General features: G+C 51.1%; 1 protein-coding gene and 2 long non-coding RNA genes across 5 annotated transcripts; 1 reads left to right on the plus strand and 2 right to left on the minus strand.

The window, feature by feature from the left end:
* Positions 1-29,344: 29,344 nt before the first annotated feature.
* LOC135284533 (serine/threonine-protein kinase pim-1-like) lies at positions 29,345-36,324 on the minus strand. Its single transcript, XM_064396087.1, has 7 exons — positions 36,259-36,324; positions 32,453-32,477; positions 31,730-31,821; positions 31,566-31,616; positions 30,995-31,361; positions 30,201-30,377; positions 29,345-29,966 (listed from the first exon to the last, which is right to left on the minus strand). Exons 1-7 carry the CDS (start codon positions 36,322-36,324, stop codon positions 29,860-29,862), a joined length of 885 nt encoding a protein of 294 aa, XP_064252157.1. The 3' UTR covers positions 29,345-29,859.
* Positions 36,325-40,434: 4,110 nt separating this feature from the next.
* On the minus strand, positions 40,435-43,608 carry LOC135284739 (uncharacterized). Its single transcript, XR_010349928.1, has 2 exons — positions 43,288-43,608; positions 40,435-43,067 (listed from the first exon to the last, which is right to left on the minus strand). It is a non-coding gene; the product is annotated as an uncharacterized LOC135284739 (long non-coding RNA).
* A 124-nt stretch (positions 43,609-43,732) lies between these two features.
* On the plus strand, positions 43,733-52,068 carry LOC135284737 (uncharacterized). 3 transcript variants are annotated; one of them, XR_010349926.1, is made up of 3 exons: positions 43,733-43,885; positions 43,972-44,149; positions 51,532-52,068. It is a non-coding gene; the product is annotated as an uncharacterized LOC135284737 (long non-coding RNA). The 3 variants fall into 3 exon arrangements; XR_010349925.1 differs by lacking the exon at positions 51,532-52,068 and adding an exon at positions 44,273-44,734; XR_010349924.1 differs by lacking the exon at positions 51,532-52,068 and adding an exon at positions 44,467-44,734.
* The last annotated feature ends 17,962 nt before the right edge of the window (positions 52,069-70,030 follow it).

The raw sequence follows: 70,030 nt of genomic DNA on the forward strand, positions 1-70,030 counted from the left end.
GGGAAGACAATGATGGTGTGAAGCACATCTTGGTTTCTTCTGTTCTTTCTGAGGTCCAGTTGTGGTCTCCTCTTGCCTTTTGCAGAAGTCTTTTAATTCTGGAACAGTGTAGCCAAGAGGTGAACGCTTCAAGCTTTAAAGGCTGTATAAGTGATTAAAAGTACCAAATAGAGTCCTTTCCATTTTGGGATAGGAGGCTTTCCCCCAGGGGATTTGATGTATACCTGGTCCCCAGGCTGGATTTGTGGAGAGGAGCATCCTCTTGCTCCTCTGCTCAAAATGTGTTGATTTATTTGATGCAGTGTCCTGGTTTAGGGTAAGTTTGGGAGATAACCCCCAAAGGGGCTTCTCTGCAAAAGCAGATTCAATTGCCCCTCCCCCCTCCAACCGGTTCGGGAGAAAATATCTCCTTGCAGAAAAGTGGAAAGAAACCTGTTTATTAAACAATAGAAACCAAACAATATTAAACAATAAAACTTCTTACTGATCCAAGGAAAGCAAACTCAGAACAGTCCCCTCCCTGGGTTGCAGCTCGGCTCACTCAGTCTCTGATCAGTCTCTCTGGTGCTGGAAATGCTGCTGCCCAGGCCCAGCCAGGGGGGCCACAGGTGGAGCTGCCGGTGCTCTTCTGGGTGTTCAGTGCAGAGGAGGCTTGAACAGGTCCAAGAAAAAAGGAAAAAATCACAATCCGGATAACTTCTTTGCCTCAGCTAGCTAAAACTAACTAAAAGCAAGAAAAAGGGAAAAAAGGAGCTCTGTCCGTCTGTCTGTCCATCCGCAGACAACACAGTCCAGGAGCAGGAATGTGGAGGAGTGAGAGCAGTCTGAAAACAAACTGCGCGCTTCTTCCCTCCCCTCCTCACTGTCTGGAAGAGAGTCTTAAAGGTGTAAAACTTATTCTTCAGTATAAACAGAACAAGACGATTGGGGATAAAAGCATCATATAGTCAACCCAGGACATTCCACCCCTTATCCCCATATCGTCACCTTACTACTAAAACTAATATATGTATTCTAACTCTACACACACACACATTATACATCTAATATACAGCTATAGACAGACAATGGTGGCAACATTCAGCAAACAGTGATATTTATACATGGTTCTCACCCAACCATCAGATCTCCCTGAGGTACACATCGTGTTCTTCCATCGTTTTGCATTATCCACCATGTGCAACCTGGTCCCTGAGCAAAAACAACCTCACAAATGGGTTTGTCTGTACTCGAGGCAGGATTGATCCAAACTGTCTTCCCTAACAAACCCCTGACATGTACCACTGGGACTTTGTTTCCATCTATACTGTGCAAAGGCTCATATTGGGCAGGGCCCACTTGGTTAGTAGAGCCTCGGGTATTAACTAATCAGGTGGCCTTTGCCAGATGCTGCTCCCAATTTTTGAAAGATCCCCTACCTAAGGCTTTTAAGGTGCTTTTTAGCAGCCCATTGTACCTTTCCACTTTGCCCGAAGCTGGTGCATGGTAGGGGATATGGTACACCCACTCAATGCCATATTCTCTGGTCCAGGTGCTGAAAAGGCTGTTCTTGAAATGAGTCCCGCTGTCTGACTCAATCCTCTCAGGGGTACCATGTCTCCACAGGACTTGCTTTTCCAGGCACAGGATGGTGTTACGGGCAGTAGCATGAGGCACAGGGTAGGCCTCCAACCACCCTGTGGTGGCTTCTACCATTGTGAGCACGTAGCGCTTGCCTTGGCGTGTCTGGGGCAGTGTGATGCAGTCAATCTGCCAGGCCTCCCCATACTTGTACTTGGACCACCGCCCACCATACCATAGGGGCTTCACCCTCTTAGCCTGTTTGATGGCAGCACACGTCTCACAGTCGTGGATAACCTGAGAAATACTGTCCATGGTTAAATCCACCCCTCGGTCTCGTGCCCACTTATAGGTGGCATCTCTACCCTGATGACCTGAGGCATCATGGGCCCATCGAGCTAGGAATAACTCTCCCTTGTGCTCCCAGTCTAGGTCTATCTTGGACACACCTATCTTTGCAGCCTGGTCTACCTGCTCATTGTTTTGGTGCTCCTCATTGGCTCTACTCTTGGGGACATGGGCATCTACATGGCGGACCTTCACAGGTAGCCTCCCTACCCTGGTAGCGATGTCTTTCCACTCTTCAACAGCCCAAACTGGTTTTCCTCTACGCTGCCAATTAGCCTCTTTCCACCTCTCCAGCCATCCCCACAGAGAACTGGCTACTATCTATGAATTAGTGTAGAGGTAGAGCTTTGGCTACTTCTCTCTTTCAGCAATGTCCAAGGCCAGTTGAACAGCTTTGAGTTCAGCAAGTTGGTCTGATCTACTTTTTCTTTCAGTTGTCTCTGCAACTTGTTGTGTGGGGCTCCATACGGCTGCTTTCTACTTCTGATTCATTCTTACCATGAGACAGGAACTATCAGTAAAAAGAGCATATTGCGTTTCTTCCGCTGGCAATTGGTTATATGGAGGAGCTTTTTCAGCACGTGTCACTTCTTGTTCTTCTTCATCAGTGAGACTGAAGTTTTTACCTTCTGGCTAGTTTGTAATTATGTCCAGAATCCCAGGGTTGTTCAGCTTTTTAATACGGGCACGCTGTGTTATGAGAGCAATCTACTTATTCCATGTAGCACTGGTGGTATGGTGGGTAGAGGGAACTTTTGCTTTGAGCATCCACCCCAGTACTGGTAGTCGGGGTGCCAGGAGGGATTGTGCTTCAGTGCTTATTACTTTTGAGGCAGCTTGGACTCCTTCATAGGCTGCTAAAAATTCTTTTTTTGTTGGAGTATAGTTGGCTTCAGACCCTCTGTAGCTTCGACTCCAAAATCTTAGTGGTTGGCCTCGAGTCTCCCCAGGCACCTTCTGCCACAGGCTCCAGGACAAACCATGGTTCCTGGCTGCAGAGTAGAGCATATTTTTCACATCTGGTTTTGTCTTGACTGGGCCAAGGGCTACCACATGAGCGATCTCCTGCTTAATCTGGACGAAGGCTTGCTGCTGTTCAGGGCCCCAGTGGAAAGTGTTCATCTTACGGGTGACTAGATAGAGAGGGCTCACAATCTGACTGTACTCAGGAATGTGCATTCTCCGAAAACCAATGGCGCCTAGGAAAGCTTGTGTTTCCTTCTTGTTGGATGGTGGAGACATTGCTGTGATCTTGTTGATGACATCAGTGGGAATCTGACGTCGTCCGTCTTGCCACTTCACTCCCAGAAACTGGATCTCTTGAGCAGGTCCCTTGACTTTGCTCTTCTTGATGGCAAAGCCAGGTTTTAAGAGAATCTGGATGATTTTTTCTCCTTTCTCAAACACTTCTGCTGCTGTCTTCCCCCATACAATGATGTCATCAATATATTGCAGATGTTCTGGAGCTTCACCCTTTTCTAGTGTATTCTGGATCAGTCTATGGCAGATGGTAGGACGGTGCTTCCACCCCTGGGGCAGCCGGTTCTAAATGTACTGCACACTTCTCTAGGTGAAGGCAAACTGAGGCCTGCATTCTGCTGCCAGCGGAATGGAGAAAAATGCATTGGCAATATCAATAGTGGCATACCACTTTGCTGCCTTAGACTCAAGCTCGTACTGGAGCTCTAATATGTCTGGCACAGCAGCGCTCAGTGGTGGAGTCACTTCATTCAACGCATGGTAGTCTGTGGGAGCTCAGTACATCACTCCGGATGTCCAGAGCTACCGAGACAACCCTTGGGGGGCTCGGAGGCCCTGGAATGTTGCCAAAAGTACCTGGTGGCTTGACTTTGATCCTTTTAAAGAAATGACACCTGAAGGTGAGGAGATGAGAGAATTTCATGTCTAAATGGTGAGGGGATGTTATTCACTTGTTAGAACTTAAGTTAGAATGCACTGTACAGGGGGGTTTTATGTATTGTACAGGGGGGTCTAGAATTCTGTACATGGATCAGGAGTCCCAAGATGGAGGAATTTGGGCGTGCCCTGTCCTTCTTCTTTCTTCTCCTTGGCATCCATGTTCAGGATGATGTTGGCATGTGTGGATTGGTTCATAGAAAGAGGACACTTGCCAACAAGGGCAGAAAGTATTGGGAAGTAAAGGTAAATATCGAATACGTAATTTTCATTATAAAAGAGACAACCGCCTCGTGGGCGGGGGAGAGTGCCTTTGGCTGTCCTGCTGAACAGACCTCGGCTGGACAGACAGAAAATCTTTGTAGATAAGAAATAATAAACTCGACTGAAGACCGAAAGCAAGAGTCCAGACTCCTTCTTCGAGATCGCGGCCTACCCAGAACCACTTTTTCCCGTGCTGGGGCAGAGACAAGCAACAGCCGACCCCGGCATCTGGCGTCCCTGGGTGGGCCCGAAGGGGGGCCCGAAGGTGGGCACGAGGAGCGACAGCTCGAGCGGAGAGCTGAAGAGTGAGCTGCAAAGAGAACACCCAGGTGGGCAGCACCCGAGCGGGCAGCTCCCAGGCGGGCAGTTCCCGGAGCTGGACTCATTCCCAGGAGAGCACTGATAACTCCTTGGGAAGGCAGCCAGAAGAGTCCGAAGAAGCAGCAGCCAAAGAGAGAACACCGCACTCCACTTCTCCTGAAGAAACCTCGTATCAGAACAGCCCGGAGCGGAATCAGAAGGGCCCCTGAATCCATCTCCTGTGACCTGCTGGACGGGAACCGGGAGCCTCCAGACTGCTCTGACGACACAAATTCAGTGAGAAGGTCAAAATTAAGAAACATGGGGAACACACTCACACAGGAACAAATAGAAACATTGTCAGCCTTACAAGGCGTGACAGAAGCGTACGCAGAGGGGGTTTCTAAAAAGGAGCTCAAAGAGTTATTATTGTGGGTCAGATATAATTATCCGTTTGCAGAAACACATGTGTTGTTTGAGGTGGGCTTTTGGCAAGAAGTTAACAGACATTTATATTTTTTAGCTGCCAGAAAGGAAGAGACGGCTTTCAAGCTGTTATCTCCAGCGAGAATTATGTTAGAGGCTATCTCTGCAAGGTGTCGGAGATCAGCCAGGGAATTAGGTTCCACAACTCCCACAAGGGCGGGGAAAACAGAGCATGGTTCGGTGCAGAGATTGGCTCTGGTTCCAATTGGCCTGGGGGGGACAGCTCCCGAGGGAGAGGAGCAAGGGGGAAAGGCACTGCTTTCAGCCCTGTCATCCCAAAGTCCCAAGAGACCTCCAAAACGCCCTGAGACCCCAGAAACTGAGGGGGGTTCAGGCTCCGATTCAGACGCGAATACAATCCCAACCCCAGAAGAGCTGAGATCTCCACCCAGTGAGATCGAGGGGTCGGGGACGATTGTTCCTGAATTTCGAATCTCGGGGAACGAAGGGGCGGGGGAGGCGGAAGAATCGGGAAGGGGGGTCCGCGGGTGATTGAAGGGGGATGGGGAAACGCTTTCTCGCGGCGGCGCGGCGGCGACGGCGGCGGTCGCGACCGGCGGGGGGGGCGCGGAAGCGGTGGGGAACACGAGTTTTGGCACGGGTTTTGGGGGACCCACACCGGGGGTGGCGGCCTTGGCGGGCGCCGTGCCAAAGACGCACGTGGGGGGCGAGACACGCGGGACATCCGGGAAGGGCTCCCAAATCACAGCGTCCACGTCAGACGCGGGGAACAAGCTCAGAGCAGCCGCGGAACTCCGAGCAGCACCCGTAAGTAGACGTAGGGGACGCACGGCGGTGACGCAGGACCCGGAAGTCGAACCGCGGCGGTCAGCTCGCATCGCGAAGCAAATACAGGCACGGGCGAAGCAGGGATCGTACACACGGGGACGGGGTGTGGACACAGCATCAGAGAGGGAGGAGTCGGGGACAGACACTGGGGAGGAGACATCAGAAGGGGAGCGGGGCGGAGACAGTGACGTCAGTCCAGGGGAGACGGGAAGCATTCCCGAAAAAGCGCACACGCGAAAAGTGCGGGCAGAGCGCGTTCGGGGGCGGGTCCGATCCTCCGTGACGTCTCGGGCGAGGAGGGGCCGATCTCGGGGCTCTGTGTCCCGGGGCTCCACCCCCTCTCCGGTTCTGGTTTCCTCGATCCCAACCCCTGTGGTCCAGACCTCTCCCATCTCAGGGCGGTGCTCAGGTGTTCAACCTCGATTGCTGGCTCAGCCAAAATCCGTGCAGGCTCGGGTTCCACAAACACAACTGCTGCAGCCAATCGATACGGCTGAGGAGCCGATCGAGCTCGTGACGTCATCGCACCTGTCCAGGCAACCCAGTGGGGGGATGACCGAAATGCAGGGCAGAGCCACAACGTTATCTCGTGGCAGGACTGCAACCATGCAGCAGTTTTTTCCAACAACATATAAAGGGAAGGCAACATTAAAGAAAACAGTACCACAGTTAGAACTTAAGGATACATTATACGAGGATCAAGGGCAAGAAGAAGACGTGATACGAATCGCAGCATCAGAGGGAATTCCGGCATGGATGTTTTCAGCAGCAGAAGCAAGGAAAGGATATATGCCATCATTCGATGCGATGAAAAGGGTGCAGACGCAAGAATTTCAAATTCCTTATTTAAGTCCAGGAGTGAGGCCAAAGACCTCGAGTCAAAGACTGTTTGAAAAACAATCACTGCTGACATCAAAGACTCCACTGTGCATGCAATTGCCAAAAGAATTTCTACAGGAAGAAGAGGAACAACCAATGAAAATGGTGGATTGGAAACAAGTCAAAAAGGAACTGACAGAAGAAGCTTTGCTGCAAGGATCAGGAGATCTGACGATGCCAGTGACATATGATGCGCAGGGGCAGAATCCAAGATGGGAAAGATTGAATCACGATGTGATCAAAGACTTAGCGAGAGCTGTTCAACGCAATGGACTGGATTCACCATACTTTAAACAGCTCCTGAGGGGGACATTTAACATGTATGACCTGACGCCATTTGATATTCGAAGCCTTGTGTCAATGATTCTCACAGACACGCAGAATCTCATCTGGGAAAGAAGATGGCGAAGATATCTCACAGAGTTGAGGAACAATTATCAAGGCGGGCCAAACGCAAACCTCACTGAAGCACAGTTGGCAGGAGATCCTCCAGATGACAATCCAGCAGAACAAGCGGTACGTCTTCCAAGGCGAGTGTTGAATGACATCAAGGAAGCGGCGCGGAAAGCGATCTTGCAGATCGCTCCAGCAGGAGTTCCAGATGTCCCATTTTCAACCATCAGGCAAGGTCCCACAGAACCATATTCGTCATTCATAGATCGACTCACGCAAGCGGTGGATCGACAGGTAACCATCGAAGCTGCGAAGCGACCACTCTTGGAAAGTCTCGCATTCGGCAATGCCAACCCGGATTGCCAACGAGTCATCACTGCAATGCCAGGAAGACCATCCTTGGCAGAGATGGTGGAAACATGCAGCAAGGTGGGAACGCCTCAGCATGTTGCGTCGATCGTGAGAGATGAATTGAGAGGAGAGTGGGAAAACCAGCTGAGAGAACACTCGGGAAAACGATCAAAAGAAGAGATGCTGGACAAAATATTTCAACAGCAGAATGAAATTCTTGCAACCATCAAAAAGAAAAACAATCCACCAAGAGGACAGTGACACAGGCCTTCAAAAACAATTCTTACAGATCTAGAAATGATGGCGCAAATCATCATCAAGGGGAGAACAAGGTTGTTGACAATGGCAGGACGAGAATTTTCAATCATTCATTTACCATTGAAAAAAGATTATTTTAAATGGGCGATGCAGAAATCAAAAGATTTAATAATTGCATTGTTAGCTTTCCCAGGAACTTGCACAATTCATTTTCCACAACACAGAGTGCTGCAGTCACAAATATGTTACAGGGCAAAGCCAAGAATAAGTGAAGAACCTCTGGACGGGATCACAGTATTCACTGATGGCTCAGGGAAGACACACAAGTCAGTGATCACATGGGTGAACTCAGAAACAGGGAAATGGGACTCGGATGTGAGGATGATTCAGGGTTCTCCACAAATTGTGAAATTGGCAGCAGTCACTCGAGCATTTCAGTTGTTTGAACAACCTCTCAATTTGATTACGGATTCCGCATATGTCGCGGGGGTAGTCAGACGCTTGGAAGGTTCACTCTTGAAAGAGGCCAACAATGAAATATTGTATTCATATTTGGTGAGCATGAAAACTTTGTTGGAAAATAGAGAACATGAATATTTTATCACACACATCAGAGCTCACACAACACTTCCAGGGTTTTTAGCAGAGGGGAATGCTCGAGCAGACAGGTTGACAATGCCCATTTCACAGACACTCCCAGACATTTTTGAGCAGGCAAAATTGAGTCATAGTTTTTTTCATCAGAATGCACATGCATTGATGGAATCCTTTCGTCTCACAAAAACTCAGGCGAGAGAGATCATCAATGCTTGTCCAGATTGTCAACTTGTACAGCCGCCAGCCTCAACAGGAGCGGTCAATCCGCGAGGACTGGAAAGTCTTCAACTATGGCAAACAGATGTCACAAAATATCCCTCATTTGGGAGGCTCAAAAATGTTCATGTTTCAGTTGATACATTTTCGGGAGCAGTCTTTGCTTCAGCACATGCAGGAGAAACAGCAGACCATGCTTGTCGACACTTTCTACAAGCATTTGCGTCATTGGGCGTGCCTCAGGAAATAAAAACAGATAATGGTCCAACTTATACAGGCAGGGTGCTTGACAAATTTTTGAAAAAATGGGGTGTCAGACATACCTTTGGTATTCCACACACACCCACAGGTCAAGCAATCATTGAAAGAACACACCATACCTTAAAATCCCTTCTAGATAGACAGAGGAGGGGGGAGCCAGAGGCGACGCCACACATGAAACTAAATAAAGCATTGTATGTGTTGAATTTCCTAAATAGTTCATCCTCAGAACCCAATCCTCCGATCTTGAGACATTTCTCAAACAGTTCACAAGCAAGATTAAGGGAGAATCCTTTAGTTTTGGTCAGAAACCCAGAATCAGGACAGATAGAAGGTCCTTTCAAACTAATCACTTGGGGCAAGGGTTTCGCTTGTGTTTCCACAGAGCAAGGTCCGAAGTGGGTGTCGGCACGACACGTGAAGCCGTTTCGAACTCAAGAACAAAAGAACACAGATCCCGGAAACAGAGACACAAGTACTCAGACAGAGGAGGAGACTCAAACTACAAGCAATAATCTAGAAAAAACAGAAGAATAAAAGACTTTGGGGGGTTTTCTGAAAAACTTTGGGTGGAAAATGGTGATATTTAGTCAGAAAGGTGGGGTGATAAACTTTGCAATGTTCATGTGTTTTGTCTCATTGCCAATGGTTTTGAACAACAAAGCAAATTTACCAGTCAATCAACCAGAGAAAAATGTTTGGGAAGCTTTAGCCCAAGCGGCAGATTTAGATAGCATTTGCCTGACGCACTCCAGACCAGGGAGGCCATTTTCAGCATGCATGATTGGATTGCCAGTGAGTGAATGGCCAATTCCAGGACACACTGCAATCGAGATCTCACAGGTCGTTAAAGATCCTGTGAATGAATGGTATACTTGGACACATTCTCTTCCTGTGGCTTCTTCTGAACCTCAGGAATTGGAGATTTTCGGGTCCATGACAATGAATGTATGCATGAAATTTGAAATTTCAGGTACAGCAAAGCCAAACAAAACTATTGATGTTACTCCCAGTCATGAATTCTACAGAAATGCGTCAGCCTGGTGCAACAACACCATGGTGACAGACAAAGGGTCACTCCAAGTCCCAGTGCAACTGCCAAGGGGATTCTTTTTGATTTGTGGAGACAGGATTTGGCATGGTATTCCTGCGAATGCCAAGGGAGGTCCATGCAGCATTGGAAGAATTTCAATGCTGACGCCAGATTTAAAGATGCAGAGAGAACAAAAACATAAAGAAAAAAGATCTTTACAATATTTCGATGAGAATTGTGATGACAGGGTTTACACTTGGAGCAAGGCAAGGAGAATTGCGATAGCAATTTTCTCACCTCAGGCAGCATCAGGAATTGCTTTGACTCAATTGGATCGTATGGGTTGTTGGCTGAGCAAGCATGCTCAATCAGTCTCTCTTGCACTGAGTGACATGTTACAAGACATGAACAGTGTAAGACAGGCAACTCTGCAAAACAGAGCAGCAATCGATTATCTTTTGCTTGCTCACGGCCATGGGTGCAAAGAATTTGAAGGAATGTGCTGTATGAATCTCTCCGACCATTCCAGGTCAATTCATGAAAATATCGAAAAAATAGAGGAGAGTGTGAAGAAACTTGGCGAGATCACAGGATCTTGGATTGAGGACATAGCAAAGTTTTTTGATCTTTAACCTTTGGGAAAAGAATTTTTAAAGATAGGATTTCAAATTTTGGTGATTCTCATAGTTCTCTTGATTGTAATCCCATGCATTCTTTTGTGTGTGCGGGGTGTCATGAGTCGAGTTGTAAAGAGGGTGCTTTTGGTGCAAACAGAAGGGGGAGATGTGGGAGCTCAGTACATCACTCCGGATGTCCAGAGCTACCGAGACAACCCTTGGGGGGCTCGGAGGCCCTGGAATGTTGCCAAAAGTACCTGGTGGCTTGACTTTGATCCTTTTAAAGAAATGACACCTGAAGGTGAGGAGATGAGAGAATTTCATGTCTAAATGGTGAGGGGATGTTATTCACTTGTTAGAACTTAAGTTAGAATGCACTGTACAGGGGGGTTTTATGTATTGTACAGGGGGGTCTAGAATTCTGTACATGGATCAGGAGTCCCAAGATGGAGGAATTTGGGCGTGCCCTGTCCTTCTTCTTTCTTCTCCTTGGCATCCATGTTCAGGATGATGTTGGCATGTGTGGATTGGTTCATAGAAAGAGGACACTTGCCAACAAGGGCAGAAAGTATTGGGAAGTAAAGGTAAATATCGAATACGTAATTTTCATTATAAAAGAGACAACCGCCTCGTGGGCGGGGGAGAGTGCCTTTGGCTGTCCTGCTGAACAGACCTCGGCTGGACAGACAGAAAATCTTTGTAGATAAGAAATAATAAACTCGACTGAAGACCGAAAGCAAGAGTCCAGACTCCTTCTTCGAGATCGCGGCCTACCCAGAACCACTTTTTCCCGTGCTGGGGCAGAGACAAGCAACAGCCGACCCCGGCAGTAGTCCACCGTCAGTCTCCATTCTCCTTCAGATTTACACACAGGCCAGATGGGGCTGTTGAAGGGTGAGTGGGTTTTGCTGACTACCCCTTGGCTCTCCAGCTTTCAGATCATCTTATGGATAGGAATCATAGCATCTTGAGTGGTTTTATACTGTTGACGATGCACTGTGGAAGTGGCAATTGGTATCTGTTGCTCTTTTCTCTTCAGAGGCTCTATTGTAGATGGATTCTCAGATAGTCTAGGCAAGGTATTCAATTGCTGGACGCCCTTTGTCACTACAGCTACTATCTTAAATGCCTACTTCAGTCTTTTTGGGTCTTTGAAATACCTACTTTGGAGATAATTTATGCCCAAAATACATGGGGCTTCTGGGCCAGTCACAATAGGATGTTTCTTCTACTCATTTCTAGTCAAGCTCACATCAGCTTCTACTAAAGTGAAGTCTTGTGATCTCCCTGTTACACCAGCGATAGAAACGGATTCTGTCCTTACATGTCTTGATGGAATTAAGGTACACTGTGCACTAGTGTGGACTAAAGCTTTATACTCTTGTGGTTCTGATGTGCTAGGCTAACGAATCTACACTGTCCAGAAAACACGATTTTCCTTAGCCTCTACCTGGTTAGAGGCAGGGCTCTTCTAAGCTTGGTTATCTTTCTTTTCTTGGGCATATATCTTAGAGGTTCCTTCAAGGGGATCGGACATGTCATCATCATCATCATACCTGGCAGTTCGGCTACGGGCAACTGGAGTTGCTTTTCTTGTGGTGGAACTTCTTCTCTGAGCTCTGTCTTCTTTCAATTCATGCACCTTTCGGGCCAGAGCAGCGGTGGATTTTCCATCCCACAGACTCAAGTTTTTTTTATAATCGCGCAGGAAAAACCACAGCTCAGCTGGTGGGGTGTACTTTCTCTCTCTATCTGGGGAACGTCTGCGTTGGGTACCAGAACTTTTGATCTGTACTGCTGAGATTTGGAGAAGGTCTTCTTTAATCTCCTCTCTGAGCTTCTTATGATTCTCCTCTATCTTATCCTCTAATCTCTGCAGACGTGTTTCCACTGCTGCGATTCTGGCATGTGTTGGGCCATGTACAGCATCTACATAAGCTCGGAGCTTCTTTGCCATGTTAAGCACGGTCTCATCCCTGTCATCCCACTTCATGATAGCTAGAGCAGAAGCATATTCAGAATGTTCTTCCTTTCCTGTACACCCATTGGTTTAAATTCTACTGCAATGTCCTCACCTTGGTTTTTTCCATTGGCTGTCCTCCTCGATCCACCCATTTGCAGTCCCCTGCTCCTTCTGCTATTGGACCCTGACCCTAAATGCCACCCCTAGCCTGTCTTATAAAACCCATGACTACCCCCTTGTTTCTTGTCTTGGTCGCTGGCACAATAAAGGATTGAGGCTTTTGCTAAAGCAAGAAGCATCCTGTTGCCTGTATTTCCCTGTTGGTCATTGGTGCCTGCCTGAGGTCTGATACTCCAGGGCCCAGGGGAGTTGTTGCACCACAGGCCCCATCCCACTCAATTTGGAATTTTAGGAGGTGGCAGGCCATGGGGGGCCACAGGACCCTGGGCTGGATGCAGGTCCCTGGACACGAACGCCAGCCGTTTTTCATGGGCAACAAAACTGACCAGGCCAGTTTCCTGATGTCCTTTCCAGGAGGTGCTTCCCACTGCCAGGGCAGCCTGAGCTTTAGGTGGTACCAGGTTGCTTCTGGGAGACATCCTGCGCCGTCTGGGATTTCAGGAGGCAGCAGACTAGTTGGGGCCACAGCCCCCTTGGCTGAATGCAGGCCATTTTCCATTGGAAACAAAACTCACCACCCCAGTTTCATGGTGTCACTTTGCAAGAGGCACTTGGCACTGCCAGAGGAGCCCGAGTTGGAGATGCTGGCAGCTTGGGTCTGGGAGACATCCTGTGGCATTTGGGATTTTAGGAGGCAGCAGCCCACTTGGGGTCACAGGCCCCTGGACATGAATGCCAGTGGAGGAAAGATATAATTTTAAAAGCATCGCCCAGGCAATGCTCCTTTGACAAGTTCTGCCCTGAGCTTTCCTTAGGAAGATCTGAAATGTTCAATGTCACCAGCAAAAGCTCCTGCAATGGCTGCTCGCCATCAGAGCAGGGCTGTCAGCTGTGAAACAAGTGCTGCCACAAGCAGCAGCTTACCCAGAGCAGCAAATCAAGAGCTAGGAAGGAGCTGATCTGAAGGCCAAACCTCCTTAGCTCCTTCTAAAAGAGCTGGAACAGTTCCTCATTCCAGTGCGGTGGAATGCTGGGCACCACAGCTCTAGGTGAGAACTGGGCACAAGTTTTCTCTCACTGAGTGCTGTGATGTTTTCTGCAGGAGCTCTGGGCTCCTGTGCGTGCTGGCCACAATGAGGAGAGAAGGAATCAAGTGCACTGACACACCTTTGCCTTGAGCATAACCCAGCCTGTGCCAAACACACAGAAAGGTTTCCCCCTGTCTCCAAATGGCAGGTCCACTGTTTGACAACTCAGGTTGGTTTGGTGTCAAGGAATTTCCCTGAGAAATACTCAGTTTGTCTTCCTCTGTGCCTTTCCCTCAGCAGCCTTGGGGATGCTCCTATGTGAAGCCATCTGTCTCACAGAGTTTGAGACAACTTAAAACAGGATACTGTGCAATAAGTCGTCTCCTCTAAACTGTTCTAACAATCCCTTTCCTGCAATAGGAAATTATTACTAATAGATGAAAGTGGAAAAAAACCCCAACAGTTTATTAACAAACAGATCCCCCTATGACACGTGTTACAAGGTGGAGCCGGGATCTCTTTCAGGAAGAACAGGAGCTGTCATGGAGTAGTTCTAGCAGCTGATGAAAGCTCGGTGGTTCATCTGGCATCGACTTTCTGCCAGTGGCAGAGCTCCATGGAACAGTCACAGCAGGTGAAGCTGCTGGGCTGGAGCCCCTCAGTGCCTTTTCTCCCTGGCATGGCTCAGCTCACAGACTCTTGGGCTGGGAGCAGGGCTGCTCCACTTCTGCCAGCACCATGTTCCTGGGCTTGGACAAACAGTTTTCTGCTAGGAGAGCCCTGCACTCTGTTCCACATCTCTTTCATAAAGGCCCAAACCAACTCCAAACACTCAGTCTACAACAGCTTTTCACAAAGGGCTGCAGAAATCCAGGACTGCTGCAAGTGAGTGTTGGAAGGCTCTTGTTTTGTTCCTGCCAGCAGAATTCACTGTGATTTTATGCAATTTTACTCAGATGCAACAGGAGAGCTGAGGTTGTTTATTGTAATATTCCATAATGAGTAACAAGCCTTGGGAGCATGGGGTACAGAACTGACATGTGAAAGCATGAGCATATCCTCCAAAGTGGCCAGTTTAATTGTCCATTTTATTACTCTTCTATTTACTCCACACTAATAAGGAAACGCAAGCTTTGCTTGGAGGCAAAGCAGGCATGGGATACACTACGATCCCTCGCAGGCTCACCAGGGCTGGCAGTGACAAAGCAGGCAGTCTGCTTCATTGAGAACCACTACAGAGCTACATCCCAATGCGCTTTTAAGTACTATGGTATTATTAAGAGCTCCTTTTCTGCATGAGATGCAAAAAGGAGGTACCAAATGATCTTCAGGCAAGCATGCAGTAAAGACCTGATCCTGCTATCCTAATGAGGCTTTTGCTTTGGCAATTACACTCTTCCCATTCATCTTTTGAGGCAAACACTTGCGGTTTTCCCCTACACCCTTGCAAGGCTGGCAGTTGCTGCTTCCCATTTCCTGTTCTTCCCTAGAGCCAGTACAGTGGCTGCTTTGAAACAAAAAGCCCTGAGATCTGGATAGCTTGGAGGAGCGTGAAATGCTAATTAAGTGTTCATATTGGTAATACCCAGGTCTGCACTTCCCAGTGCTCTGAAGCAGCAGCAGGAGGACCGTGCATCATTCCTGTTGGTGGATGTTCATGTTTCTGGTGTGCAAGAGCAATGACTTGAGGAGGGACAAAAATGCCCCAATTCAAACAGTGGCTGTGCAAGGAGATGTGAAGTTTCACAGCCTTTTCTAGGACATTTTAGAAAGATCTAAGAGAATATTGTGACATGGAGTAGGTCCCTAATTTTGTCTCCAGAGAAATCCCCAAAGGCCACATTCACTCTGCTGGTGATGGCAACACCAGAAGCTCACGGGCTAGTTTTCCCTGCAACATGCCACCCTGCCTGGGCTTTACTAGGCCAGGACTAGACCCATAGCTAAGCAAACACATGCAGCCAGGTGACATAGAGTTTTTCTTTCAGAAAGCCTAATTAACACAATCCCATGCCATTTCTTCTGTAACATTAGAAGGTGGCAACCACGAGGACTTTGCTGGCAAAAGGTTACATTTTGCACTGGGCCTAGAAGTGTTTTTCCCTAAGGCAAAGCAAAGTGAAATGTGAAGTTCAAAAGCTTCAAATGCCTATAAAAGGAAACTGCGGAATAATTTCTGGAAAGGCAGCGTTGTCAATGATCATGCAGCCCAGCAACAGCTGGAGCTGCATCCAGAATTGCTTCTTCCAGCTGTGCAGGAATTCATTTCAGCGGCAAGCACTGTTCCATGATGAACAAATTGTCCCCTAGCTCTGGGCTGAATGGCACCCAGGCTGCAGTACAGATTTGAGGAACCTTTGTCACTTGTTATTGGCCTCCCAGTGCACTCATCCTTCTGCAAGCAAGGTGCAAACAACACAGCTGGGCTGCTGTCCTGGGTAAATATACATACAGATGACTTTTCCAAAGCAGTGCATCTTTTCCCAGTGAAAGACACGAATTCTTCTTACCTATGAAATTGTGATTGAAGACACCCGTGAGCCAGATCTGTATGAGACTGCAAAGGAGCAAAGCTTTGGGGTTTGGGCACACTTCTCTTTGTTTCTTTGCTCAGGCCTTTTCTGAGCACAGAACACACCTAGGTAGAAAGATTTTGACTATACAGGATCTTTTGGATCCATTGTCCTCCAAACAGGTCAAGAGGTGGCCCTGTCGTAATGCCAAGTAACAAAGAGCAGCACAAATGACACCAAGAAAACATGGCCAAAGAGGAAGAGGAGAGGCCCAGTGAGGAGGAAAGGATGTGGTGAAACACCGGCACACTGAGTGAGCTGCACTCCCATAATCTCTAGGCTTGCAGGACCTGGTCTCACATTCTCCTCCTGGTTTATTTAAATTTGATTTATTTATTCACTTTTTTTTCATCATCAAAATTAAAAATATGTCATCAAAATTCAAAGGTACAATCAAAACACATTTATTCAAAACTACATCTAAAGATTAGAACATATGTACATCTCTAACTATGAAGCCTAACATATAAATCCTGTTCTTCAAACACTGTTCATTCAGGCAGCAGCTTCTTCCTGAGCTTGGAGAAAAGAGACCTCTTCTGTACAGCAGGCAAGGACTTTGCGGGTAAGGCACCATGGGAATTGTCCAGAGGAACCTTCTCGGTAAGACTGTAACCAGTCAGATCTGCAAAACGGAGACACAAAGTTTAACAGGGGCCACAATGCAAACCTAAAGCAGATAAAACTCCATATCTCATGGGACACATTCCCTGCAAACTTCTAAAGAGCTGCACAGGGAAACATGCTCCTGCTGGCAGGAACTTGAGGCAGGCCAGGGGAAAACCCTGGCCCACTTCCACAGGGCTGCCACAGGAGCACCCTGGCCTCTGGGCTGCCCTGGGACAGCAGGGAGCCCAGAGCCCTGTGCTCTCCAGCAATGGCTCAGCTGCACATGCACCCTCCTGCTCCTCTCCCTGCCCCACAGCTGAGCAGCCCTCCAGCTCCACAGGCACTGGCAGCAGCACAGCTCATTGCAGGGCCACATGCAGGGCACAGCTGTTCCCTGGCAATGTGCACAGGCTCTCTGGGCTGCCACAAGACCCTTCCTCCCACCAGAGATTGGCCCAGCTCCCCCTCACCTCTGTGTGAGGCTGAGCCATGCTCACAAGGGAAGAAGTGAGTTAGGTGAATTCCCACCTTTATCATTAACACATCTAATGGGTGTGGCACTCAAGGGGAATAATTTTTTATTTTAGAAAAAATTTATTTGGCTTCATTTTTCATGGAACTAGCCTGCATTTAATTCCTATGAACAGTATGAAGCTGGCAAGTCTGAAGGGAAAAGGCGAAGGCTCCAAGGAGAAGAGGAGAAAATATTCCTTCTTCAGTCTGGCCTGTGAATCCACAGGAAAAACCCACACAGCTATGACTGCTATTTCTGTAAACCACCAAGACCTGTCAGCAACAGGCAGGCCTTATTGGTGTTTCTGTAGCACTGTAATACCATCCTCAGGGTTGGACCTGACCAGCAAGCAGAGGAAGAACGGGAAATTTATCTGTAGTGAGACCTGACATTGATGGCAAGGAAAGCAACAGGACTTGCGTCTCATGACCATGTCCAATCTGTGCTCAGTTGTGGCCACAGTCCCTGTCCTGGCTGACAGTATGAGTGATTTGGCTGCTGTCAAAAAGGAGAAAGCAGAGTAAACTAATGACAGAATGTTGTGATGCCATGGGCATCCTTGCAGGATGATCTGTATCTGTCAGCCACCTACTCTGGCCCATAGCCAGCACTGAGCACCATGGACCAGTTTTCCTGAAATATGGTGGGATTGTTTTTCCATTTGGCTTCAGCCTTTCAGCTCCTTCCTATGCTCACCTTTTCCTTCAGAGGTTTTTCCTTTTCCAGTAAACTCCATCTTTGAACCCGTGCTTCTGCCTGGCAGAAGGATCTGGGTTTGAATTTGGGAGCACTCTCAGTGTAGCCAGCGACAGGAGCTTGGTGCCCAGCCTCAGAACAAGGCCGGGTGACTCCGATCGCCAGCGCTCGGCACAGAGAGGCAGAGCCAGACGCGTCTGCTGCCGCTGCGGCCGTGCCAGCCACAACCTTCACAGCCTTCACAGCCCCAGCGTGGGGCTGCCCCTTGGTGACACAATAGCCCATGGGGCTGCCCCTTTGTGATGCAATAGCCCGTGGTTCTCTCATTTCCATGGCTGCAAAACCCCACCCCAACTCCATCCCTTTCCCTTCCCTTCCCAAGGGCAGCCAGCCTTAAGCCCAGCCTGGCCACGCCTGAGGGTTTCACACTGTCTAGGAAGTAAACCCTCTCCAAAGCTACTTTTCAATCCTTTATTTCTGGAATTCCCACTCAGTTCTGGGTTGCAGCTGGTTGGTGTGGGAATTGGTTAATTTCTCTTCACATCAAACAAAGTGCTGGGACACAAAGAATGGCACCAGGCGGTGGAAGTAAAAGCAGCTCTGCACTACCCAGTAGATGAGCCCACAATTCAGCTGGCTGATAGCTTTAGGGAACTAATTGACCATCCAAACATTCCACTTTTGCTCTGCTTCTTTGTTCCGGCGGTTTATTTCCTGCTTTCTTGATTGCAGAGACACCCAAACCCAATATAAACATCATCTTCCTCAAAACATTTCTGACCCTGGAAGTTCCTGACAATTCAATATATTCTTCATAGAAATAGCACTTGGCAGGTCATTCTAAAATACTCTCCAACAGAGCAGATAAAACTAATCATCCTTGATTTGGCAGAACTAAGCCTGACCCACAGGACACGTGGGTCTGATCCCTTTTTCTGCATCTGCAAAATTATTCTTCAAGTCTCATCTCTCTTATCTATTCAAAGATCTCTGCATTAGATGCCCCCAGTGTTCAGTGGGCTGACATGATCAGTGTATCTGTAGGGTGTAATTGGCCATGCAAAGCTCTCCATTGTTGTGCAAGGGGTTTACTCCTGCTTTCTTTCCTGCAGACACACCCAAACCCAACATTACAACACCCGCCTCAAAGCAATTCTCATTTGGACTGTCCCTGAAAATTCAAACCTATACTCAGAGCGTATCCCTGTCGCCAGGGACAGGCTCCAAGGCTGGGCTCTCTCCTGCATGGAATGAAGAAGAGCTGCTGCCCTTGCCAGCGGCTCCAGGGTCTCGTGGTCAGTGCTTTGAATGCAGCTTTTGTACACACACTGCCTCTCTGGGCCAAGCAGCATTCCTGGACATTGGCACCACCTCTGCAGGCCAACATCCTCCAGGCACAGCTGCAGGAACGAGATTGCAGCAAGTGCTGGCTGAAGGAGTCTCCAGGCTGCAGCAGCCCTTCACCTGCAGCGGAATCATCTTGTGCTGCCATGGGAGAAAGCAAAGGGGGTGACAGGCTCTTTGCAGATGAGGGTCTCCTCCATGTGCTGCTGCTCGCTGGGCTGATACAGCTGCTGGTGCCCTCCCCTGCAGATGTACCAGGAGCCTGTCTGGAAAAATAACACTGCCAGTGCCAGTGCCAGCCACCCATCCCTGCCATGGCCCTGCCCACAGGGCGTCCTGCCTACCAAACTGCTCCAGTCAGGTGATGTTAGACACCATCAAAATACATTCAAACTATGCATTTTACACATTCTTTCCAAATCGTGGCCATGCAGTCCACATGCTGGAGGCAGACTGCTCTTGGCAGAATGGGGGAAGCCCCAGCAGCTGCTCTCCCCATGGCTGGATGGCCATGGCAGCAGAGCCAAGTCTCTCACCGTGCCCACTACTGTTGGGACCCAGTGCTTTGGACATGTTCTCACTGAACTCAGGCTTCTGCTACAGCAGTATTGTGCCTTCACACATTTGATAACAAAGAGTTGGAATGGCAAGGACTCCTTACAAGAGCTACCAAAAAAAAAAAAAAGGGGAGGGAGGGGGTGAGTGAGTTAGAATAGTTTGCTCCTTTTTAATACAGGCATACCTGGATTGAAGCAGGGACACTGGGCTAATCGTACTGGGGACTGGTTTGTAAGCCTTGTCTCTAGCAATTCCCACCAGTCTGCAAGCATTTTTTAGTAGAAAGGGGTAGATAAATTTTACTGCACATCCATGAGTAAGTTGAAGCCAGAACTCCAAGTACAAAACAAATACTCCCAAATTGGCCACCCATGGGGAAAGGAAGAAGAAAAGCAGGTGAAACAAGTGCCACTGCAACTGAATTGCCTGCATTCATCCCATGGTCCAGCCTTTGTGGACAAAAGCACTTCAATTCAAACACACAGCTTAAGAGCAAGGAATTCAAGTGTTTTGAAAGCATTTAAAGCCTGATTCCTATTACTTTCAAGGAAAGGTAGATGCTAAATTCCTTAAAAACACAAATATGTGTCTATTTGGGACTGCATCCTTCAAAGCAGGAATGGAAGTTCAGAATTGCAGAACTGTTTCCATTGGAAAAAACCTTTAAGATCATAGAGTCCTCCCAATAACCTGACATCACTAACACTGCCAAGGCAACCACAAAAGCATATCCCAGGAAATGTTGGGAGATGAGACATCTTTCTTGTCTCCTTTGTCTCCCCAGGAGCCCCTTGGCAGGAGAAATGCCCACATGGGCTTTATCTGACTCCTTTCCAACCAGCCTTTCCCTCACTCCCAGGTCGCATTTGCTCTGCAGGCTTCACTAGCTCGTTCAACCCAGAGGAGCACTCAGAGGAGAAAATGCTGCCTGGCGTGGGGCTGTCTGATCCCTGTCCCATCTTGATTCCATCTGCCCCCTTCCCTCTCCCATCAAAGAGACCGAAGGATCCCCCACAACCCCACGGTACTGCAGCAGATCCCTGGCACGTTCCCTCCTCCGCTCCTTGGTGGCCCTGGGGAGGCTCCAGAGCCCTCCCTGTGTGCGGGACAGCTGCTGCAGCACCGCTGCGCCTGCGGGCCAGCAGCGCCCAAGGAGCAGCTGCGCAAGTTCAGGGTCTGAAACAGAATCCTCAGTGCACACAAATGACAACTGGCATTTCAGGGGCTGGCAGGAGAAGCTAAATCCATCTGCTTGCTGCCCCTGCTAGCCATGGCCACGGTGATGCAACTGGAAGAATTGCCCCTGCCCAGGAAGCTCTCAGGTAGAAGAGAGGAGCAAAAGCCACGTGTTTCTGAGCTGCTAGCTCCCAGTGCCTCAGGTTTTCCTTCCAATTTCTAAAGGGTTTGGGCTATTTTTACTGTTTCAACCCTTGTTGTGCACCCCTGTGAGCAAGTAAGCACCCCAAACCCTCTCCCTCAAAGTCTTGAGGCAGTGACAAAGCAGAACTTGTTCTGGTGATTTTCTCACTTCTAAAAGAACTTCTAAAAGAACTAAAAGAACTCACTTCTAAAAGAACTAAAAGAACTTTTCTCCTGGTGATTTTACAATCCCGTGCAGACTCTGACAGCAAACCCATGCTGTAGAGGAAAGATTGACCTTGGAATTGTAGGGCACTTTCTGGGTGGGTGTTTGTCTTGGTTTGACCCGGAAGTGAGTTTTTGGAAGGGTTATGGTCAAACCAATCAGTGGCCAGATTTGAAATCGGCACCTGGTGTGGCCACTGGGATTTGGATACACCTCTGAGAACACACAGTGGTTAAAAGCAGAGCATTCGGAGAGAAACTCCGTCTTTGGAGTCCGGCAGGCAGGTGAGCAGGTCTGACCTCTTCCCCCTGCCCAGCTGCGTCTGGGTGGTGGAGGGGAAGGCCATGCGGCCTGTGGGGAGAGAGGCTGGAGCCCCTGCAAGAGGCAGGGGTGGAGGAGAACTGGGACGGTTTGGGCAGCCCCCCCGGGAGAGAGTGATAGAATCTGTGCTGGCTTGGAATTTGATATCTCCTGCCGGCACCACGGCCAGGAGGAGAAGCGCGGGGGCGCAAGGTGCCCAGCCGCTGGGAGACCGGGCTGAGCTTTTAACTCTTTTAGTATTGAAACAATGGAAGCTGTAAAAACACTGATCCTCCCCAGCTGTGAGTTTAGAGAGGACGGAGGATAAGAAAGAAGAAAGGGTTTGAGTAGTTGAAGAAAATGCCAGCAGATGCGAGTACCTTAGATGGAAGAGATGATTGGAGTGGCTTTATCTGAACTTTTCTCTCACATAGCCACGAGCGAAACAAATTTCTTCCAATAATGCAGAGACTGCACCTTGAGAGAGGCAGTTGGCCGGAAGCCAAGAGTGATAAGGCCGCGAAGAGAAATAGAGAGAACAAAGACAAAGGGGGAAAGTGTGGTGGAGCCCTCTGCCTTCAGCGAAAGATCTCTGTTCCTGAGACCCAGACCCCGAGAGAATAAAAATATAGGGGGGACAGGTGTCCCAAATGGTAAGAGGCGGCCACTTCTTAAAACTGGGTGATGCATTCTTAAAAGGACCTAAGGAGCAGTTTGGATCCATGGCCGGTAGTGAGAGCGCTGGACATAGGAAGAAAATGGTCACCACAGCAGATTCTCTCGGGGCGGCTGCCACGTGTGACACAGAAGCACAAGAAGTTCCAACTGTGTTTCCGAGAAAGGACCATGGTGCTAGAGGGAGACTCCTCTCCCCTGATGAACTGGGGGAGCATGTGTGAAGGAGGGTATTGGACTGAGATTTGAATGTTAGAGGACGAGGGGGAGGAGGAGTGTTTTGGGAGTGTTCCATTGTGGATTGTTGTGTCTGTTTTTTTCTTTTTCCCTTATGTTTCTGTGTTGTAGATTATTCAAGTGTTGTGTTTTTCCCTCCATCCCCAGGTGGGAGCCTGCTTTGTTCTGTTTCCGGGTCACATCTCACAGTAAGCATTTTGAAAATACACCTTTCATGGGGGCCCTGGCATTGTGCCAGGGTCAAACCATGACAGGCATAAAGGCGTCACCTCTTGTTCTTCAATGAAGTACTGCTCAAGTTCATTACTCAGAGTTCTAATTTGCATTCCTTTTAAAACCTGCTTAATTAGCTGCTATTCTCTGTTATTTTACCAAATGTCCCTTTTTTCTTGAGACTGTGTCTTTTTTTTTTTAGACAAGTCTCAGTACTCCATCTCCAGCAAAAAGTGTCACAACAACTCTAACATGGAATCATGACACACCAAGTGCTGCAATGATGACAGTGACTGCCACAAATTCATTTCACAGCAGCCTCCAGTTTGGGAGCCAATCCCACCAGGAAGAATTTTCTCCTTTCTGCCTCTCTCCTCCTGATCTTTCTATCAAGGAGATTCCTGATGGTTGGATATCAAACCCAGCACTGCCAGACATTCCTGTAACATTCCTGCCCTAGAATAGCCCAGGTTCCTCCCTGGCCAGCAAGCAGATAATCCAAGGCTGTGTGGTTCTGCAGAGCCTCATTTGTGTTGGTTGGAGCTCACAGTATGTGCTATTGGACATTTTCACTGCATCACTTATTATTTCTTGTAATAATTGATTTAGCTCTAATATAAATTGGGGGCAGCCATGCACAGCCAGGGGTTTCCGTTTCCCCAGTGGGCCATTGTTAAGGGCTTGGAGCACACCTGGGAGATGGGTTCTCCATGGGGACAGGTTCCCATCTCCTCATTTTGTCAACTGCTCTTTTAACAACCCCTTCACCTGTTCAATCAATCCTGCAGCTTGTGGATTGTCTAGCACATGAAAAACCCAGAAGTCTTAATGTCTTTATTTCTCACAGTAATAGAAAAAGCACTCTGCATCACAGTATCAGCAAACCCTATAAAAATACCCAATTTCATCCTGTCCTCCTTTATTCATTACACACAATATACAAAGTTTACCACTGACATTTGGGTTGTGGCCAGTCCTTTTCTGTAGGGTATTTAGTGTTACAGTGAGCAGCCAAAGCTAACAAATTACAGTTTTCAACATTATTTCACATTATCCATTTTTTATGGGAAGAGGAAAACAACTTGTGTTTTTGGGAAGACGAGGGTGAATTTTGTTAATGACACATTGGAAACAACACCAACAGAAGGAAAAACTGTTGTTGGAACACTCCCACATGAAGTGACAGAAAAAGGTTGGTGTCTTGAGCTCAGGTTTGTTTGTGTGATATAATAATATTAATATTAATAGTAAATAGTTTCACTTGCACAAATGAACCTGACCTCAAGATTTAAACTTTCCTCTGTCCCTCTACGTGGGAGCATTCCAAAACCAATTCTTCCTTCAGTTGGTGCTGTTTCCAATGTGCTGTTAACAAAATTAATCTTCGTCTTCCCAAACCCACAAGTTCTTTTCCTTTTTGCATATGCAATTTTTGGATGCATTTTAATACATCTGGCATTAAAAGACTTTTAAGTGCTTGCTCACTGCTGCAATCTCTTTTTAGGGCATGGTTTCTATTTTACCAAGAAAAAAAAGGAAAAAGAAAAGAAAACCAGGAATTTCTGGCAGGACTGATTCCTCATATTTACATTTAACAAGTGACATTTCGCTCTGATCTGGCCAGACTCTGCCAGTTTTGTTTTACCAGTGGGCAGGGTCAGCACCAAAGACACAGACTCCAACTGAAGGAATCAGTGTCATTTACTGCAGCTCAAAGCAGCAAAGAATCACAAAAGGAGCAGCTCAGCAATGCACCCAATCATCAGAACCAAAGATTGCCTGCAGTGATTAAGAAAGATCCAGCACCTGTTACCCTCAGCCTTTACTATCCCCCAGATCCACACAGCAGCTGGGGGAAGCTGTCCCAGCCAAGGGCTGCAGAGCCACTCCTGGACACTGGGAATTCCTGCAGGTGCCTCCAGCCACAGGTGAGGCTCCAACCTCGCTGTGAGAGGGCCCAGCTCTGAGAGTGCTGAATGAACAAACTGACAGCACTTCCAGTGTGGGAACATCTGGTTTCATCCTCCTCTTGGGTTCCTCCCAAAGCCTGGCCAGGGCTCAAGGAGGAGCCAAGGGAGCTGACTTTGATCCTTCAGCCCCTAACAAGGCCAGATGTCAGATTTCATGGCCTTGTCCAGCTTCTAAATACAGAAAGGTCAATACATATTTCACTAATAAGTGGCTACATCTATCACAGTGCTAATGACCATGCATATTTCATCAGTGAGCAGATACAAAGATAACCTTTGGTTGGAAGGTTCATCCAGAGGTCACCTTTGGCTCAGGGCCTGCTGCTCAGGCCTCACTCAGGGCTGTTATCCAGGCCTTGGCACTTCAGGGACGTGGTTTAGTGCTGGGCTTGACACTGCTGGGTGAACAGCTGGACTGGATGAGCTCAGAGGTCTTTTCCAACAGAAATGATGCTGTGATTCCATTATTCTATCCGCTGCATTTAGCTAGGTCTATTTGAGCAGCATTACTTTGCTCTAAAAGTTCCCTCTTGCTCAGCTCCTGTGGACTATGGCGGCAGCTCCTTCAGCTCCTGGTGCTAAGCTGCTCATGCTGAACGAGACGACTCGGAGAGTTGAATACAGTCCATGCAATTCCTTCTGGGACACAGAGAGGGGAGGGTGTGGAAACAGGAGCATTGTTTGGTATGGCCTCCTCTCTGCCCTTCATGCCTTTCAGTGCTTTGAACCAGCCAAGAGCTTTCTCCAAGAGTGCAGTGAAGCAGCTGTTCCTGTCCCAGGTCTGGCTCTCTCCTGTCTCTGACCTCGCCTGGTTTTGTCCCTCTTGCTGTGCCCTCTCTTCCCCCAAGGCTCAGTGCCTTCTGCCCAGGACTCTGGGACTGGCTCAGATCCAGTGGTCGAGACTCTCCTTTCTTTGCCCTTGGAGCTGCCTGGGCACAGCAGCCTTTTCCATCTGGAAGCTCCCCATGGACTGGGAGTCCCCAGCTCCATTCCTTGCACAACCTCCAGGAGCCCAGGGCTGCCATCTCAAGTCCCTGCTGGCACTGGGTGCTCCCAGGTGCCTCAGGCTGCTGTGACACCGCTGCACACAGGAGGGAAGAGTGGCAGGGGCTGTCCTGAAAGTCAGCTCCATGTGCTGCTGCTGCTGCTGCTGTGGGGTCATTTGCCCAGCCCTGGCCCAGAGTCAGGGATCAGATCCAGGCCCTGCTGCTGCTCCCTCGGGATCAGTCCCAGTTTGGGTGTTGCTGTCAGGGCCAGCAGGAGCGGTGGCTGGAGCAGCAGGTGCTGACAGTGCCCCAAGCCCTGGGGCTGGAGGGGTCCCTGGGCTGGGCTGGGAGGGAGCTGCCCCTTGTTCTCCCTCTGCCCCAGGCAGAGCTGGGCTGGGCACAAGTGGGGCAGCACAGCCACCAGGGAGCCTGCGAGTCTCTTCCAGCTCTGGCTGCTCAGAGTTTGGGCCTTGGAGCCTCAGGTGGCCAAAGGCAGCTGCTCCTGGTGCCTCTGTGTGCCCCTGTGTTCAGCAGTGCTGCTCCATCAGTCTGTGCCCAGCAGTGGGGAAAAGCCTCAGCCCTGCAGGGCCAGGAGCTGCCGGGTTCTGCCTGAGCAGCTCAGCCAGCAGGAAGGGAGCTGCTCCACACGGGAACCAGGAGCAAAGGGCTGCAGCACCTCGTGCTGGGGCAGAGCCCAAATTCTGAGAGGGAATAACAGAGTTATTCATGTGCATTGGTGTGTCAGCACTGCAGGTGCTGTGCCTGCAAACACAAGGTTCGAGATCTGCAAAAGAATTCTGCAGCTCTTGACTGGATCAGGATGTCAGCAGTGCTGAACTCCAGCTTAGTCCAAATGAAACACATCACACCTCTGCTCATATCTGCTAGATATTTTTCTTCAGGGTGTCCATAGAAAAGGAAACAGAGGAGGAGCCTTCATTTTCATTGTTTATCAGAAATATTTCTCATTTTGCTGTACATTCCTTTTGTGGACGAGTTCTCTGTTAAAAACACTGGACAAAAAAAGGAAAAAAAAAAATATGAAAGATAAAACCAAAAATACAAATGTGTACTGAAAATCATCAGTAACTTTGGATTAAGAGGCAACTGATCTTTTCAAGAAGAGAAATCAGTTACTCTGTAAATGTTCTGATGGCATGGATTCATCTTACTGACCTCAGCATCCCTTTTTAAAACATTCAGGGTTTTGTTTGCAATATTATGTTATTTTAAATTGTGATTGAATCAATAGGAAATTGAAAGATCTATTATGCATTTATGAATTACTGTGTCTTGAGTGTAAAAATATTGCAGTTTGAAATTTGGATTTAAAGTGTTGCAAATGAAAGTTATAAATGCCAATAGATTGTGTGACAGCAGCTTTTCCTAGAGGATGTGCAGCACTCTAAGGACTTCATCAGTGGGGTTGGGGGTACTTGGACCTTTGTCCTGTGCCACTCTGAGAATGTCATAGAATGGAACTTCACCTGCCACCAGCCCAGGTCACCCTCTGCCACCAAAGCTCCTTGGACCTTGTGTCCCCCAGGCAAGCACAAAGTGTTTGAGCTGCTCCCCCTTTTGCACAAACCCACAGAGAGCTGGCATTTTTCCAAGTCTCATGTCTGCATTGGGCCAAATTCCTAGAGAAGCAGCAGCCCATCCCAATGAATATGGCGAGTTATGTGGATGGTTGTGAGCTCCACTTCCTACCTAGAAATCCTGAATCTGCTTCTGAATGCTGCTCCTTCAGCTCTTGGACGCCTTCTCCCACAGAGTAGGGAAAAAATCCCCTGGCCACCAGTTAAATGGTGAGTTATGCTAAAGTTACTGCACTGTGGGAAACCCCTATCCATCCATATCCTATTAATATATCCATACCTGGGGGTGTGCATGGTTTTGTCTTGTGTACAAAGTAAGGAGTGTGAAAGCAACATGACTGACACTTTCACTGTCCATGTTCATCCCATACCCATGGGTACAGAGACATTATGGAAACCCTGGCACAGACAGAGCCTTCTGTCCATGGATACAGAGACATCCAAGAGCCCCTGGCACACACAGACCCTTCTGTCCCTGGATGCACAGACATCCAAGAGCCCCTCGCACACACAGATCCTTCTGTCCCTGGATACAGAGACATCCAAGAGCCCCTGGCACACACAGACCCTTCTGTCCATGGATGCACAGATATCCAAGAGCCCCTGGCACACACAGACCCTTCTGTCCATGGATACAGAGACATCCAAGAGCCCCTGGCACACACAGACCCTTCTGTCTCTGGAGGATGGAGCGTGGCGGGTGGGGGTGGTTGGTGGTCATCGAGTCCCGGACAGCAGGACAGACCCGGCTCCAGCCCTGCCAGGCCCTGCCAAGGCTCAGTGCCAGCTCCTCTGGAATGGGAAAGCCCTTCAGCATTGTCCCTGCCCAGAGGGGCAGTGCTGGCCTGGCAGCACAGGTTGTTTTCCCCTCAGGCTGCAGGAGATGAGAACACAACACTTGCCAGCACTGAGTGCGAGGCACAGCTGCGGGTGCTCCCCATGAACCTCAGCTCTGGGAGCACTGTCTGCCCCAAGCTCCAGGGGCTGCAGTGGGAGCCCGGCTGGGCTCTGCCCTGGGGCCATCCTGCAGGGACAGCTGGAAACAGGGAGCATTCAGCTGCCACAAACAGCCAAGCCAGGGCTGCAGGGCAGCTGCTCCAGCCCGGACTGCACTGCTGTGTGCTGTGCTCTGGGACTGGGGCTCCCCACACAGGGGACTGGACTGGTGTGCCAGAGGAGACAGAGAAGCTTCAGCTTCAGCCTCACTGAGGTGGCTGCGTGGGCTGGGAAGAGTGGGGAGGCTCAAGGGGATTCACAGAGCTCATCCTGCTGCAAGGATGAAGAAAAGGGAGTGGGAACTCAGCAGTGAAGAGAGCTGAGGGCTGGAGAGTGGCTCTGAATGACACTAAAATCCCACTGGACCTCTGAGACATTGCTGCTCCTCAGCCAGTGACAGCATGAGTCCCTAAACCTGGGGCTCGGCCTTCCTTGTGGTCAGGGGCAACACGGAAGGCCAGCAAGTGATGGAGACTGCGATGGGCTGGGAATTCACTGGGGGAAAAAAGGGAGCAGTTGAGAAGTAAAAGGCAGGTGGGGGAGAGAACTGTTCAGAGAAGGGCTGAGCTACATCTTGAGCAAGCTGAAAAATGTCATTTGGAGTCATCCCAGATTGATTTGATTTCAAAAGGTATTGAACAATTTTAATTTTTGGGAGGTGTCATGTTTTCCCTTGGAGGTGTCCACGCTGCAAACTTGAGCTGCGTTGTCAAAATGCTCAAGCAAGTCTGTGCTGCAGGTGACACCATTTCTTCTTTGGCTGATTCCAGCCCGGTGCTGAGCTCCAGCAGAGCCCTGGCAGAGCCCAGAGCAGCCTCAGCATCCGCAGAGCCCAGCTGCAAGGAGAGAAAGCAGAAACTGCCCGTCAGCTGAGGGCTCCTGTCCCCTTGTCCCAGCTGCCCGCAATGCCCAGGCCGTGCTGGCTGTGCCCAGAGCTGTGCCCAGAGCTGCCCATCAGTGATGCCTTGGGGAGCAGGGCAGGAGGGCAGGACATGTGCCCAGCCTGCAGCCAGCCATGGCACATCCAGCCCTCAGCAGCTGCCCAGAGCCAAAAAGCAGCTGGGCAGTCGACCGAAGAACTTGTTGCATCCCTCCCAGCAAAGGGGGAACCTTTGGTGCCCAGCCAGGCCATGCCATGCCCAGATCTGGGAGCATCCCCCTGGCTGTGGAACTCACCTGCAAATTGGGTGTGGAGTGTGTCTTTAGAGAAGCTGCCAGAATCCAAGTCCATCATCTTCAGCTGGCCAGGCCAAGGAAGAGATTGTCGTCCTTGAGGTTGTCCTTGCTGTCTCCAGCAGCAGCCCCACCTGGTACAGCTTCTCCAGGAGCTCCTTCTCCTTCCCTGGGAGCAGACCAGGCTGTCAGGGCTCTGCCCAGGGCCCCAGCCATCCATGAACCAGACAAGCAAAACCAGGGGGGATGGTGGCCACCAGTGCTTGCCACACCAGATCTCCAGCTCAGCTCCAGCCCAAGAGCTGCATGTTCCCTTCTGCTGACCCCTGCTCAGAGCTACAGGCAGGACAAAACCAGTCTGGTTTGCTTTGCCACTGAGTGCCAAGAAATGTGTGGAGCTCCTACCTGCCAGGCCCCTGGATCCAACTGTGCACATGGATCTCTCTCATCTTCTAGGGCCGAGGAGCACCCTGCACCCAAGGATGGCAGAAAAGCTCTTCTAATGATGGCCTGTCCAAGGGTTGCATGGACAAACACCTCTTAATGACATCTTGGCACTCTGGGGAGACAAACCAGAAATCACCAGTCACTTGGAGAAGTTTCCCCCCTGTTCCTGTGCCCAGGCCATACTGGGTGAGCCCAGACCTGGGCCTAAACTTCCCCATGGATTCTCTGTTTAGAGGAGAGCAGGACATGTGCCACCTCCTCAGCAGCTGCCAGAGCAGGATGCCCATCAGCCCGCTGCTGTCTCCCAGCACTGGTATTCCCCCTGTGCCCAGAGATGAGGATCCACCTTGAGAGAGCCGTGGTGGGAACAAGATGCGCCCCCAGATGATCTCCTGGCCCCTCCTGAACGGGTGCTTCCCCACGACCAGCTGGTACAGCAGGAGGCCCAGGGACCAGATTGTCGCTGCCTCGCCATGGTAGCTTTGGTGCTGGGTCCACTCTGGAGGGCTGTAGGCCAGGGTTCCTGTGGAACACAGACAGAGCTCAGCAGGGGGATGCTGCTGCTCCCAGAGCCTGGCCCCAGCATCCCTGGGCATGTGGGGGCTGCTCTAGCAACACACGGGGTGACTGCTGCCCTCTCACCATCACCTGGGACTTGTGTACAAACTCAGGGCTGGAAAAGAAGCCACTGGTGCTGGAAGAGGGCAGCAGAAACCCTGGGAAGGCCCAACCATGACACAGAAAGGAAAAACCCACCCACTGGTGGAGAAAACCCACTCTCCTCTCTGCCTGCATGGGCCCCCAAAAAATGTTAATAAGCCAAGGCAAACAAGGGGAGTGGAGCAGTCCAAGCCCCTCCTCCCCTGCACACCAAACCATCCAGGGCATGGGTTCAGACCCCCCTCTCCACTACCCCCATGGGGGTTTTTGTCGGGCTGGCTGCACCAGCTCCAGCCCCAGCCCAGGGCACACTGGGTACTGAAGGCTGTCAGCAGGGCTGGGAGCTGGCCTCCCTCACACCCCAACCAAATGAACTTGGGTCCAGCATTAATCCCATCCCAGCTGCAGTAGGGGGAAGCCCCGGTGCTACACCCAGGCTGGGCCATGAGATGCCCAGGAGCATCCCCTGCGAGGTCTCACCTGCAAACTGGGTGTAGGCTGTGTCTTGGAGGAAAGCGCCACAGCCAAAGTCAATCAGTTTCAGCTGCCCGCTGGCCAGGTCAAGCACGATGTTCTGAGGCTTGATGTCACGGTGCAGGACCCCGCAGCTGGTGCAGTGCCGCACGGCCTCCAGCACCTGGCGGAACAGCCCCTGCGCCTCCTCCTCCGGCAGGAACCTCCGCTCCGCCAGGAAATCCGACAGCTCCTGGCACCGTTCTGGACGCTCCAGCACCATCAAGAAGCTGTCGGGGAGCTCAAGCCACTCCAGGAGCTGAATGACACCAGCACACCCACAGGACACCTTGGCCAGCAGCACGATCTCCAGGGGCGCGCTGGTGCCGTCGGGCTGCGGGAGGAGCACGATGCCGTCAGTGGAGCTGAGGCCATGCCAGGGCTCTGGGACCCCTCAGCCAGCCTGGGATGCTCTGCATGCCCTGCTCAGCCCACGCCCGCTCTCCCCACAGGGCTCCTGGTGGCTCCCACCATGCCAGGCCCCGGCTCCTCGCCTCCCGGCACGGCCCGGCTTCTGCCGCTGGCCCCGCTCACTCACCAGCTCGCTCCAGTGCCGGATGCGATCCCGCGGCACGCGTTTGATGGCCACCTATGAGCAAGCGAGAGCAGCAGGCTGAGCTCAACGCCCGTCCCGCCGCACCCTGACCTTCTCCTCCTTGTCCTCCTCCTCCTCCTCCGCCCGCCGCCGGCCCCGCCGCTCACCGGGGCACCGTCCGAGAGCCGCGTCGCTGACCAGACGCTGCCGAATCCGCCGCGCCCCAGCAGGGAACCCAGGCGGTAGCGCTCCTGCAGGGCCTCCTGCGCCTTCCCTGCGGGCGGGACGCGGCTGTCAGCGCTCGGCCCGGGGCCAGCAACGGCCCCCGAGCGCCCCTCACCCGCCCCGGCCCGGCCATCCCCCGGCGTTTGCGACACGGGAGGCTCGGGGCCGGCGGCTGCGCTGCCGAGCGGCGGAGCTCGGGCCGGGCAAGCCGCAGCGGAGGCGGCGGGAGAGGCAACGCCGCCTGTGTCCTCCGCGGGCCCCGGCAGGAGCCGGGGCCGGGCTCGGGGTCGGGGTCGGGACTGGACCCTGCGCCGGGGCCGGGGCCGGGCTCGGGCCAGGCGGAGCCAAAAGCCGGCGATGCCGCCCCAGCCCCAGGCATTGACGCCCGCCCAGCAGCGCCAGCGCCAGCACCGCCAGAGCCGGGCTGAGGCCAGGCGGCGGCGGGACGGCCGGGGGCGGGCACGGGGCAGCCCCGCCCGGGGCCGGGGGCGGGCCGGGGGCATGGCCCGGCCCGGCACGGGGAGAGGGAGGAGGGGAGAGGAGAGGGACGGCGGGAAAGGGAGAGCGGGAGAGGTACGGGGCAGCGGGAGAGGGAGAGGAGAAGAGAATCTAAAGTTTCTTTTGTCGCTGCCGCTGCCGCTGCTGCTGCCGCTGCTGCTGCCGCTGCTGCCGCTGCTGCCGCTGCTGCAACTGAAGCTCCGGGGCCGTTTGTCCCCGTGTCCGTTTGTCCGTTGCCCGCTCGCCCCCGCCCCGAGCCCCACGTTCCCCGAGGGCAGCCCCTGAGCCTGTCCAAACACGGGAACTTTGCCGAGTTCAGCCAAGAGCCAGAGTCTGGACTCCTGCACAGTGGCTCAGGAATCCCCTCAGTCCCTGCTGTGCATTGTCCCTGCTGAGGGTCAAACACTCTCAGAGCGCATTCCCTGAATGCAGAATTTGTACCTGACCCAAGCACTGCACTTAACTCTCCAGCATTGATTTCCAAGAAAAACAGGGGAAGCCAAAGTGTGTCTAGGTCATGGTATCTTAAAATGTCTTAAACTTGCCAGCTCATGGATCTTAGAAGTGATCTTAGAAGTGAGATCTGTTTGGAATTAATGGGATGGACAACTAGTGCAAGATGGAAAAGGGGAGCATAAAAACAAATCGAGAAAAACGTCTTGAATTGTTTCAATTTTCATTTAATTTCTTAAAAGCTCTTTCAGTTTTTCCAGAATCTTCTCCTCAGTCCTGTTTGCTTTTTCCAAGAACCTTTCCCGGAGAACAAAGTGCAGCTTGTGTCACAAGGTGTGCCACCAACTGCAGCTTTCCACACTGTGGGTGCAGCACAACACTTGCAGCAAAGCAGGAGAAATATTTGAAGAATTTGACAGCTTGTTCTTTTCTTTTCCTTGTGGGCTGGGCAGTTGTGCCATTGGAAAGGTTTTCATTGTTACTGTTCTACCCTAAGAAAAGATGACAGGCTACCAAGAACTCTTAGGGAATGCAAGCCTGACTGAATGCAGAGAAAGAAACTCTAGAGCCTGCAGCCAGAAGTGGAGAGCTGTGTGATAATCATTCCAACACCCCCAAGGACATCTTGAAAATGATCTAGAAGATGAAAATGGGCTGACAGGGAGTTTGTTTCTGTCTTCAGTCCAGATTCTTCTACATCTGAAAACAATTCCCCAGTCTCCATCTAAATCAAGAGTACAATCAGTTCATGAAAAGCACCAGAACAAACTGTAGCTCTCAGGAGATGACTGAAAGAATCTGAAAAGGGAAAATGCAGGAGAAATGTATTTCTCAGCACTGCAGTACTTGCCTACCTGAAACCCTCCTCCATTTCCTCTGCATGCCTGGATCTGTTGGTGTCAGTTCTGTATTCGCTGGTGCCTCCAGCCCTGAATCCCCTCATCTACAGCCTGAGGAACCAGGAGCTCAAGGCTGCAGTGAGGAAACTGATGACTGGACATCTTAGGAAGCATTAAAGTGATTGCCAATTTCGGCAAATCACTTGTAATAAAAGTCATCTTTTATAGCTCTTTTAGTTTGCTTCTTTGATTTCCCTGTCATTTTGCTTTTTTAATATTCTTCCTAAAGCTAGACAATTGTTTCTGCCATCTCTGACTTTGTTTCTCTCCACCTTCCCTGTGGCCACAGACTGTGCCAATGAGGGGCTGCAGTCTCAAAGGTTTTAAAGGAACTAAAGGATCTCCCAGCAAAGTTTTCTGCAGAGATCCCTCTATTCTTGCCTTCTCTGGAGCTGCAGCAGCAATGTCGGTGTGCAGAGCTGGGGCAGATGAGTGCTGGCACAGCAGCTGTGCCCAGCAGCAGCAGCAGCACTTGGTGTTGCCAGTGCTGCTGCCGTGGCCCTGCCCCGCTGCCCTGGTGGCCCTGGTGTTGCTGCAGGGCCTGAGTGCTCTCGGGGCCGGGCACAGTCCTGGGGGTGGCAGTGCCGGGGCTGCAGCAGGGACAGGCCATGGGCACTGCTGGGGCAGCGCTGACGCCTCAGGCCAGGCCCTGGGGGCTCCAGGCTCCTTGCCCAGGCTCTCTCAAGAACACGGCCAGGCCAATGCTCAGCACAGAAAAGCCCCAGGGTGAGCAGCCCCAGGCTGGCCGTGGGCAGGCTGGGGGCAAACAGCATGGCTGGGGCTCTGCAAGGGCCCTGGGGGAGACGGGAAGGAGCAGCAGAGCAGGGGCTGATCCATCCCCAGGGTGCTGCACAGCCCAGGGCAGCGTCCCAGAGCGTCCTCATGGAGCTGCCAACAACATCCCCCCTCTGCAGCCCTGGCCTCTCCCCCAGCTCACAGAGGTGCCGCATCCTTGCAGGCACAGCCACGGCAGCACTGGCTCAGGAGCCCCTGTTTGCATTGCACAGAGCAGGCAGGAGCACCCCCATGCTGCTGCTGTGGGGACATGAACCTGAGGGAGCACAAATGCCATCAGCCCCTGGGGCCAGGAAGAGCTGGGGGACAGCAGGGAAACCACTCAGCTTTGTCCTGGCCTCTGCAGTCAGCCAGAAAGTTTGTTCCCATTAGCTGGGAGATTCCTGTCCCACTGCAGACGCTGTTGCTCAGAGCCAGGGCTGCCTGCCTGACAGCCACCCCTGAACTGCCCTGAGCATTTCCTTGGCTTCACCTTTGCTTTTTTTTCCCCCCTTTTTTTTGTACAAATTTCTTCTGTTCCCTCCCCTGCAAAAAGCCCATCCCTGTTTGCCCTTTCCTCTCTGGCCCCACACCCCATTGCAGTTCCTGACTTGGCACTATGGGAACGTCCCTTGGGCAGCAGGATCATCCTCCAAGTGCTGCAGGAATTGTCTGCAGGCTCCTGCAGTGCCTGGTGCTGCTCCCTTGCCAGAGGCAGCCCAGGCCAGGGGGGCACATCTGGGCTGCTGTGTCTGCCTGTGGGGCTCCCTGTTCTGGGCAATGAGGAGGAGCTGCAGAGGCTCTGCAGGACTGACAGGATGGGCTTTAGAGCTGGGAGGAGAAGCTGAGGCACCTGGGCTGCTGGAGCTTCTGAAGAGGGGGCCCAGGGCTCATCCTGCAACTGCTGCAAGGGTGGTTTCAGAGAATCCCAGAATCAGCAAGGTTGGAAAAGTCCTTGGAGATCATCAAGTTCAACCTCTGCCCTGACACCACCTTGTCTCCCCCGGGCCTCCTCTTCTCCAGGATAAACAACCCCAGCTCCCTCAGCCTCTCTTCACAGGATTTTTGCTCCAGACCCTTCACCAGCCTTGTTGCCCTTCTCTGGACACACTCCAGCCCCTCCATGTTCTTGCTAAATTTGAGGCCCCAGAACTGGACACAGCACCCAAAGTGCTGCCCAACCAGCGCCCAGCACAGGGGAAGAATTGCTGTCCTGGTCCTGCTGGTGACACCATTCCTGGTCCATAGGAGTGCCAGGGGTTGGATGAGGGAAATGGTCGGGAGGGGGCAGGAGACACAGTCTGATTGACTCTCAGCCATGAAGGGTCTTGATTTTCATAGCTATTCAGTCTGCATTAGAAGGTGCTGGGGCTCAATATCAACTGGACATTGCTGATATCGATCTATAAACAGGAAAAAACATTAAACAGAACAAACTGTTCTCTCTGCATTGTTTTCAAGACAGTATATACACTTTGAATACACTTCAGATAACTGTCTAATTAATTAGAGAAAACTTGAAAACTTCTGTTATTCCAAATGGCTTTTCTTCTTTGGGCATGTTGAACAAATGTTTATGAGCTTTTCTCACTGAATTCCTGAACTGAAGAGCTCAAGAAAGAAGAGGCCTTGGGAGTAGGAAAATTCATCATCAACCTCCAAGTGGCTGAGGATCCATCCCCATCAGAGCAGCAATGAACAGCAATGGGCACAGCTTTGTGGCTGCCCCAGCTTTGGGATGGGCCCTGGGCCTGGAGCAGGAGCACCTCTTGAGGGCCCCAAGGCCGGGGCTTTTGTGCTGCCCTGGGCACATGGGATGGCAGCAGGGGCTGCAGAGCTCTCAGCACCTGAGCCAGAGGGGAGCAGGGCAGCCAGGGAGCCTCCTTTGGCCTTGTCCCAGCACCTTCCGCCATGGCTGGGGCAGAGTCCTGTGTGAGCTGCAGCTGCTGCTGTGCCCTTGGCAGGGGCTGAGGCCGTGGGGCCAGTGGCCAGAGCAGCCTGGCCTGAGCAGAGCTGTGGGGCCAGAGCCGGCTGGGCTGGGCTGGGGAGAGGCCCTTGGTGCTGCCCAGAGCTCAGGGCAGCTGGCAGAGCTTGCAGGGAGCTGGGCTGGGCTCAGAGAGCCTGCCCCAGAAACCATCAGTGTCCATCTCAGCCTGGCTGAGCGTGCAGGGGCAGGACTCAGGCCAGGCCTTGTGGGGCAGGGCCAGCGCCTGTGCAAGGCATTGAAAACAGGCAAGTGCCCCAGAGAGGAGGCTGCTCTGTGCCCTTGGGGGCACGGACAGAGCAGGGAGGGGGCCCAGGACATTTGTCACTGCCAGCCTCTGTCCCCAGGCCTTGGCAGCCCTGGCTGCTGAGCCCAGCTTTGCCCTGGGCTGAGTTTGGCTGTGGCCCAGCTCCATCCTCCTGCGGGGCTCAGGGCCTGTTCCCGGCCATGGCCAGCCCTGGCCGGCCTCTCTGCTGGCCCAGAGGCCGGCAGAGCCCGGGGCAGGGCTGTCTGAGCAGGCCCACAGGTGCCAGGGGCTGTGCAGGAGCTGGCAGAGGCTGCCCAGCAGGGAGGCCATGGGGCACAGAGCCCCAAGGCTGCTGTGGGCACCACGGCACAGGGGCCGTTCCCAGCCGCAATGCTCCTGGCCTGGGCTGGGCCTGCACAGGGGCTGGGCCACCATGGCTGGGCCAGCACAGGGCCACCAAAGGGCCACGCAGCTGCTGCCGGGGCTGACAGCAAGGCCAGGTACACACAAGCAATTGCTGAGCATGGCCTGCGCTGGCCAGGGCTGACTGTGCCACAGGCAGAGCTCAGCTGCCCTTGGGGGCTGCAGGAAGAGTCAGGAGCCCAAAGAGCCTCCATGGCTGTGCTGGAGACCAAGGCTGGAGCAGGGAAATGCAGGGCTGCTGCGGGATGGGAAGAGCATTGAATTCCAGCACACACCTCAGCTCTCTGATTATCCCAGCACCATGCTGGACCCCATTTCAGACTGGAGCAGAGCAGATGTTGATGGGACAGGAGCCCCACGGGGCTGTCAGGGACCTGCAGCTTGCAAGGTGCTCTGCTCTCCCTCAGGTGCTCTCAGAGAGATCCAATCCCAGCTGGGCACCTCAGGGCACAAGTGGCACTGCCTGTTCATGGGCACACAGCTGATGTCTTCCTGGAAAGGGGCACAGGTTTTAATACCTATTACTTTCATAATATACTTGCAAATCTTTTTTATCTGGGTCATTGGATTTTTGAAAAAATGGCAAAGTTTTCCTGGGAGGAAGAGGAATTTCCTGGATCTCATGGATTCTTCTCCTGATGGCAGGAGAAGAAATTCTGATCTTCCCCTCTATATGAGCCACCAATATTCACTCTAATATTTCATGACCCCGTCCTTCAGGTGTTTGCAGCTCTCCTGTTCCAATGGCCCTGTCTAAGGACATCTCTTCATTAGGGCAGCTGGATCTATGGCCTTCCCCTTGCTCCCAGATTATTTCTTGCAGCTGTTCTCAGGTCATTCCAATGTGCATCCCAGGCTTCATGCTTCAAGCTTCAGGGACTTGCCCAATTTTTCTGAAGTTTAAATACCTCTCTAGTCAGCACCTTAGTTGTAGTTTTATCTTTTCTATCACCTCTTCTTAAGTCTCTGTCTAAAATCCTTCCTGTATGGCAATCCCTTGTGGATGGTGGACATGTCAGATGTTGCTGGGATGTCTCAATGAGCTGAGGGAAGGGGTTTGATATTTCTTAAATTTTATCATGTTCACATTTTTTATATTGGCCATCAAGAGAAACCCTTCTGTGCCTCTGAGTCTCACTAGTTCCTGGTCTCTCAAAGGGCACAAACCTGATGAGTTGTGGTTCCCACTCCAGTGGCTGCACTTGGATCTCCCTCCATAGCCAGAGCAGAGCTCCCTTGTCCCAGAAAGTCCCTGGCAAAGGAGGGATGAAGGAAACAGGACAGGCTGTGGGGATCAGGGCCAGGGCAGAGCCAGGGAGAAGAATGACTTCTGCATTTGATGGAGCTGTGCCTTCTCTTGGCTTTGTTGGCTGACAAGAAATGAACATCCCTCGGTGTCTCAGGCAGCTCCTTCTCCAAGGAAAGCAGGTGGGAGTTGGAGCCAAGGAGCTGAAAGCTGCAGGTGCAGCCTGGGCTGGAGGGAGCTCAGATTTGCACAAGGCTGCTCTGAGTGCCAGGGCTTGGATGGGGGAAATGGTGGGGTGGGGTAGGGACAGAGTCTGATTGATTGTCAGCCATGAAGGGTGTTGGCTATATCTATTCATATCTATTCAAACTGCATGAGGAGGTACTTGGATTTAGTGCCAATTGGAGATTGTACATATCAATTTATCATCAGGAAAAAAAAAAATTAGGACCTAAAAAATGTTTTCTCACTCTCTTTGTAAATATTCATTCAATTATACATTCACTTTGAATACACTTATGAAATGTGTTGAATTAACCACACAAGATTTGAAAGCTAAAATCAAATTATTCCCAAAGGCTTGGCTTGTTAAGGTGTTTTCAATGTTAATGAGCCCTGGGACACTGAATTCCTGCACTGAAGAGCTGAAGGCTGAACAAGCCTCTGGAGCAGTGAAATCCAGCAGCAGGCTCCAAGTTGCTGAGGATGTCAGCAGCCCCGACTGAGGCCATCCCTGCCCAGAGACCGTGGGGGAATGGGCAGACAAGGAGAGCGTCCCTGGGGCTGGGCCAGCAGAACTCAGAGGCACCAGCGGCTCCAGCTGGGAAATGAAGTGTGGAATGTGGCTGGGAAAGCCCTGCCTGGGCTGTGCCAAGCAGGACAGACAAGCCCTGACTCCCATCCCCCAAACAACTGTCTCAAGGAGACATTTAAAAGGAATTACAATTGTTTGTGTCCTCTGAGTTGGAGGCACTGGAGAAATACCAGTACAAGAGATTTTGAGGAGCTCAAAGCAGCTTTTATTGGCAACTCTAGAAAATCAGAGAAACTATGGCAAAAGGTTTAATATGACATTCAATCAACAAAAAAACATTTCTGAAGCATTAACTTGGCCATTCCACTTGACAAACTCTAAGCCTGATAAACTTTAAGTTCATCAAAATTCGCCAGAGGAGAGAAATAGAAGTAGACATAGAAAGAGAGAAAAATAACATTTAAGAAGCACACACAGAGATACCAACTCCTGGATTCCAGCAGCGTTCAGACAGAAATTCCAAGAGGCTGCAGGGTCAAGATGTGTGCTTGCCTTGTGGTCAGCCTTCAATACCCCTTGGTCTTGCTGGGCCCTTCCCCCAGGTGGGACTTGGGCTCATTTGGTCACTCAGGAGCTGGGCGGGGGCTCCAGAGGTGGCTGTGGAGCATTGCCTGTGCTGTGCCAGGGACTGGCAGCCACTGCTGGGCTGGGATAGAGGCTCTGGGGGGATTGGGGTTCCAGGGCAGGACAGCGCTGGGGTTTCAGGGCAGGACAAGGTGGACCTGCTTCTTCCTCCCCCACACACAAGATGTTTCCAGCCAACAATCTCCTCCAGCCTGTCACAACAGGGAATGTTTGAGGTGAAACTTCAATTTTGGCAATGATCACCTGGCCAAGAGGGACAGTTCTTTTCCACAGGATTGAAAACCACCTTTTCCATAGGATTTGTTACTCATTTATGGTTTGATTGCCTGGGTTTGGTTTGGTTTTGTTGTTGGATTGTTTCCTCGGTGTGCCTGCAGTGTCCAGTCATGAGCAGTGTGACTCTTGCTGAGGAATTTTTGTGGTGCTGTCACTTAATATTAAATATGTTTTTTGCTGATATCTTTCCTGGGAGTTTTCCAGTGCTCTCGTTTGTAACAGGGTGAAGGAGCCCTGGCCCAGGCTCTGGCCCTGGGGGACACAGGGACGCTGCCGGGGGGGTCCCTGTCCCCCTGTCCCACCCCCCAGGGCCTCGGCCCCCCGTCCCCGTGTCAGGCTCTGGGGTCGATCTCATGGAACACCCTCTGGGGGAGGACGCGGCGCTGGGGGTGGGGAGACAGGGGTCTATTGAGAGTCTCTTGTATCATGTGGTGGAAACCAAGAAAAATAATGGTCAGGAGAAGCCTGGTTTATTGAGAACATTCCTGCATAGCAGACAAGATATAGCCTTGTGCAAATGACTCCATGCAGCATTCACATATTTAATTCCTTCTTTTCCTCTTCCAGGGGAAGCAGAGTTGCTTTATTTACTCCAAGCAATATTTTCTCCCTCCTCCCTGGCAAAGAACAAGCTCCCATCCTGACAAGTGCTCACAGGTTTACTTAAGGCTCATCACACCCATGCTCAAGAGAGTGGAGCAGCTTAATTTATCACTTGTTCCAATGATTAACTTGCCCAGCTGCCAGGTTCAAGAGCCCCAGAGTGCCTCAGGTTGTACGGGATCACAGAAGGAAAAGCTCCATGGAATTAAGCTGCTGCCACACTGGCCCCCTTTGCCTGTCAAACCCATTCAGCTGCTCTTGCTCTGCCCTGTCAAAATCCTCCATAAAATACAAGTGAAAATCCCTCCTCACCTGTGAGAAAAAACAGTTGGGTTCTGCTCAGGGCATTTCAAATTAGGTGGGGTAGTTGTGACCTCCCCTTACAAAGGCAGCATTTCAGGAAAACCAAAAGTTTCTTTTCAGGGACTCACCAGACTCAGGACACCTTCCGCTAATAAGGTTGCTCCAAGCCCCATCCAACCTGGCCCTGAACACTTCCAAGGGTGACACAGCCACAGCTTCTCTGGAACCTGTTTTGCTCCTCCCAGCTCTAAAATCGCACTCAACTTAGCAGCCTCAGAGGTAGATTTCTATTCAATAGCTGCATTTTTCTAGGAAAGAAAGATGGCAAACCTTGTTTGCATCTGACTTGGCAAAATCAACACAAGCTCTGAAGAAAGGGCTGCGGCCCACTTTTCTTCCTTTTCCCCATTTGGTGGAAGATTTTCATTCTGTTGTTGTTTGGAGCAGTATTTTAATCGATCTGGCTGAGGATGCTGAAAATAGTACAGCAAGTTACTTGTGTGAGGGGTGGAAAACTGAGCTCTTGCACATCCAGTGTTTCTGTTGTTGGAAGTCTTCAATCCCAGCTCTCGCTGGGATGAAATAGGTGCTACTCATCCAATTTCTAAAGTATCACGCATCGAGCTGACACTATTTGAAGACTTAAAAATAAGCGCAAATTTAAACAAACCTCTGATCCCTTCCATTTCCTCTGTTCCACAGTTGATGACAGAAGACAGGAGAGAAAGATTGTTTTGGGAGCAATGATGTCAGGACTCTAAAAAGAATATCAAACCTGCTCTGCCACACTCTCAGCTGTTACAGCCCCAAAAAGCACCAGTTGTCTTTGCTCACAGAGTCACAACTGTGATGGGATTTCTACCACACCACAGGACAGCCAAGTTTTGGTTTTTTGGTTTGTTTTTTTTTTTTTTTTTTCCCTGGGAATAACTACAGCACTTCTGGGTAGCAAGGCAGACATGTGCCTCTTCTAATGGCCCTTGAAAGTGGATGTGTGAAATGAGGTAGACAAAGCCAAAGGCCAGCTGAACCTGGGATCTCTGAATGGGTCTTGACATTCTTCCCAGGAAGATGAGTGGCAATCACTGTTCTGCCAGGGAAACAGCATCTGCTGGCAATGTGGTCTAGAAAATATGCTTTCTGCTCCTCTCAGAGCCAAAATTCCTACCCATTTCTCCAAAGTCCTTCTTAGATAAGGACCATGTTCAGCTGAGTGACAGTGAAGCAAAATGGCAAGCCAGGAATACATTGCCCTGCACACAACATCCTCCATTCCCATGGATGGTTTCTCACTGGCACACAGGAGGAAGGAAGGAACCCAAATGCATCGTTGTACATCAAGTCAGACGTGTCGGGGGATGAACAGATCTCACAGGGATATGGAAACCTCTCCTGAAAAGCAGTTCAGAGAAATCCTGAGCTGTTTTGTGCTGCTAGGCATGAAGATGCTCAGGATCTTCCACAGGTGCTCAGCAGGCAGCAGGATTGTGCCTGGATGTCACTCTGGAAATGCCAGTGGCTCAGCTGAGAGCTCTGGCAGTGACTGACACTGCACTGAGAGGGGCCACAGTCCTGCAAGGGTCTTTCATCAGGAGCAAAGAGCAGCCTGGAGGGTGGGCAATGCTGGATCTGTACCACTGCGTGCTCATTCTTCACCTGAATGTGGAGCTGCCCCCAAAGTTGCCATGGATCACTTTTTCTTTTTCTCCTGTTGGGTATATTTTGGAGCAGCTGTTCTATGTGGCTTTTGATGATGATCCTGTGGGAAGCAGCCATTTGCCTGCTGTGCTATCCTCACAACTAGTACTAACTCTTCATTTCCTTTGGTTTTATTTGGGGTTTTTTTATCTATTTGTTTGATTGGTTTGCTGCATGGGTTTGTTTGTTTGTTTGTTTGTTTGTTTGGGTTTAATGACTGATTTGGCTTGAGTTTTTTGTTTACTTTTTCAGAAATGACTGGTGAAGTTGGCGAAGCCAAACTCAAGAAAATGTAAACCAGGATCAGCTTTTCAGAAATTCCTTTTGGCTGGGTTTAGCTGCATCCCCTAGGCTCAGGATCACTAGTATATTTTCAGGTTTTGCTCTGCATCATCAGCCTGCCCAGACTCCGCGTGTTGTTTCACAAATGGAGAAGACAATGGACATTGTGCCAGGCTTCCTTTCAAACAGAAAAACCTGGGGCAGCATGACAGAAAAGAAGAAAAATAAATCACCAGTTAGAACAGAACCAGTGTCCCACCATCTTCCCATCCACTGTTATTAATTTTGTACATTTAGAGACAAAGCTGGGTCTAAAGCTTGCATCTCTCAGTTCCTGATGCTATTTGCTACCCTTCAGCCTTGACTGGCCCTGATGTGACTGACTGCTGGGCAAGTGGGGCTGGGGATGCTCAACCTGGAGACAAGAGACACTGGGAGGCCTCCCTGTGGCTGTGCAAGACTGGAAGGCTCCCACAGGAAAGAAGGGGACAGAGTGTTCAGCAGGGCCTGTGCTGACAGGACAAGGGGGATGGCTTTCAACTGCAGGAGGTTGATTGAAGCTGCATCTAAGGAAGCTGCTCTTTTCCACTGGGGGTGGTGGGGCACTGGCCCAGGCTGTGCACAGAGGCTGTGCATGCCCCCTCCTTGGGAACAGGGCTCTGAGCAGCACGCTCTGGGGGAAGATTGCTCAGCTGGGAACAAGATGTTGTTCTTCAGGCTCCCTTCCAAGCCCAACTATTCAGGGACTCCATCATTCCATGGTCTCCACTGTCCACTTCAGATGGAGCCTGGGAACTGTGATGTCACAGCCCAGGCTCCAGCTGGAACGTCCAGCGCCCAGCAAAGGGCACAACTCAACCGTTGGCCGCTGTGTTGACACGCTCTGCACCTTGCTCCTGCCCTCGCCTTTCACTCTTCTTATCCCCCCGATACCCCGATCATTCCTGACAGCTCCTGAGTGCCTGGATTTCATCATCCAGCCCTGCAGGATGCTCCCATTTGTTCTGAGGAAGGTATGGTGCCATTCCATGGAGGTGGACACCCCCCACCTGCCCGGGTGGGACAGGGAGCCCACTCTGAGGTTTTGCTACCTCTGCAGGCTGTCCCAGATGAAGAGGAGGAGATGGAGGTGGATACAAAGATTGATATGGATGAGGAGATGGAAAGAGACGGAGAAGACTCTGGAGAGGAAGAGATGGACGTGGATGTGGATGAGGAAGAGGAGATGGAAGTGGATATGGAAGAGTCCATTGAGGACATGGACATTGATTGAAAAGGTGAGGAAGAGGCCGTGATCTTGGGCTGAAGAGCAATGCCAGCAGCAGGACAGGCAGAGTGGGTCTCCTGCTGCCAGGCTGGGGCTGGGCTGGGTGCTCCCTGCTCAGGGACATTGTACCCAGGACACTGGATTCTGGTGGCCATCCACAGCCTGTCCTGTGCCTGCTTTACTCCACACAAGCTCCATCCCAGATCCAGCCAGGCTCAGTTCTGGTGGCAGAGTCCTGCTGCTGGGCCAGTGTCTGCCAGCCTGGGGGCACATGGAAGAACCCTCTGTGCCTGACTGCAGTGACCGTGGCACTTGCTTTTCTTCCAGGACCGATGGACATCATGGAGAGAAATGCCACCCTTTTGTACATTTGTTTTACACTTTGTTGTTGTCTTTAGGATATAGGTTTTAGGGCTTTTTGTCTTCTGTAAATATGTTTTCTTTTTTTTTTATTTATTTTTTTTTAACATAGGTTCTTCTGTATATATGTTCTATCGACTGTTGTTGTTGTTACACATATTCTTACAATGTAAATATGTTCTGTATTTTTGCTATTGTTCTTCTGTAATAAACAAATTTTACTTTTCACACCCCAGTTCTCTTTGCATTTGCTTCAGGCACAGGCAGCATTTTGCAAAGTTGTGCTTTCCACTTGCTCCAGGTTGCCAGGGCTGGAGGTCCCTGGCACAGCCTCCCCAGGAGTGGGGGTCCCTGTGCACAGAGGGGTCCCACTGACAGAGGTGAGCCTCTGCTTGCAGTTTCTCTGGACACACTTGGGAGCTGTAGGGGCAAAGCCCAGCGTGCCCTGGCCCATGGATCCCATGTTGGAGCAGGGCTGAGCCTGTGTGCTCCTGCAGAGCCTCAGCCATGGCTCTTCCCTGGGCAGCCCCAGGGCTAAGGAGGGAGCACTGGGCTGTGGGCACCCTGAGGGGCTGGAGCCAGCCTGGAGGGAGCCTTAGCCCTACATGGACCAAGATTTCCTTTGGAAACCCTCTCTGACCCCAGATTCTGCTGAGCACAACAAGAATTGATCCTCCTAGTTCAAGGTGTGAAGTTCATTGGCACAAATTTGTCCCTTGGATTTTGTCCTGGTTTAGGGAAAGTTTGCGAGATAATCCCCAAAGGGGCTTCTCTACAAAAGCAGATTCCCCCCTCCAAAGAGTTCGGGAGAAAATATCTCCTTGGAGAAAAGTGGAAAGAAACCTGTTTTTTAAACAATAGAACCCAAACAATATTAAACAATAAAACTTCTTACTGCTCCAAAAAAAAAAAAAAGCAAACTCAGAACAGTCCCCTCCCTGGGGGGGGTTGCAGCTCAGCTCACTCAGTCTCTGATCAGTCTCTCTGGTGCTGGAAATGCTGCTGCCCAGGGCCAGCCAGGGGGGCCACAGGTGGAGCTGCCGGTGCTCTTCTGAGTGTTCAGTCCAGAGCATGCTTGAACAGGTCCAAGAAAAAAGGAAAAAATCACAGTCCAGGAAACCTCTGGGCCTCAGCTAGCTAAAACTAACTAAAAGCAAGCAAAAGGGAAAAAGGAGCTCTGTCCGGCTGTCTGTCCATCCGCAGACAACACAGTCCAGGAGCAGGAATGTGGAGGACTGAGAGCAGTCTGAAAACAAACTGCGCGCTTCTTCCCTCCCCTCTTCACTGTCTGGAAGAGAGTCTTAAAGGTGTAAAACTTATTATTCAGTATAAATAGAACAAGACGATTGGGGATAAAAGCATCATATAGTCAACCCAGGACATTCCACCCCTTATCCCCATATCGTCGGCTTACTACTAAAACTAATATATATTCTTACTCTACAAACACATACATTCTTCATCCAATATACAGCTATACACAGACAATGGTAGTAACATGCAGCAAACAGTGATATTTATACATGGTTCTCACCCAACAATCAGATCTCCCTGAGGTACACATCGTGTTCTTCCATCTTTTTGCATTATCCACCATGTGCAACCTGGTCCCTGAGCAAAAACAACCCCGCAAATGGGTTTGTCTGTACTCGAGGCAGGATTGATCCAAACTGTCTTCCCTAACAAACCCCTGACATGTACCACTGGGACTTTGTTTCCATCTACTCTGTGCAAAGGCTCAGATTGGGCAGGGCCCACTCCGTTAGTAGAGCCTCGGGTATTAACTAACCAGGTGGCCTTTGCCAAATGCTGCTCCCAATTTTTGAAAGATCCCCCACCTAAGGCTTTTAAGGTGCTTTTTAGCAGCCCATTGTACCTTTCCACTTTGCCCGAAGCTGGTGCATGGCAGGGGATACGGTACACTCACTCAATGCCATATTCTCTGGCCCAGGTGCTAAAAAGGCTGTTCTTGAAATGAGTCCCGTTGTCTGACTCAATCCTCTCAGGGGTACCATGTCTCCACAGGACTTGCTTTTCCAGGCACAGGATGGTGTTCTGGGCAGTAGCATGAGGCACAGGGTAGGTCTCCAACCATCCCGTGGTGGCTTCTACCATTGTGAGCACGTAGCGCTTGCCTTGGCGTGTCTGGGGCAGTGTGATGCAGTCAATCTGCCAGGCCTCCCCATACTTGTACTTGGACCACCGCCCACCATACCATAGGGGCTTCACCCTCTTGGCCTGTTTGATGGCAGCACATGTCTCACAGTCGTGGATAACCTGAGAAATACTGTCCATGGTTAAATCCACCCCTCGGTCTCGTGCCCACTTATAGGTGGCATCTCTACCCTGATGACCTGAGGCATCATGGGCCCATCGAGCTAGGAATAACTCTCCCTTGTGCTCCCAATCTAGGTCTATCTTGGACACCCCTATCTTTGCAGCCTGGTCTACCTGCTCATTGTTTTTGTGCTCCTCATTAGCTCTACTCTTGGGGACATGGGCATCTACATGGCGGACCTTCACAGGTAGCCTCCCTACACTGGTAGCGATGTCTTTCCACTCTTCAACAGCCCAAACTGGTTTTCCTCTACGCTGCCAATTAGCCTCTTTCCACCTCTCCAGCCATCCCCACAGAGAGTTGGCTGCCATCCATGAATCAGTGTAGAGGTAGAGCTTTGGCCACCTCTCTCTTTCAGCAATGTCCAGGGCCAGTTGAACAGCTTTGAGGTCAGCAAGTTGGCTTGATCCACCTTCTCCTTCAGTGGCCTCTGCAACCTGTCGTGTGGGGCTCCATACAGCTGCTTTCTACTTCCGATTCATTCCTACCATGAGACAGGAACCATCTGTAAAAAGAGCATAGCGTGTTTCTTCCACTGGCAATTGGTTATATGGTGGAGCTTCTTCAGCACGTGTCACTTCTTGTTCCTCTTCATCAGTGAGACTGAAGTTTTTACCTTCTGGCCAGTTTGTAATTATTTCCAGAATCCCAGGGCAATTCAGCTTTTTAATACAGGTGTGCTGTGTTATGAGAGCAATCTACTTATTCCACGTAGCACTGGTGGTATGGTGGGTAGAGGGAACCTTTGCTTTGAACATCCACCCCAGTACTGGTAGTCGGGGGTGCCAGGAGGAGTTGTGCTTCGGTGCCTATTACCTCTGAGGCAGCTTGGACTCCTTCATAGGCTGCTAAAATTTCCTTCTCTGTTGGAATATGGTTGGCTTCAGACCCTCTGTAGCTTCAACTCCAAAATCTTAGTGGTTAGCCTCGAGTCTCCCCAGGCACCTTCTGCCACAGGCTCCAGGACAAACCATGGTTCCCGGCTGCAGAGTAGAGCATATTTTTCGCATCTGGTTCTGTCCTGACTGGGCCAAAAGCTACCGCATGAGCGATTTCCTGCTTAATCTGGATGAAGGCTTGTTGCTGCTCAGGGCTCCAGCGGAAGATGTTCTTCTTACAGGTGACTAGATAGAGAGGGCTCACAATCTGTCTGTACTCAGGAATGTGCATTCTCCAAAAACCTATGGCACCTAGGAAAGCTTGTGTTTCCTTCTTGTTGGATGGTGGAGACATTGCTGTGATCTTGTTGATGACATCAGTGGGAATCTGACATCGTCCGTCTTGCCACTTCACTCCCAGAAACTGGATCTCTTGAGCAGGTCCCTTGACTTTGCTCTTCTTGATGGCAAAGCCAGCTTTCAGGAGAATCTGGATGATTTTCTCTCCTTTCTCAAACACTTCTGCTGCCGTCTTCCCCCATACAATGATGTCATCAATATAGTGCAGATGTTTTGGAGCTTCTCCAGGTGAAGGCAAACTGTGGCCTGCATTCTGCTGCCAGCAGAGTGGAGAAAAATGCATTGGCAATATCAATAGTTGTTGGGAGCTTTGTAACAAGCTAGCTCCGAGCTAAAGGTCACAGTGAGATTAATTTGACCGAGATAGAGAATGAGGGGAGTTGCCATTCCAATTAAACTGTGTCCTTGGCCCACAGATGAAGAAATGCACAGAAACAGGTGGTAAAGCAAAACAGCTTGGGAAAAGTAGTGATAGTTACACCAAAACAGCACGTAGATAGCTGATAACTAATTAGCCAATGGTGAGCTGGGATTTTGCACTATGCGTGAGCTAATTAAAGGGTGTATAATAATTGGTGATTCGGGAATAAAGACGAGACTTGTAGATCATCATCTGGTGAACGAGTCTTCCTTCTCCATCAAATGGCTGACCCCGATGTGAACCTGTAAGACGACTACGGACGGACACGGCTGCCACGGATCGGGAAGTAGGAGCGGGTCCCTCTGAAGCAAGGGGGGGACGGCAAACGAACCACTGCGAGGTCGCGGCCCTAGGAGCTATATAGATAGTCCCAGCCTACGTGCTGCCGGAGTCTGAAAGCCTTGCAACGGCGCTGATTAGAAATGGAAAGGCAAGCAGCATATGATTTATTTACTTGCTTTTTAAAAAAGCAGCAGATTAAGGACATAGACTTGCAGAAAGAGCTCCCACATTTGTTAGATTACGGGTACGCACAAGGAGTTTCTCAAAATCCTTATATAGTACATGAATTAACAGAGTGGCGTAAGTTTGGGACCAGGAAAGCGACAGGGGCCGTGGGAGAGCCCGGGGCAGACGCGGCGGCGAGAACGCGTATGGTGGCGGCGGCATGCTCGGTGCTGGTGGCGGTCCCAGCGGTGCAGCGGCGGAGCGGACCGAGCGCTGCGGAGGCGGCATGCTCGGTGCCGGCGTCGGTTACGCGCACCGCGGGTCCAGTGACACGCACGGTGACAAAAACTCGCACGGCAGCTGTCCGTAGGGAAAGAGCACAGATCGCGAGGGAAGTGCCAGCCGGGGCCGGGCCAGCCAAGGCGAGACGCGGGAGCCGAATACGCGGCAGCGTCAAGCGCAGTGCCGGTGGTAGCGGCAGCGGACGCGCACCAGTAACGCGAAACCCGAAAGCTGGAGCTGGGAGGGCTTTTTCACTTTTTGCAAGCGCACAAAAGCACCAGCGGTGTGGGACATGCTCCCGCTGGCTGCAGGTGTTGGCGCAGAGCCAGGGGGAACCAGCCCGAGCGGAGATCCAGGCAGAGCGGAGCCCAAAGGAGATCACGGCTGCGCGGGTCCAGGCGAGGGCGTTTCTTTCCGCACCCCCGAGGTGGCGCAGGCTGAAGCTGTGCCCAAGCAGGCGGAGACGGGCGCGGGCAGACATTCCTCAGGGCACCGCCCTGTCACAGCTGCCTGGCAACCACAGCAGCCAGCCCATCGCAGCAATTCAAACAAGTGTCTGAGAAAAAAACAGGTCAGGAATTTTCTTCAAGATCAGGATGGAAAACTTCTGCAAATTCACACAGGGCTTCATCATGCAGCAGATGTTATACGGGGCATTTCACCCAACTGTTCCACAGGCTTTACAGTTAGTTTACCAGTTTTTTTTGAAAATGTGTTTGCTTTTCTAAAAGTGATTGAGTATTTGGGTTTGATAGCTTTAAGTTTGATGACTTCATTGCCTTTCCCTTGCCTGAGGCGGGAGCAACCTTTTAGGGGGGCAGAGTCTAAGTAAACTTCCTAGTTTCTGTTTGGACTACATGTGAGAAGATTTAAACTGTAATATTTCTGTATACTATAGTCTTTATGGTCTTTGCTCTCTTCTATTCATTAAGAGATGGCATTAGATAAATGGATGTAAATGTGCTAATTGTTTTTGTACTGTCCTTATTTTAAGTGAAATTATTTGTGTTTAAAATTATCTGTCATCTTTCTCAGTTTTGTTTTTAAATATCTATGCAAACTGTCCGGCTTTACCAGCCTGTTATCCTTCAGTTAATGATTGTTGTCAATCAGTAAGAAATCTCAGTGTAACAAAATGCCAGAGGAACTGCTTTTATTGTAAAAAATTATTCCCAGGGAAACAAAATGTCATGTAAAGATGAAAGTATTAGTAAAGATTCAATTACCCAAGGTGTCTTGGAAGACAGAGCATTTGGAAAAGGTCAATCAGACCCTGTTATGGGGTCATCAGTCGATTCCCCAATGATTCAAAGTTTTAAGAATTATTTATATTAAGTTTATAACCTTTGTTATTTTTAGTTTTTGTAAGTAATGCTGATAGATAGTGATTGTTGTTAATATTACATGAATGCTTAGAAAAGGGGTTGTCTTAACTTCCTTGAACACTTGCTGTTGATAAGTTGATTACATTATGTGAATTCTCTGATTTTTGTGATAAGAATTATTATTAAGGTTGTTGTAGTATTTACAGCCAGCTTTCATGTGTTTTTCTATTTTTTTTTGTGTGATCACCTGCAAGACACGTGTCTCTTCAAGATCCTGTCTTTTATTTCCTAACTATTTAGATGTTTCTGAAAGTTTTTATCCAAATTGCCAGTTTTGTGGTTCTTTTAATTATTATTACAGGAATACTCCAGCAGAGAATTCAAGAAGTTTGCTGTGTTTGGAAAATCTCTGTCTTGACAGAAACTTCAGAAAGATTCAATTGTTTGATAGTTTGATTAGTTTGTAACCCTAAGGTTTCTTGTTTATAACAGTTGTTTTTAAAAAGTCCTGTTTAAAAAATGTGTTAAGTGACACTCACCAATTAGAGTTTGGGCTCTGGCCAAGCTCTAGCTCTATTTGGATGGAGTGACTGACAATCAACCCAGATGTTTTCTGCATCAAAAAGTATTCAAGTCCTTTTGACTTGGCGATTTGACCATCTATGATAGCTGAGCCATTTTCAGAGGGAGTTGGGGGAAACATGAATCCGGACATGATTTCTCCAATTCTCTGTCATTTTAAGGTTTATCAGCTGTCGCAGACTCTGGGATAAAAGTTCAGTGTTGTAGTGTTTAGTAATTTTCTGATCTTGTATGTGTTGTTGATTGTGTGTATTATCTAAATTGATTCCTAATTACTCTTATCTTAACATTTCTCTATGTAACATTGCAAAATGAAACCAGGACCCATTCTTCACCTCCAGGATTTTGAGAAGATTCTTCAGTCCTGCAGGGACGTGGGATTTGTTTGTGTTTTAACAGGTGCAAAGTCCAGATGGATTTCAATGAAGAATGTGTAATTCTATCAAGAGCAAGAGAAACGTTGACCATTCAACAAGCAAAGAAGACAGACAGATATTGGACATGCTGTCTCAAGATGTACAAAGTGTAAATCATGCAGTATTGCAGAATAGAGCAGCAATGTATGCTATAGGGATATTAGGTGTAATAGTATTGCTAATGCTTGCATTACCATGCTTGCTTAATTGCGTACAAAGAATAGTGAGTCAGATGATGGGAAGGGCTTGGAAAACAACACTTCTGGCCCAAAAAGAAAATGGGGGAAATGTTGGGAGCTTTGTAACAAGCTAGCTCCGAGCTAAAGGTCACTGTGAGATTAATTTGACTGAGATAGAGAATGAGGGGAGTTGCCATTCCAATTAAACTGTGTCCTTGGCCCACGGATGAAGAAATGCACAGACACAGGTGGTAAAGCCAAACAGCCTGGGAAAGTAGTAAGTAGTTATACCAAAACAGCACGTAGATAGCTGATAACTAATTAGCCAATGGTGAGCTGGGATTTTGCACTATGCGTGAGCTAATTAAAAGGTGTATAATAATTGGTGATTTGGGAATAAAGACGAGACTTGTCGATCATCATATGGTGAGCGAGTCTTCCTTCTCCATCAGTTCTGCCCTCTTCCTGATGATGCTGTGCACGGATGGAGCCCTGCCGTGCTTTCAGGATGCTATTCTTGAAAACTTCCAGCATTCCCAGCCCCTGTGCTCTCCATGGATGCCTGCCAAGGAATCCCTCTCAGCTGGGTTCAGAGCATCCTCAGATTGGCTCTTCTAAAATCAGGGGTGGCACAGGTTCTGGAGGATTCCCATGCAGAAAGACTTAATTGTACTTGTGATTGGAAATCCAGTTTTGTTTGATCAGCTGCTCTTACAAAGAATATGTACCAAACCCTGGAATGGTGAAAAGCCACTGAGCAGGAGATGCAGCATGGTGCTTCATTGGGAGGGGCAGGCAGGCCACCCACATTCAGGGCATCCCCCCCATCAGAAGGACATGAATGTTGTCCCTCTCATCTCTCCACCCCACAACCAGGCCTGACATCTCCTCCTCTGGAGTGGAGTTTTTCCTGTTATAACGTCATCTCATGCTTGGTCAGCACGTGAGAAGAGGCTGCAATGGCTTCTGATGCCACCTCCATGCCAACCACAGCTCCATTGGTTGTTGTTCCTCTTTCACAGGTTAACTTCCCATCAATTGACCAATCCATTGTCTCCTAAGGGTCACATTCCCACCAGTTCATCCATAAGGTTTCCTTCACTGTCTGTTCTTCATTATCTTGCTGATGTGCACAACAGCGGATCAAATGTGGCAAGGACTTAGACACGACTTCACTCCTGACTCACAGGCTCCTTGTGCCACTGCTGGCCTTTCGTGTGCTCAGCAAGATCTGTAACTGCACAGGGTTGTGGAACTGCAGCTTCAGCACAGGGACCGTGCCCAGCCTGAGCTGCCCTCGTTCCTGTGCACAAAACACGGCGTGGCAGAGAACGGCAGCAGGGGCCTGTGTGTCCCAGGGCCCCGGATTTGTTCTGCTGCAGCTCCACAGGGATGCAGGCAAAGTGAAGAAGCCAAACCGTTTATTAATGAAAGCCAAAAACAAGGGGTGATATGGGAGGGGAAGAGGGAATGGGCAGTGTCTGAGGGCTGGAGGGAGGGAGGTATCTACAGGCAGGGAAAGGCCAGAAGCCATGCGAGCTTCCCACAGGCTCAGCTGTACCAATCATCAGCTGTGCCTGGAGCTCCAGCGGCAATGGGAGATGGTGTCCTGTTCAGTGTCTCCTGGTGCTGTTCTTGGGACACTGGTTCACCGCATCCTGAAGATGGACCTAATTCTTCAGCTCTTCTGGCAAACCGGGCGTGAATATTCAGGTTTCAGTGGGACAGACTAGTGTCTTTCCTTGGGACTGAAATGGCTGGAACAAAGAAGAGAGCCACAGTCAGCACCCACATCTGCATGAATCCTAGGAGACCCTCCTGCCAAGGTGTGCTGCTTTGTGCACCCCAGACATCATGTTTTGGGAGAAGCTGCTGGCACCTTCCTCCGTGTCTGCTAGGAAACCAATCAATGGCTGCCTTTGGGAATTGATAATCTGGAAAGCTGTACACAAAAGCCTCTGTGAAAAACACATCTTAAAAACAAAATAAACTCAGGGAACTTTCTCTTTTCCCTTCTGGCCGACAAAGAGGTAACACTGCTGGCCCAGCCAAGGCCTGGCTGAGGTCCGTGAAGAAGAAAAGTCAAGCCCTAGATGGGAAAGATGAGGAGATGCCTTTAGTTTTAGGCCAAAATTCTCTTGTAATTCTCCTGTATATGGAGAATGATACTTTTTTTCCCTATAATGCATGAAGGTATGGGGAGATGAAAGTGTTCAAATGGTAGGTATTGAGCAAAGACCTCCATGCTAAAGTCAGCAGATGTTAAAGTAGCTGTGATTCTTGGAGAAGTTTCAACAGAGACAGAGAGAAGAGTGATGAAGATCCTGTGTCCCCAGGAACAGAAGATCTCTCTTGCTAGAGATGAAGATGATTTTAGAGAACAAGAACTTTGCTTTTGAACAGCTCATCTTTAAAACAGTAGCCCATAAGTTGACACGCCACATAAACCCAGCTGTGGGAAAAGCTTGAGGAAAATGGGACTGATTTCAGCATTGCACATTTCCCTGGGTGGCTGCTATTCATGGAAATTGAGAGCCACGAGAGAACTGTTTTCTTATGGAGAAGTCTCCATAACATTAATAAGAGGGACTTCTCTCCTTAAGCAAAGAGACAAAAGACTATTGCAGAGGTAGTAAACTGACTCAACATTTTGGTTTAGTCTCTTTACATTGTCAGTGGGAAAGAAAAGGTTGTAGGGGGAGGAGAAGTGTTCCGAAGGTTTTGTTATGACTCTTATTACTCTTTCTTTTAGTTACTCTTAAATTGTTCTTCATACCCTTTTAAAGGCTCGAGCCTGCTTTGGCTTTCTCTTAATTCTATCTCAAAGGGGAAATGAGTAAATACATTCTGGTGAGCGAACTGCTGATTAACCAGCACTGAACCCACCACAGCAACTGGCACATTGGCCAGGAAATCCTAAATTGGCAAAGCAAAACCACTACATCAAGGGTGTCCCACTCAGCTCTTCTATCGGCCAGAAGAGAGCAGGGGCCCACGGGATCAGCCACAAGACGCTGGCCACGAATCCCCCCAGCAGTGTCCCTGCAATCGCTCTGTGTGCTCTGGCCACGCCATCCCTCATGCACACAAGGAGCGAAGCCCACCGCAGCCGGGACAGGGATGGCAGCTCCCTGCCCGGGCATTGCAGCTCTCCCTGGCAGCCTCGCTACCAGCCCGCTGCCCTCACTCACCCTGACTGTGGAACTGGAGCTCTTCCCTCTTCCTCGACAGGTAGCGCGCGGCCATCCCTGTGAACACAGAGCCTGTCAGGGCGTCAGCGGCACAGCTCCCTGCCAGCGGCGCTGCCAGCGCTGCGGCCACACGCCCTGCTGGCCCGGCAGGGCTCAGCCCGGGCCCTTGCCGCACGCTGCCGCCCAAGGGCACGGCTGCCAGAGGGCGGCAGCAGCGTCCGGGCCAGGCGGGGCTCCACGGCGCCGGGCCCGGATGGCGCTGCCGGGGCAGCGGGCGGGGCTGGGGCCGAGCTGCGGCGGGCCGGGGAGGGAGCCCGGCCTCGGGGCTCACCCATGAACCTGATGGCCGCCTCTCGCAGGGGCTCCTGGGGGCTCTCCAGGAACCGCAGGGCCCATTGCATGCGCTCGCTCGCTTGTCTCCTGTCCTCTAGCAGCTGCAGAGAGCGGCAGCAGGGAAGGCTTAGTGCGGGCTCAGCCCCTGTGGCGGGCGCTCCCTGCGCCCAGCCCCGGCCTCCCCTGTCAGGATGCTGGCCAAGAGCGGTCCTGGAAGCTGAGGCACAGGTCAGGGCCCATGGTGTTCCCTCAGGATAGAGCAGTCCCGAGGGTTCTCCCTAATTCAAAGAAATCTGCAGACAAATGCACTGTCCACCAAAAGCCCTTTTCTTGAGCTGACGGGAGGGCAGGGGTCTGCACCCCACCAAAATGCTTCTCTGCCATGTATAAATTTCAGTGGGTTGATGTAGGAATTGCATCAAAAATACCATCCATCTTTACCATGCTGAGGTGATTGCATAGGCAGGGGGTTAGAAATACATTCTGTCAGATTCCTGTACTTGAAGCTGATGTGCAGGCGCTGGCCAGAGCGGTCTCCATGCCCTAAAGCAGCACTTCTTCCTCATGGCTTCCCTGCACAGGGCTCATTGCCTACTTGCTCTTCCTTCTTCTGCTAGAATGTGTCTAAAGCTTTTTTCAAGTCCCTCTCCTGTCAAGTTAGGCCCGCCAGGTTTTTCTTATGCTAACTGGTGCTAAGTACTTCCCTGTGTCTGTGCTAAGTACTTGTTTGCTTATGTGAATTGCTTGTGCTTATGTCAAACAAAGGCCTTGTTTCATCCTCCCCTTCTCTTTACCCTGATGCAAATTCTTTTGCAAGATTCCCTCCACAGTCCACAGGACATATGTACTGTTATGCTGCTCTTTTAATTTTCTACCACATCCATAGGTTCATGATGGTTTAGAGGAGGGATATTTTTTTTTTTTAATTAGAACGGGTTTGCTGAGGAAGCTAAAAATCTGAGGAGCTGTTGGTGACTCCAGATTTGACCATCACAAGAAGACATCTGACTCATGATGCTCTCTTTCTTTCTCTATTTTGGTGATGATTTTGGTAATTTCTTTGATAGCAATTTGAGTGTCCATAAGGCTCTGTGAGATGCATTTTTGACTTCTGCCACTAGCCATTCTATATTAGGCTGGTACAGCATTTGTTTTAGAACATCAATGATCCTTCCAGTTTGGAATTTGGGTGCTTCATGATACACATCATATAAATTCTGCATAATCTCAAGAGAAGTTATTGTGTGGTGCAGCTCATGTCACATCCACTTTTGGTTGTGAATTACAAATAGAGAAGGTAGTACCATTATCAGTTTCATTAAATGAATCTGTTGTAATAGTTGTGCAAGCAGATCTCACCCAGGCACATCCCCTTCCCACATAACATACCTGTGACTGTGCATGGGTTACTGGGCTCATTTCACAAATACAAGGGCTGCCCTCAGTGTGCAGACACCAATCCTCTCTGTCAAGCCCTGCATTTTTGCACACAAAATTCAGTGCATCCCTTGGCACACATGCTTTGATACTAAGAGTTTGTCAGTTTCCAGTTTTCTTGTTGAAAATGGCCCAGACATTATGCTGAATGGGACTGGGAGTTACATGAGTTCTTATAGCTCCAAGGGCCGAAATTGGAATTACACAGTATTTTGTTGCATTCTTAATGGTTAATGTAAAAGACTGCAGGGTTCTGTTCATTCTATGTGAAACTGACGAATTGCCACCAAGTGTGGAAGTCTTTTTCAAACTCCTTTGTGGTTTCATTTTTAGTCATGATTTAGTTAATTCTCTTGGCAATTTCCCCAGCTCTCCTTTTTTTAAGTTTTCCTGAGATTACAGACCATAGCCACAGCTGAGCTGGTCTACATTGAAATGCTAAAGAAATGTTACCCTGTAGTTTCCCCATAAAGCCAACAACTGCTGGAAACAATCCTGCTGTGTATTGTTGGCCAGGGTGGTTAATAGGTTAGCTGCCAGGCTGTGGGTTTGGGCAAGTGTTAGCAGGGCTGATCTGAGAGGAGTTTGTGTCTGTCAAATATAAAAACTCACAGTGCTTCATTTATTGGCTAAGACTTCTTGATCAATAGAATTTCATATTCCCAGTTCAGACCCAAACCGTTCCCTTAAGCCTTTTTAAACCTATGATTTGGTGTCTGGGAATGCATCCATGACTCACACGCTGCTTTTTAGAAAGGTCACGGATGTGCATGGTCACTGTAGTAATCTCATCTAAAAGAGGTTTGTGAGTTTCAAATATACAAGCCATAGAGATCCTGCTTTCAGGTGGGTCAAGAAAGGCTGGCATGGAGTCAGGTTTTCCTCAATCTTCAACTGCTCGGTCATTAATCCTTAAAATGGTGTAAAGTGTTTTTACATTATTAATCCCTTTTAGCCACTTAGGTCCTGAATATTTTTGAGTGTTCCATCTAGCAGGATCTCGCAGGCCAAGGAGATCATGATGATAGTGACAGTCACCTACTGTGCCTTGGATTCCGATCAGAAATATCGGGAAGATGATGATGGTGTGAAGCGCATCTTGGTTTCTTCTGTTCTTTCTGAGGTCCAGTTGTGGACTCCTCTTGCCTTTTACAGAAGTCTTTTAATTCTGGAATAGTGTAGCCAAGAGGTTAACACTTCAAGCCTAAAAGGCTGTATAAGTGATTAAAAGTACTAATTAGAGTCCTTTCCGTTTTGGGATAAGAGGCTTTCCCCCAGGGGATTTGACATATACCTGGTCCCCAGGCTGGATTTGTGGAGAGGAGCATCCTCTTGCTCCTCTGCTCAAAATGTGTTGATTTATTTGCTGCAGCTGTTGTGTCAGTTGCACAGCATGGCTCTGCAGATACCCCTCCCCAACTTGTACAGTATCTTCCCCTTGATAGTTATGCTTATATGGTCTTCTGTACAGTATTTCCAAGGGATTCAGATTTTCTTTTGTTCTTGGTCTCCTGGAATCCATAATAAAGCTAAAGGTAGGGCCTGGGTCCAAGGTATGTTGGCCTCTTGTCCAGTTTTGACTATTTGCTGTTTTAGCATATAATTCCTCTTTTCCTCTTGGCTGCTGGCCTGGGGCCAATACAGCATGTGTAGGTTCCTGTTGATTTGGAGATTATTGCAAAGTTGCTGTGCAATATTTGCTAGGAAACGTGGCCCTCGATCAGAGGAGATGTCTAAAGGCACTCTGAACTAGGCCATTATGTTGTTTAACAAAATCTTGACAACTCCTTTGGCTTTATTTCTTTGGGTTGGGAATGCCTTAGGTCACGCTGAGAAGGTATCATTGAAATGTAAAAGGTATTTATATCCCCCTTTTCTTGGCAATTCAGAAGCGTCAACTTGCCAGTGCTATCTAGGATCTTCTCCCTTGTCTACTGTGCAAGCTCAACTCTAGTCCTAGTTTGTGGATTGGTTCTGAGACATTATTTCACACCCCTGGGTTTCCTGCTTTCCACTAGAGTACAGGTTGCATCTTACTCTTGTCCTTCTCAAATAATTATGTAAGGCATCACCTTCCCACTGTATACAATTATGTTCATCCTTAATTAATTTTCACAATGCTTTTTCAGGTATAACTGTCTATCCCTGAGGAGTTGCAAAAACAATATGTTTCTGTTCTGCTCGTAAATTCCTTGCTAATTCTAGATCTTTCTGATTATATGACATACATCATTGTCATATTGTTCCTTACCTTTGGGAATTAGTGCCTGAACCTCAGCATGGCTTTGTTCTGCTGCTCTTTTTGCAACCTGTTACCCCTTTTGGGGTCTGATGTCCTTTGCAGTGCACATCTGCAACCTCTTGAGGTACTAGTACTGCCTCCAGCAACTTTAAGATTTCTTCTTGATGCTTAATTTGCTTTCCTTGAGCTGTCAATAGTCCTTTTCTTTCCAAACTGATTCATGGCACGTATTACTCTGAAGGCATACTTGGAATCTGTTCATATAGTGATCCTTTTTCCTCAGGCTGGTCAGAAGGTACAGGTTCAAGTATCTATCTTCTATCTTCTATCCCCTATTGCTCCATGCTAATTGTATATCCCGATTTTCACTGATCTGCTCTTACAAAGCCACTCCCATCTGGGTACTGAGATTCTCCTCCTGGATTTGGGCTTTCTTTAAGATCTGGGCAGCTGGAATAAAGTGGACTTCATGGTTTTGATAGAGTCATGCTACAAAGGTTCCTTGTCTGTCTGGTGAGTGGCCAGGAATGCTGCTGGATTAACTAGAGAAGAGATTAGTTTGGTAATACCACATTGTTCCACCAAAACTGCCTGATGTTTAAGCAATCTGGAGGGTGAAAGCCAACGCCCACCCTTTTGCTCAAGAAGTGCTGCTGCTGAATGTGAGATAAATACAATTATTTGTTGACCTCGAGTGAATTCTCAGGCTTCTTGGATGTTTGAAACAAGAGCAGCAACTGCTCACAGTCAGGCTGTCCCCTACTCACTTCATCCAGTTGTTTTGAGAAGTAGGCTATTGCTCTCTTCTATGGGCCAATTGTTTGGGCCACTACAAGGACTACAATCTCTATGCCCCCTACACAACAAACAAGAGATCAGAGGGTTACAAGGAGCATAGGGCATCAGTCACTTTGCTTTCCCTGCCACTCCCGTCATCAGAAAATGGAAATGCAGGTAGAGCTCCTGCACTTGGTTCCTGTCAGACTGTAAATCTCATTCGTGTCAGAGTCACTCTGGCTTTTCTCACCATCTACTTCTTCCTTGTCCCTCACCTGCCAAGCCCCTCTGGGTGACAATGCAAATGCAGTTCCACATATTCACACTCTTTCATACAACACAAAAGGGTACTTAGGGGCTTTCCCACAAACTAGAAAATTGTCTGAGTGCTTAAGGTGCTCCAAGCATCCAAAAGATATCATCCTATTGCTGGAAAAATTCCCCGCTAGGCTGCACAGGAAGGCTCGGTGGGAAGGATGATCCAGGAACCATGGGCCTGGCAGCCTGAGCTTGCTCCCGGGAAAGGCCTTGGAGCAGATCCTCCTGAGGGCCATCCCACGGCACGTGCAGGGAACCAGAGGGTCTGCTGGAGGCTGGGAAAGCTCTGCGGAGGGACAGGGACAGCTGGGGGTCCTGGCGGGGTGTTGAGGGCTCCTGTGTGGGTGTTTGGGGTGATTGGTGTTGGGGGGCAGGTTGGGGAAGGAGTTGTCTGGAAGGGGAGAGGTCTAGGCTGGAATTGGAGTCAGTTTGAAGACAGCATCTGTGGTTTGGTGGAGCATTGGTTATGGAGGGCAGAAAGAATACCTGTGACTATTTCTGTTCATGGTCCTGATTATCCTGCAGGGAAGAAGAGGACTTGCATTCTTTTAGAGCTTCTATTCCTTAAGGGAATGAGGATGTTACCATCCGTTCATTGAAAACCATTTGAAAGCAAAGAATGGCCTTCTGTTCACCTCTGGGTAGTGTGATGTTTGTAAAGTGACTCCCAATGCATGACATCAAGGCACATGAGTTGCTGCTTTGAGAGGGGAAGGCAATTTCCAACTCTCATGTTCTCAGGCCATCACAATTGATTGGGGGAGTTTGCAACTTTTTTGGAACTACTTGAGTTGAGAAATGGAAAGTAAAGCTTTCCTGAAGTGAGGAGTCTTTAATGCCAGATTCTTCTGTGTCATCACGGTAAAGAGGCTTTTGTGCTGCAGGAAATTACTTTAATGAGAAAACACTTCCAGCATGTAGTACGAGCTTCTGACAGACACCAAGTGTTGCCAGCAGTGCTCCAGGCGCTCCTGCCAACAGCCCCTGCAGGGAGGAGCACAGCTCCCAGTGCACGTGGGCTTTGGCTCCCTGTGGCACACAAGCCCCCCGGGGCACAGGTCTCTGGGGCAGGAGAGGGGCAGCAGCGCTGCCAGGGCTCGGGGGGTGGCAGCTCTGCTTGGGCGGGGACTCTGCCACACCTGCTGATGGCAGCGCTGCCCGGGCCCCAGGGCTCAGAGCAACATTGGTGCCCTGGCCCACACGTTCCCTGTGCCTGTCACAGCCGCGGGTTTAGGATGGCCAGCAGCCAGGACGTGTCCCAAGGAGGCCGTGCCAGCTTCCGTGGAAGGCCCCGTGCCCTTGCCAGCGCGGCTGCCTCGGCAGCCCTGGGGGCTCCTTCTGATGCCCTGAGCCCGCAGAGCAGGGCAGCGTTTGCTGATGGGCTGAGCCCTTCCTAAAGATCCTGTCGGGCTGCCTTAGACACTTGGGGCCAGGGATTCCTTCCAACCGGGGCCACTTTGGGTGGGCTGGGGGCGGCCCCAGGGCAGGTGGCAGTGTGTGCAAGGTTCCTTTGTGACACGCTGCAGCACGGTCACGGTGGCATGGAATGGAGGAGTGTGTCCTTTGTGACACGTGGTGACATAGGAGCTGGGGGTGACAAGAACACTCCACAGCGCTCGGAGCAGGCGACGGGACAGGACGGGACAGAGCGGTGCTGTGAGGAGCCCCCGCACAGCACACTCGTTCCTGTCTGACCTGGAGCTTTCCTGAGGCGTTGTTCCTGCAGCTGACCTCAAGGCCAGACTCAGGACCTGGTGACCTGTGGCCTTCCGAGGCTTCTGTTCTGCAGGTGCCCTCGAGGGCAGAGCGTGGGACTTGGTGCTCCGGAGCTTTTCCAAGGCATCTGTCCTGCTACTAGCTCCAGTCACTGACATGGAGCAGAGACCCCCAAGAGACCCTAGGATGGCCTGGGTGGAGGAGGAGGAAGAAGGCTCTGGAGCTGACCCAGGACAGGAGACAGAAGAGGTGGTGCCATTCCATCCACCACAGGAGGGTGAGTGGCAGAGTTGGGCCATAGGACTGGAGCCTGCAGCCAGCTTGGCCCCATCCTGTGGCATATCCCATCCCATCCCATCCCATCCCATCCCATCCCATCCCATCCCATCCCATCCCGTCCCGTCCCGTCCCGTCCCGTCCCGTCCAGTCCCATCCCGTCCCGTCCCGTCCCGTCCCGTCCCGTCCCGTCCCGTCCCATCCCATCCCATCCCATCCCATCCCATCCCCTGGGGAAATGCCCATGGACAGGACAGAAGAGGGCCCAGGCAGACACCCCGCAGTGGCCGTGCTCCATCCCCCTGGGGCATCCCGGGGCTGTCCCTGCCTGGGAAGCGCAGGGCTGGGCTGTGTTCTCCGGCCTCTCCCGCAGCCCCTCAGCTCTGGCTGTGCTCGCTCTTTGCCAGATGCAGCCGTGGAGCGCACACAAGAGCAGCAATCCAGCCGTGGCCGCTTCCGCAAAACAGCGCAGGTACCTGCAGCCATGCCCACCTGGGCTGGGCCTGCTGTCCCTGCTCAGCCGAGCACCGTGTGTGGAGCACTCCATGGAACATCCCTGGCTTCTTGCCCTTCTCCTACAGCTCGTTTGCAAATTCATCAAGAGGATTCGTCAGGAAGAGACCATCACCAGGGGCACTGCGTACAGACCATACTCGCCCATCTTCCAAAGCAAGACCAGTGCTGCCCTGCTGTATATGCTTGTAGAGGAAGATTGTTACCATCCAAAGCACGTAAGCAGCCTGTGGCCAGCGTTTGATCCTCCCAGGAACTCCTTGGCCTCCCCAGCCACACCTGCTGGTCCTTGTGAGCCTTTGAGGCCATTACAGTGTGGTGGGATGGGAAGAACATCTCTGGGGAAGCTGGGGACATTGCTCCCTCTGGCAGCTTTCCAAGTCTCCCTGTGCCTTCTCCAGGTGCCCGCCATGGTGAGGTACATCCACCAGTGGCTCCTGGCCAATGATTCCGCTGAGCACAGGCTGGACATGGCCCTGCTGGATCTCACTGAAGCACTGACAAATGACGCAGTCATGACGCTCCTGCGTGTGGCCCCGTCCTGTGACAGGTAAGGGCCCAGCTGCCCAGAGGGCTCAGGGCTCCCCACCCATCACCCTGCACAGCCTGGCCCAGGTGTCTGAGCAGCAGAGACTTCCAGGGCCCTCTGGCTGCTCCCTTTCCCAGCCCTGGCATGTCAGCCCCCGAGCCTGCTGCCGTGCTCCCTCCCTGCCCCTCAGGGCTCTGTCCCCACAGGGCTGGGCTGCCTGGCTGCTGCTGGCCAGGGGCAGAGGGCAGAGGCAGAACTGGCAGCCAGCTCAGCTCCCAGCGGTGCTGTGTCTGACACCCCCCTGAGACAGAGCTCTAACCCTGCAGAGCTGCCGCGGCCATGTGGAAAACCATCATGGGCTCAAGCAGGACCACGGAGCTGGCACAGCTGGTGCTCCTGGATGTGCTGGGGAGCTGGCCGGAGCACAGCACGTGCACCTCCGATGGGGACAAAACGGGTGTCTTTGCCCTGGCTGTGAGTTTCTGCAAGTGGCCTTTGCTGGCCCCAAGGCTGCCTCTCCAGCAGCTCTCCATCCTCCTTCCCCCACTGCATCTCCCTGCCTCAGGCACTGGCCTGAAACCTGGCCCAGGGGCAGCTTCAGGGCCACCAGGCCCCCTGCTCCCCCTGCGTCTCTCCGGGCCTCTCCCTGCCACGCTCGGGCCCTGCCACACGGACACCTCGGCACTGAGCGCTCTCTGTGGGGCTTTGTCCTTTGCAGGCAACTCTGGTGATGTGGAAGGTCCTCCAGGTGCCCTGTATCCCACGTATAATGAAGGTGTATTTCCCACACCTGTTTGTGCACCTGCTCTTCCAAGTGTTCTTCAGCACTCTGGATATGCCAGAAGAGGTGGATACCTTCTGGAAGGGATGCCAGGAAGAACACGGCCTTGCCACCAGCCCCAACAGGTGCTCCCGTCCTAGAGCTCCTGTCCCTGCCACGTGGCCTGGGAAGGAGCCAGTGCTCCCAGTGTGACCTGGGCTTTGCTCTGCACACAGGTTTGCAGTGCGGACCCTCAAGTCCCTGCTCTGCCTTCTCCGCTGTGAGGATGTGGTGGTGGCAATGGAACGCAAGGGTGCCTGGGACACGCTGCTCTGTGCTGACACCCACCACTATGCCGTGGGTCTGCTGGCCAGGTGAGACTCCCTTCTCCCCATTGCTCCAGCCACTTGTGCTCTGTGCCCAGGGTGCCCCACACAGTCCCTGTGGCTGTGGGCCAGAGGCCCTTGTCACTGAGGGATGGCCAAGCAGACTGGAAAAGGCTGGGAGAGGAGGGTGCTCTGGAGCAACCAACTCCCAAATGGCCCAGGGCCCCTTGCTGGGAGGGTGGTGAGGAAAGATGTGAACTGTGTGTGTCACTCCTGGCAGAGGTTTGCCCCACTGGCTCAGGGTCTTGTTTCCTTTTTCCTCTTGTCAGAGAAATTCGCCTGTCATCCATACACTTTTGTTGTGGGATTGCATTCTACCTGCTTGGCCTGCTCAGCAAAGAGATGCCATACTGGGATTTCCCTGCCCTGGTGTTCATTGTGGAGGTGAGCCTGAAGGCCAGCGCTGCCTGGCTGAGCTGCCTCCCAGCTCTCTGCCCTCTCGTAGCCGCAGCTGCCTGGGACGGTGCCCGTGCCCTGTGCTGCTGCCTGGGCCCAGCCCTGTGCGGTTCTGGGCTGCTGCTGGCCGGGTGCCCTGTCACTGCCCTGTGCCTTTCAGGTCCTCGAGTGCCTGGACTTGAGGGAATGCAGCGACAGTGTTCTGGAGATCATGACAAAGAACCTGCGGAGCGAGGACGGGGAGAGGCGTCACTTGGCACTCCGAGGCCTCATGGTGCTGGGCAAGAATCCCTTGATGGTGAGAAGGGGGCAGTGGCTGAAGCCCTGCCGGCAGTGTGGGGCTGGAAAACGCTGTCACTTGGGCTTGGATGGGCTTTGGGCCCGGGGCAGCTGCTCCCAGCTCTCCTGCCTCCCGCTTCAGCTGCCCGAGTGCTTCAGGACAGGCTTTGGCCTCTAGGCCCTGCTGCAGCCGGGTGGCCTTTCACAAACTTGTGTTCCACACAGGCTGAAAAAATGTGGAGCCTGACTGAAAGTCTTGTGGAGCTCCTGGAGGAAAATGATAGTGACGTGATCAGGATGACCATTCTCCTACTCAGATATTTATTCCTGGATAATGGTGCCTCAATACCCAGCTCCCTTGCCCTGCAGCTGGCTGAGGCGCTCCTGCCACTCTTTGACCGCGTAAGGCTCTGTGCCCACAGCCACGGCCACTGGCTGCTGCCCGGGCACTTGGTGCCCTGTGGAGATGCAGGCCTGTGCCCTGCTGGACCCGAAGCAGCTGATGCTGAGCTCTTTTGTTCTTGCTTTCATACAGGATGATAGCCAGGTGCAGCTGAGCTCCATGATGGTCTTTCAAGAGATGCTGGAGTTATTAACGGAAGATGGAAAACATGCCCTGAAGTCACCCGTGCACCACAGCCTGCTGCCACTCTACTTCCACTGCCATGATGAGAATCAGATTGTTGCTGAGGTGAGGACTTGTGGCCGGCTGCTGTCTCCCTGGCAGGGGGCTGGGCTGCCTCCTGTCCCGGCGCCTTGCAGGCTGCAGCCTCCCCCAGGCTGTGGCATTGGGATGCTCCTGTGCCCTGGGCTGTGGGGCCATCTCCACGTTTCTGCTGCTCTCCAGTGTTCTCGGGAAACGCTGCTTTGTGCAGCCAAGTTCCTGAAGAGGAGGGATATAAAAAAGCTGGTGAAGGAGGAAAAACTGTGGAAGTTCAGCAAGTGCCTGGTAAGGACGACCGATAATCCCCAACCTCAGCCTGGAGAAGGCCCCTGAGCGCGGTGCTCAGTGTGCGGGGCTGGCAGCTGTGCCCCTGCCCGCTGCTGCACCCAGAGGCCGCGCGGGCTCTTCTCCAGGCTGCTGTGGGCCCGAGCCGGGTGCCCATGGAGCCCCGGCGCGGCGGGGCTGCGGGGCGGCCCCGCGGCTCCCCGGGCAGCAGCCGGCCCTCTGCCCCCTGCGGAGCCCGGCGCCAGCGGCTGCTGGCCGCGCCTCAGAGCTGTGCGGGCAGGGGAGGCCGGGGCTGGGCGCAGGGAGCGCCCGCCACAGGGGCTGAGCCCGCGCCGAGCCTTCCCTGCTGCCGCTCTCTGCAGCTGGCAGAGGACACGAGCCGAGCGGCCGAGCAGCTGCGCCGGGCCCTGCGGTTCCTGGAGAGCCCCCAGGAGCCCCTGCGAGAGGCGGCCATCAGGTTCATGGGTGAGCCCCGAGGCCGGGCTCCCTCCCCGGCCCGCCGCAGCTCGGCCCCAGCCCCGCCCGCTGCCCCGGCAGCGCCATCCGGGCCCGGCGCCGTGGAGCCCCGCCTGGCCCGGGCGCTGCTGCCGCCCTCTGGCAGCCGTGCCCTTGGGCGGCAGCGTGCGGCAAGGGCCCGGGCTGAGCCCTGCCGGGCCAGCAGGGCGTGTGGCCGCAGCGCTGGCAGCGCCGCTGGCAGGGAGCTGTGCCGCTGCCGCCCTGACAGGCTCTGTGTTCACAGGGGTGGCCGGGCGGCTCCTGAGGGGGCAGCCAGGAGAGCTCCTGATGATCTACACTGGTGAGTGAGGGCAGCGGGCTGACACCAGTGGTTGGCGGGTGAAGACCTGCAAGCCCTGCCCCAGCTGTGGAGGGCTCTGCTCCCTGTGCAGAGGAAGGCTGGTCTGGGCAGAGCACACACAGATTTCAGGGCCACGTGGAGGATCCATAGCCAGCAGCTTCAGGCTGATCCCCTTGGTCCCTGCTCCCTCCTGGCCATGGCAAGAGCCGGCTGGGATGGCCCTGACAGGGGACTCTGCTCGCATCCCCACAGGTCCAGGTTCTGACCGTGACTCTGTTCCTTTCTCTTGCAGCCCTTGAAGAAACGGCCAGTGACATCAGCCTTGGTGTCGGAAGCCTGGCCATTGAAACCTTGTGCATCCTGAGGTCAGCAGAGCGGGCTCCCATCTCCAGGTTCCAGAGGCTGCAAGATCAGCTGCGCAGGGTGTGGGAGGCTCGGCCGCGTCTCTCGCGTCTCCGCAGGCTGAGCTGCTGGAGCTCAGTGGAGAACTAATCCCAGAGGCTCTTTTTGCTGGGACCCCCTGAGTAATGGGGAATTTTTTTTTTCTTCTAAAATGTTCTCCTTTTTGTTTGCTTTTACTTTATAAATATAGAATGCGTTATAATACACAGGCTCCAGGATGTTTCTTTTGCTGCCCTGCATCCACAGGGCATAGATGAGGAGGGGGAAAATGGTGCTTGCACTCAGCCAGCTGCCCAGGCGTGCAGTGCTGCAGGGACAATGGCCAGAAGCCCCTTGGCCTGTGGTGGTTCTGCTGAAGCCTTTGTGCTGCCGGCAGAGCGGGTGGGCAGGGCTGGAGCTGCGGGGATCCCTGCTGGAGCAGTGCCTGGAGATGGCCACAAGGCCTGTGGCAGGCAGGAAGCGCCATCCGTGTCCTCCTGGCCGTGTGCTGCTGGCTGCATTGCTGAGGGCTCCCAGGTGCCTCTGGCTGGGGCTCCTCTGGAGCTCCTGTGGGGCTGCGGCGCTGCTGCCGGGCAGCTTGGCCGGGCTGGGGGAGAGCCTGAGGGGCTGGGGCACTGGGAAGCCCTGAGCAATTGGGTGTCAGAGGCCATGAGCAGCCCCCTGGCAGCCGCCTTGTTCCTGACAGCCGGCTGCTCTGGCGCTTCCTCAGTGGGCGTTTGGAGGGAACCCCTGGCATCAGGTGTGGAACCCTGGTCCCAGCCTTTCAGGGCTGTGAGGCCAGGAGTTGTGGGGCTGGGCGTGTGCCCTCCCTGTGCTCGAGACTGAAGCCCGCGGCCCCTCAGCCTTAGGCACTGAGCTCCAGTGCCTGCTTGCCGAGTCTTCTTCCTGTTGCCGTGGGGGAGGCCGAGCTCTCTGGCTTTAGGCAGGATTGAGCCAGAAGAGCAGCAACTCTGAGCCCAGAGGGGCTGAAGAAAGGCAAATACAACAATTTTGGTGCCGACACCCAGGAAGGCTCTCCAAGTCCCGGGGAGGTGGATAGCCCTCGGGAAAGGAGCTCCCCACCACCAGACTTTTAAGTGGTCCTGAGACTAGACCAGTCTCCCTTGGAAAAGAGAGCCTTAATTCCAATAACGCATAAGCAAATTAGTTATTATGAGCGCGCAAATGAGGCTCCTATCAGAGTGGCGGCTTAGAGGAGAAAGGGAGTACCCATATAAAACTTCTTTGTGCACCAAGACCCTCGTGAGGAAAGGAGGCTGTGAGTATCACGAGGTTTTGGGTCTGGGGGGCTGCTGTGTGCATGTGTGAGTGTGTGTGGAGTATCTGAGACGGGGGCTGGGCAGCCTTGGACCCCCGAAGTGAGTGGGAGCTGCGGTACCACGTTTCCGAGATCTCCGCCAGGAGACCGGTCGAGAAAGGAAGAAAGCAAGAAGTGAACAAGGGAGGCCCCTGGGAGGGATTGACCAAGGAAGGAAGGGAGTCCCTGGTCCAAGAACCTGTGGGAAGGTGCTTGAGCAGCAGAGAGTGACTCAGTAAGGAGACTAAGAAGAAGAGTGATTGAATTAGTTCAATTTCCTTTGAAGAGTTGATAGCTAGAGGTTTAGTATGTGATGAAATAGTGAGAAGAGGTAACCAGAAAAGTGTAAAATAAATGAAGAAAGGAAGGTAGAAATAGATTGAGAAAGAAGGAGAAAATTAAAAAAGAGAAGTGGAAATAGATTGAGAAAGAGAGAAAAATAAATAGGTGTAGAACAAGTAGTTTGAGAAGGTAGTGTGACAGAGGAATAAGGGAGGCAGTTGAACCACGGGATGAGTGTGAGAAACCAAGATTCTCCTGCTACTGGAGTTTGATGCCGCAAGGGATAAGTCAGGGAAAAAGTAAGTGCCTAAACCCAGGGGTTGCGGATTGTGTGAAAAATTCGCAGGAATTTGGAGGATCTGAGGACAGTGAAGGAAATTCTCAAGAAGAGAGCATTCCTCAAGACAGCCCGCTGGGGATGATGATACAGTTTTAAGATGAATGAGAATCCCAAAGGGGAAAAAGTAAGCAGAAAATGATTAAGTATTGTATGTTTGAATAGACAAAGGAAATGATCCAGAAAAATAATTTCTATTGGCCTAAGTTTGGATTATTTGAGGATTGGAATTCCAAAGAGCCTGTTAATCAGGAAGAGAGTGAGTATGCTGCCTTACAGATCCCTGAGGGGAGAAGTGGGTTTGTTGTTCAGAAGCAAGAAGGTAAGGGTTACCCGTTGTATCCTTTATTAAGCAAAGAGCAAGCGGTCAAAAGGAACAGGCAGGAGCCGTGAGACCCATTGAATCATCTCCCACCCCCCTATGGACAACCTAAGCAGCTAGCTCAGCCTCAAGTCCCTGAGGGTCCCCCTGTGAATCCAAAGGCACCTCTTATTCAAGAGGAACCAGTGGCACACAGCACCAGAGGCAGGGGGAGGCAAGGGGAGGAGAATGATGGAGATGAGGGGGAAGAAAGGGAAAATCGATTATTACCCACATAGAGGCGTTCCAATGGCAAATGCAGGACAGGGACCACCTATTAGTTATGTGAGTGCAACCCTAAATACAGGGGATGTCAGGGAGTCTAAGAAGGAGATGGGTGAGATGCAGAGGACCCTGTTGGAGTGGCAAAATAGTTGGATGAGGTTTTGGCACCAAACACATATACCCGGGTGGAGTTGCAGTCTATCCTAGGAATTTTGTTTACCAGAGAAGAAAGAGAGATGATCTGACAGGCAGGGATGAGGATTTGGGACAGAGAACATCAGGGACCAGAGCGGGGTGATCAGAAATGGCCTGTGCAGGATCCAAATTGGAATAATCAGGATGTGGGGCATAAGCAGAATATGAGTGATCTTCGGTGGACAATTATTCGAGGAATTTGGGAGGCAGTGCCCAGGGGACAAAATATGGGAAAAGCTTTGAGTGAGCATCAAAGAAAGGATGAGTCCCCGGCAGCATGGTTAGAGAGATGAAAGGAGGACTTGC

The sequence above is a fragment of the Passer domesticus genome, chromosome 21, assembly GCF_036417665.1.
Source record: "Passer domesticus isolate bPasDom1 chromosome 21, bPasDom1.hap1, whole genome shotgun sequence".
Taxonomy (NCBI): domain Eukaryota; kingdom Metazoa; phylum Chordata; class Aves; order Passeriformes; family Passeridae; genus Passer; species Passer domesticus.

What these genes read in the sequence shown, in the direction of transcription:
- LOC135284533 (XM_064396087.1), bottom strand. Translation starts at nt 36,324, where the DNA reads ATGGCGGAAGGTGCTGGGACAAGGCCAAAGGAGGCTCCCTGGCTGCCC. An exon ending in GCAGCGGCAGCAGCGGCAGC is followed by an intron (nt 31,822 to 32,452) that starts AGCGGCAGCAGC and finishes AGGCGCAGGAGG; the next exon opens with CCCTGCAGGAGCGCTACCGC. An exon ending in GGCTCTCGGACGGTGCCCCG is followed by an intron (nt 31,617 to 31,729) that starts GTGAGCGGCGGG and finishes GCTTGCTCATAG; the next exon opens with GTGGCCATCAAACGCGTGCC.